The sequence below is a fragment of the Salmo salar genome, chromosome 21, assembly GCF_965601325.2.
Source record: "Salmo salar chromosome 21, fSalSal1, whole genome shotgun sequence".
In the NCBI taxonomy this organism is placed as follows: domain Eukaryota; kingdom Metazoa; phylum Chordata; class Actinopteri; order Salmoniformes; family Salmonidae; genus Salmo; species Salmo salar.
The window spans coordinates 49,048,576-49,105,523 of NC_138311.1; the positions used below are offsets into that span (position 1 = coordinate 49,048,576).

Sequence of the window (56,948 nt, forward strand, 5' to 3'; positions counted from 1 at the left end):
CATTATCAGTTTATGTTATTAGTAACTACCGTTGTTGGTTTAACGTCTGGGTAGCCACTTTTTGTTGTCGAATCTCAGTTTTTCATATGGGTTTTATGCTAGCTAAAGTTCCCTCTTTGAAGTTGGTAACTAACTGAAAAATGCATCTTCTTTAGAAGTGCTAATTATGTCCCGTCGAGTACTGATCATTCATCTATACTGTGTGTGTTCCATCATTGCAGGTAATTTATGAGAAATGTATAAAGTATATGTTTTTTAAACTCATGAGCACAAGCCAGCGCATTAGCCTGGTTTTGTTAGCTTAGGAACATATGTGGTGCGTTGTAGATGTATTATATTTATTTGCCACAAGAGTGTAACATTGAGTAATTTTTCAGGGTTAATTTTATATATACTGCTCAATAAAATAAAGGGAACACTTAAACAACACATCCTAGATCTGAATGAATGAAATAATCTTATTAAATACTTTTTTCTTTACATAGTTGAATGTGCTGACAACAAAATCACACAAAAATAATCAATGGAAATCCAATTTATCAACCCATGGAGGTCTGGATTTGGAGTCACACTCAAAATTAAAGTGGAAAACCACACTACAGGCTGATCCAACTTTGATGTAATGTCCTTAAAACAAGTCAAAATGAGGCTGTCATGTCCTAGCCAGTATAAGGGTTAATTGTTATTGTAGTTTGGTCAGGACGTGGCAGAGGGCATTTGTTTTATGTGGTTCAGGGTGGTGTGTTAGTTAGGAGGGTGTTTGATTTATTATTTCCGGGTTTTGAGTTATGGTCTATGTTTATGTATTTCTATGTGTAGTCTAGTGAGTGTGTTTCTATGTTGAGTTAATTGGGGTGGACTTCAAATTGAAGGCAGCTGTTTGGTGTTGCCATTCGATTAGAAGTCCTATATTAGTTGGGTGTGTTTGTCTTGTATTTGTGGGAGATTGTTTTTGCATTGCGTGTTTTTGTGAGCCTGCAAAACTGTCATTTGTCGTGCTTATTGTTTTCTTGTTTTTCGTGTTCAACGTTCTTTAATAAATTAAGAAAATGAACGTCAACTCTACTGCGTATTGGTCCACACTTTCAGACGACGATTTCGCTATATCATCGGATGATGAAGAAAATCATGACAGAGGCTCAGTAGTGTGTGTGGCCTCCACGTGCCTGTATGACCTCTCTACAACGCCTGGGCATGCTCCTGATGAGGTGGCGGATGGTCTCCTGAGGGATCTCCTCCCAGACCTGGACTAAAGCATCCACCAACTCCTGGACAGTCTGTGGTGCAACGTGGCGTTGGTGGATGGAGCGAGACATGATGTCCCAGATGTGCTCAATTGGATTCAGGTCTGGGGAACGGGCGGGCCAGTCCATAGCATCAATGCCTTCCTCTTGCAGGAACTGCTGACACACTCCAGCCACATGAGGTCTAGCATTGTCTTGCATTAGGAGGAACCCAGGGCCAACCGCACCAGCATATGGTCTCACAAGGGGTCTGAGGATCTCATCTCGGTACCTAATGGCAATCAGGCTACCTCTGGCGAGCACATGGAGGGCTGTGCGGCCCCACTAAGAAATGCCACCCCACACCATGACTGACCCACCGCCAAACCGGTCATGCTGGAGGATGTTGCAGGCAGCAGAACGTTCTCCACGGCGTCTCCAGACTCTGTCACGTCTGTCACGTGCTCAGTGTGAACCTGCTTTCATCTGTGAAGAGCACAGGGCGCCAGTGGCGAATTTGCCAATCTTGGTGTTCTCTGCCAAATGCCAAACGTCCTGCACGGTGTTGGGCTGTAAGCACAACCCCCACCTGTGGACGTCGGGCCCTCATACCACCCTCATGGAGTCTGTTTCTGACCGTTTGAGCACATGCACATTTGTGGCCTGCTTGAGGTCATTTTGCAGGGCTCTGGCAGTGCTCCTCCTGCTCCTCCTTGCACAAGGCGGAGGTAGCGGTCCTGCTGCTGGGTTGTTGCCCTCCTACGGCCTCCTCCACGTCTCCTGATGTACTGGCCTGTCTCCTGGTAGCGCCTCCATGCTCTGGACACTACGCTGACAGACACAGCAAACCTTCTTGCCACAGCTCGCATTGATGTGCCATCCTGGATGAGCTGCACTACCTGAGCCACTTGTGTGGGTTGTAGACTCCGTCTCATGCTACCACTAAAGTGAAAGCACCGCCAGCATTCAAAAGTGACCAAAACATCAGCCAGGAAGCATAGGAACTGAGAAGTGGTCTGTGGTCCCCACCTGCAGAACCACTCCTTTATTGGGGGTGTCTTGCTAACTGCCTATAATTTCCACCTGTTGTCTATTCCATTTGCACAACAGCATGTGAAATGTATTGTCAATCAGTGTTGCTTCCTAAGTGGACAGTTTGATTTCACAGAAGTGTGATTGACTTGGAGTTACATTGTGTTGTTTAAGTGTTCCCTTTAATTTTTTGAGCAGTGTATTTTGAATACTAAAATGGTTGATAGTTTATTCTGATGTTGTAAATATGAGATTACACATGGAAACAATTGTATTTTTATTATAGTAAATTAGTAATTATTAGAAATTGTTATATTGACTATACGATCACAATGACTTGATAGACATTTTTATAGTTATTTTTGTTAGTATATTATTTACATTTACGTCATTTAGCAGACGCTCTTATCCAGAGCGACTTACAGAGGTGGGGTTTCAGGTGTCTATGGAAGGTGGTGATTTATGGAAAATTGCTGTGGGAGTGCTATTTATATCCCGTCGACTACTGATCATTTATCCATACTGTGTGTCCCCCATGATTGCAGCTTTGAAAATAATATATATATATATATGCAAAGAGGTAGGCCTATATTTAGATTTTGTCATGTATCAGCAGGTCTGTATCAATTTCCGTAGCCTATTCAAATCATTTGTCACATGGGCGGAATACAACGGATGTAGACTTTACAGTGAAACGCTGTCATACAATCCAATTAACCAACAACGCTTTAAGAAGTTAAGAAAAATAAGTGTTAAGTAGAAAATAAAACGTTAAAGTAACAAATAATTAAACAGCAGCAGTAAAATAACAATGGTAATATGTACAAGTAGGTAGAGTTAAAGTGACTATGCGTAGATAATAAACAGAGAGTAGCTGCAGCGTTAAAGAGGGGTCTGGGTAGCCCTCCTAATCAAATGTATGCTATATAAACGTGTATGGCCGAAAAAACTATTAAAAATTCATTTCAACACCAGAGTATGCTAAACCGTTCATTTAGAACAGCATGGTTTCATTATTTAAAATTCTAACCTCTGACCCACATACAGCAGAGGACACCAGGCTCAACAGAAACCGCTCTCATTTCCACTCTGATTGGACGAAACGGTCCGCTCGGGAACGCGCAAACCGCGCTCCGCTGTGTTTCCAGCTGATGTTCTGTTCCCCGTTGACCTCTAGTGCGCGTGCCCGCCCAACCCTACCCTGGACCCAAGCAGGGCGATGCGCGTGGCCGAATTTGACGAGATAATTGGGAATAGAGGACGTTAAGCATAGGACTAATACAGCAAATACAATAATTGTCCTAACGTTTGTCACATTATTGTCAGGGTAAAATAGGAAAAAATAGCCTAGGAAAGAATTGGAAAGGTGCAGGCTACCATGGAAGGGGACTGCGGTTTGCAAAGCGCACCGGCACCACACATCTACATCACCATTCCGCTAGACGATGAGATGAATTACTTGGGTTTTATATTGGGTTGAAGCATTGTTTTGCAGACTAATTTAGCATCTCGATGGACTGTAAACAGCATTGCAAATTGTATGCATTTCAACGGAGGAAATTCTGTGTACGCAACAATGCCATTCATTTATATAAATTATATTTCTTAACTCATCTCTGGATCTGATCGATTACATGTGCACAGTTGATGGATAAAATATAAATTAAAAGTGCGACTATTTGTTGTTTTTGTCGTTGTCCTCTCGCTAATGTGTTTACGTGTTTCATCTGATGGATTAGTTTAACGACACTTCTTGTCGGCTGTAGCCTATGTAGCTCGAAGGGAACTGTAGCCCTTCCCAATATTTTTGGGGAGATTCATCGGACTTATACAGCCATATCATGTATGCTGGACGTAAAAGGAGAAAACCAGTCCAGAGAGCGTAAGTACAGTTTATTTATATGAATTGAGAGGCCTTTTCGCAAACAGAAATAGCCAAATGTTCAAAGCCCTGCATCCATACTAGCTCGCCCCTTTTAGCGCTCAATCACTCACCTTATATTTGTGCAAATTTAAATAGCATATTTCACCGGAATTAAATTGATAATGTCGATGACACACGATAAGACACATATTCAGGTGGGCCACCTCGAGTTGTCAGGGGCCTGATTGGTATCACACTTTCCCCAGCCAGGCTAATACACCTGACTTTCAAAAATCATGATATGCAGTTTAGTATGCAATTAATTTAATCAGCAGTGTTTGCTAGGGATGGAGAAAAGGTGTGACACCACTCCAGCCCCGGAGGACTGAAGTTACCCGTCTCTGGAAGAACTACTTCCTTCGCGCCCTGTTTGACAGTGTCAGAAAGGCCTCGACCAGGCACTCGCGTTATAAAACAGTTTATTTGACTATAAGACTATTAATTTGTGAAATGTGTATATATATATAGGCTACTTTAAATCAACAGTGAAACTATTGTGTGATCGTATTTTTAAAAAATGATTTCGCAGTAAGCTAAAAGTTGGGTGCGCTCCAAAGTTGCACTTGTCGTCAAAAATAGTTGCTGCGTTTGTTATTTCGTTATCACGTGAAGCCAGAATTTACTCTTAACCTCGTTGCATTATTTTTTGTTCAATTTAAACCAACATAAACCAACGTAAACATTTGCATTTTGAAATAATGTTTATACATCCAATTTCTTGATGATGCAATTCTACCACATAGCCGCAAATATCCTGCGCCATTTTAGGTTAGTCAACACCCCCTTTTATTGCCTGTGTAACAGAAATGTTTGAATTGAACAAATGTCTGGGACTTTGTCCGATGTTTGTGATGGGTCACGGGTAAATAAGGCCAACACTTTCCGATACTTGAGAGTTATCACCTTGCACCTGCTGAAAGGACACTGGACGGATGTAAAACATTCACATTTTCACAACAAATGGCTTTGAAGTATTATTATGTTATAATTATAGGATTATTATTATAACATTTTCATTTTTAGCCTGTGTATTATTATTTTGAAATAAGTCTATTTTATAATTTACCAATTCACTAGTAAAAATGTACCTAACATGCATAAGTCTAACATGTGTTTACATAAATACATCTTTGTTGAACCAACAGTATGTTGTCAGTGGAAAATGTGTATGTTTATGACATAATGCCAGAAGTGCATTCAGCTCTCTGGGGCATTTATTGGCATGATTTGTTAACTCATGAGTGGATTGTTGAAGGAGCTCTATAAATTATGACTCAAAACATATTTACAATTAAAAAAAAAAAACATGGTGTTATACACATGACACAAATCATGTTTTAAATTTAGCATTGATTTTTGGGCTGTTTTAATCATTTCAATGTTACTCTACTTGTTGAAGTATTTTAATGATTAATTTACCTATATTACTACAAAAGTATAATTTCTAATTATATTGATAGTGCTAATGGTATTAATAATGCTAATAAGACCCTTGAGTTTTCTGTAAAAATATTAAGTTAAAAATAATGATTTCTTCTCTCCTTGCAGCGTAAAACCGCCACAATCAGAAGGGGTCAAGTCGAATCCCTCGAAGCGCCACCGGGACCGTCTGAATGGAGAGCTGGAGAGACTGGCCAGCCTCCTCCCCTTCCCTGAGGAGGTCACCACCAGCCTGGACAAACTCTCCATCCTCCGCCTTAGTGTCAGCTACCTCCGGGCCAAGAACTTCTTCACCGGTAAGAAGTGGTCCACAAAGAACCCTATTATTGCTCTGGAACTATTGCTTGAATAGGGCCCTTAGTTTGAGGTCCTCAATAGAGTGCTTCCTGAAATGTTGTGCTTCCTGTGTAGACATAAGGTCCTTGTTTTGTAAACAGAGGTCCACTGATCCCTCACTGTGTACAGCACAAGGGTGTGTTAGCATAGCACACGGCCACTGCAGTATGTAGCTAAAGCCTATCCTAAAAATATGCTCTACTTAAAGAGTATCAGAGCAGGGAGCTATCAAAGCAGTTAGCTATCAAAGCAGTTAGCTTGAGCCCCTTCTGGCATCCCTGTGCTGACTTGCTGTCTTGTCTGTACAGTTAGTAGATGGAACAGAGCAGCACGGTAGTTGCTATGCATAGTCATTGGAAGCACTGTGAGGAGCCACTGGGACTTTTTAAACCAAGCTTCCATCCCTAGAACTCTTATGAAGATGTCAAAACAGTAGAGAACCTGGGTCTTTCATGGCCTGTGTTTCCTGACACCTTCAAAGTACATTTAATCAGCTGTGAAAGCCAGCCTCACTCAGCCAACCAGCCAGCTAACCAGCCAGCCTCACTCAACCAGCCAGCTTCACTCAGCCAGCCAGCTTCACTCAACCAGCCAGCCAGCCAGCTTCAGCCATCCAGCCTCACTCAGCTAGCTTCAGCCATCCAGCCTCACTCAGCCAGCCAGCCAGCCAGCTTCACTCAGCCAGCCAGCCAGCCAGCTTCACTCAGCCAGCCCATTATTTCATCCTGGAGAAGAAGGGGCCTCAATATTTCATAGAGTCTGTGACTCTGCCTTTATTTGTAGTTAAGGATGGAAGAGAAAGCAAGGGCTCCATTAAAAACAGAGGAGAGTGTGTTTGGGAACAAAATAATTGCATGCAAAGAGGACGGATTTGTATTTTTTCTCTCCTATGTTGTGGGGAAAAGACGTTATTTTAGGCAGTGCTCTTTAAAAGAGAATGCTGCAATGCAGCGTTGGATACTCTCGAAGCATTAATAATTAAGAGAAAACCCAGAGTTTAAAGAATTTATGAAACGGAGGGAGGGTAGTGTTTGTTTAAGACTGTGGCTTCTTGAAATGGCTGTTTGGGGTGCGCCGTACCGGATCCGGGACCCGTGATACCAGTGTGTTGGGGGAGATATTGCAAATGCATGGCTTTTTTGGGTGTGAAGAGAGAGGGCATATGTACAAATACTTTGTGGAGAGGAATGGAGATGCTGGAAAAGGGTGGGGTGAGAATCCAGCCTTTAGTTCTATGGAACTATATAATCTGTAGCTTTAATCATTTGAAAAAGCCATATTATTTTTATTATTATTATTATATATATATCTATATATATCTATATATATATATATATATATGGGTCGTCGAAGTGTTGATTCGTGTCTGAAATTGCGTGACTTTGCTTGATTACGAAATGTGATGATTGGCACTATGAATATAACTGATTGTTGTGTTATGAGTCTAACAAATCTCTTCAGCCTGTCAAAATATATTGTTGATATTGTATTGCAGCATCACAGGTCAAAGTGTGCTGCCAAGCCCTCGTGTCCTTGTTGTGTTACTATCAGCCTAGTTCCTTCCCTGACTGCACAAACAGTGAGTAATTAACAGGCCTCACATTCAGGAAGTACATGATGAGACAGTGAGCCTTAACCTGCAGTCTTATCAACACCCCTATCAGCCCATCATGTATGCCTGCCTGCCTGCCTGTCTGACTACCTGAGGGCTGGCCCATGGCCTCCGTCTCTGTGTCTCCCATCATCATTTGTTGTATGTAAACAGAGCTGCTGCTCAGTGCTCTGGGATTAGGCCCTGGTACAGTGTTGGACGGGTGATTTATGAAGAGGTTGCTCAGCTCTGCCTAACCGTCCAGGTCTCTGTCTCTATGGTGGCTAGTAGGCCATGCAGCCACCACCATCATTACCCAACCACTTGCTGTTAATTAGCTGAGTTTGCCTACCGAATGCTGTGTAGTGTTGGTTTTACCACCAGAGTCAACTAGCATTGTTCTCTGGTAGGGACACTATGTTCTGTATTTTTTAAGAATACCTCAGATGCCCTCTATTGTAATATGTCTCTTTGTTTATCTGGTTGTGTTGTACCATAGGCCAGTGTTGTTGCTCTGTGTGGAATTAAATGTCTTGTACAAGTTGAACAAAGCCTATCAGAGCCTGTTTAATCCGTCTGACAATATTATCCATCCCAGCTGCCTCCTCTCCTCCTCGTCTTCAGGCCTACTGGCATCCTTCCTCTGCCAACCTGAAGGATTGAGAGCAGGAGTACCTAAAACCTAAAGCACAGTAAATACCAGATAATTGTACTGTATGCATAGGCATTTCTCCCAGATAGGCAAAGCCACATTAGGCAGCACTTGGTTTGTTCCATGCTAATGCCTCAGACAAGGACATCACTCTATGTTCTGGTCCAAATGTCCTGGATGCTTAAGGAGGAGATTCTATCCTGCACCATGCCCCCTGTACTTAGCCGGTTACATGTACAACAATTCACTCTCAGGATTATCAGTAACCCGGAATGAACACTATACAACCACCAGGACCTCATCACAGGGAACCATGGGAGGCTATAACATCCTGGTCTCTGATGGGAGGCAGCTACCCATTGGACACAGACATCAATTCAATGTCTATTCCACGTAGGTTCAACGGAATTTAATTGAAATGATGTGGAAACAACGTTGATTCAACTTTGTGTGTGCCCAGTGGGTAGGCTGTTCTGTGTCCAACAAGGCACCCTATTCCATATGTAGTGCACAACTTTTGACCAGAGCCCTATGGGCCTTGTAGTGCACTATGTAGGGAATAGGGTGCCATTTGGATGCAACCTGTGTGAGCTCTGTGACCCTGGGTCCATGTGACACACCATGGTGGCCTCACGGGCAAATGTTGCGTGCGGGAACGTTGCAAAATAAATGTTATTAAATTATTTCAGCCACTCACTCGTCTGCGTCAACGAGCGTCTGCGTAGCCAGGCGCTAAAATATAACTGGGTTCTGTTTGAGCCGTTCTGCAAGTCCTCTATTGGATATCAGGAAGATACAGACCCAGGTGGATACTTGAAAGACCAGCGAGGAGAGAATAATTAAATATAACTAACTCGTGTTTCCCTTTTTATCTGTGGATTAATCGTCGGAGTAGATAAACACAATATTTTGTATGACTCTGGGTCAACATTCTACAAAGAACCAGCTAAAAAAAAGGACCATATGCATGCCAAGTAAAAGAACAACCCAATGTTCATCTCCCAGGACAAACTAGCTAGCAACAGCAAGCTAGCTAAATGTGTGTTCGACCTGCTCCCAAATTAGTATAGTTGTTTCACAGTTGGTTTTGATATTTTAACCTGCGTGTGATGATCGCGTCTGGTGGGGATAGACAAAATCAACATACACACGTGCGTGACCAGTGTAGTCAGTATGTTCGGTAATCAGGATTTCGTTTCAGTGTCAAAGTGTCCACAGTTTCTGTATAATGTGTCATGCACTTCTGTTGTTGGCATTGTCTTGTGCTAGATATTTACTGCAGCGTAAACGCTTTACTGTAATACTGTCATAGTTTTGCTGATGGCTTTGTAACTTATTTTTTTCAGCGAGGTCAAATCTCTATTCGAGCTGGAAACTTCATCTGTGTTTTATTGTCATGGATAATTCACCCTGGAGAATCAATGATATGCTTATTAGTCTGCTATTGTGCAATCTTTTTCCCCTGTGTGTGTGTGCGGTGGTGTAAAGGATTTAAATAAAAATACTTTAAAGTACTACTTAAGAAGTTTTTTGGGGTATCTGTACTTTACTTCAATACATTCCTAAGGAAAGTAATGTACTTTTTACTCTGATACCCCAAAGTACTGTGCATTTTAATGCTTAGCAGGACAGGAAAATGGTCCATTCATGCACTTATCAAGAGAACATCCCTGGTCATCCTTACTGCCTCTGACCTGGAGGATTCACTGAACACACATGTTTCGTTTGTAAATGATGTCTGAGTGTTGGCGTATGCTCTTGGCTATCCATAAATTAATAAAACAAGAAAATGGGGCCGTCTGGTTTGCTTAATTAATATAAGGAATTTTTAATTATTTATACTTTTGATACTTAAGTATATTTAAAACCAAATACTTTTAGACTTTTATTCAAGTATTATTTTACTGGGTGACTTTCACTTGAGTCATTTTCTATTAAAATATCTTTACTTTTACAAAAAAATGACAATTGCATACTTTTTCCACGTGTGTGTGTCCGTGTGTCCGTGTCCACATAAGTCTGCATGCCAACTGCAGTTTCCCTCCCAGGCCTCCTTATACGTGGACTAGGGGAGGGAGGGAATCATTGTGACACACAGTAACAGGCATAAAAAGTGTGTATATAGCTGTTCTGAAAGAAGCCCTCTCAGAGCTCTGGCTCTGGTCTCTAATGTTGCCAGTGTTTCCTCTGTTAATGGGACACTCCCTCTGTGTTGGAGGTCCCCACACTAACAACCACAGACAAGCCGAGCTCTCAGGCAGTCAGATTATAAACATAGATGAGGACACAAATCCAATGCACTCATAATATTTTGTGCAATGTAAATGTGTAAGCCCTTCATTTTGATGGTACAATAAGAAGGCTGAACTATATAGAAGGCTTATTAACTCTGTTGACATTACACAAACCCCCGTGTATCAACTCCCAGCATTAGAATCCGCCCTCCACATTTTGTATGACACTATTTAACAACACAATGCCCTAAATTTGCTTCCACCATAGTTTTTTTCATTCCGTCATTCCGCTTTTTTTTCTTCATTTTTTTTCATTTTTACAAAGAGGTTTAGGAGCCAACTGGGAGCGAGGAATGGCCCTTCCATTGTGAGTTCTTCTGTTGTAAAGACGGAAGGGTGAAAGGTGCCACCTTATCATCACACGTTTCTCCCGTGAGGTGGAAAACGGCAATAACTAAGCCAATAAGAGTGCTCCTGGGATTCCTGGAAGAGCTGTCTTTACCAGCAACCAACCAGGAAGCATGAGCCCTCTTCCTTTTCTTCTCTGTTGCGCAACTTCCTGGTCCATAGCTAGCTAATGACCCAGTCACTTTTTAAATGGAGTCATGTGCTTTTTGCTGTGAAGCTAAGTAAAATCAAATGTTATTGGTCACATACACGTGGTTAGCAGATGTTATTGCAAGTGTAGCGAAATGCTTGTTCTTCTAGCTCAGACAGTGCAGTAATATCTAACAAGTAATATCTAACAAATTACACAACATATACCCAATACACACAAATCTAAGTAGGAATGAATTAAGACTATATACATGTGGACGAGCAATGTCAGAGCGGAATGGAATAAGATACAGTAGAATAGTATAGAATACCGTATATACATATGAGATGAGTAATGCAAGATTTGTAAACATTAAGTGACTAAGATACCGTAGAATAATATTAAATACATGGCCTTGAGATGGAAGCTGTTTTTCAGTCTCTCGGTCCCTGCGTTGATGCACCTGTACTGACCTCGCCTTCTGGATGATAGCGGGGTGAACAGGCAGTGGTGATCTTTTTGGCCTTCCTGTGACATCGGGTGCTGTAGGTATCCTGGAGGGCGGGTAGTTTGCTCCCGGTAATGCGTTGGGCAGACCACACCACCCTCTGGAGAGCCTTATGTGCAGTGTTGACATTTGCCATCATGACCAACACTCATAAATCTAAAATGGCATGTGCAATTTACACATCTCAACAATTAGCTGTTTCTTATCAAAATCTGCTATGCAGGTTCAAGATAACAGATGCAATCCAATTACAATATCATAGGGATATGTATGGTTCTTGTGATTGGGGGTATGGTTTCAGTTTGACCTTTGGCCTATAGTTGCTGTAAATATAGATTGAGATTAGAATGAATAATCCCTGTGAATTCTGAAAGGGTTCTGTTTGCTTTGGAAGGTTGTTCGCCAGCTTGTTCAGACTAATACTGGATTAGCAAGCTACTTCTGCTCCATGCCTCACTTCTCAATCACTAGTTTTAAAATCTTGTTTCATTTTCTCAACTTTCAACACAGAGAATAGGGGGGGAAACGTTTTACTAAGAATATCATGAGGGTCTCTCTTGAACGGCCGCAATTAAGTTTTTTTTCTTATTGAGGTCATTCCTGTGTTCACCACAGCGAAAGGTTATGATTGATGTCAAAGGCCTTACTCTTTAATATCCTCTCATTTCTATAAATAAAACTATTCACCTTTGGTTCAACGTAGTAGTGTGAAGGAAAGAGATGTCAAGTACTATCGAGTAGGATAGGTTTGAATCCTGGTCTGTTGCTTAGTGGATAACACTGGAAAATAATGCTTGAAAAATAAAGTCATGTGTTCAGTTCTCCCTCTTTTTGGAGCCAAAATACAGGAGTTTACATACAGCATGTAGATGGGGAGGCAGGGAGCCTAGTGGTTAGAGCGTTGGGCCAGTAACCGAAAGGTTGCTGGATCGAATCCCGAGCTGACAAGGTAAAAATCTGTCGTTCAGCCCTTGAGCAAGGCAGTTAACCCACTGTTCCCCCGGGCGCCGAAGACGTGGATGCCGATTATGGCAGCCCCCCCCCCCCCCCCCTGATTCAGAGGGGTTGGGATAAATGCAGAAGACACATTTCACTTGAATGCATTCAGTTGTACAACTGACTAGGTATCCTCTTTTCCCCTTCCCTAGATAGGTAAGCCATGAGAAAACCAGAAATGGATGGCTGAGAGGATAGAATATACATGTCCAGGTGGACCATTCTATCCAACGACAAGCTTAGAGTGGCTTTAGTATAGAAATAGACACAGGCAGCAGTACAAATGGACATGTAGAACTAGGAGGACGTGATGCGACTCTCCATGGATCAGGACATAGATCCAGATCATCGCCATATCCTCCAATGGGATAGCCGTGTTGTATGCATACTCATTAAACCGAGTAGTTAGTAGAATTCTGTGCTGCTGTATGTGAACAGTTGAAATGGGTTCAATATCGATTAGTTCAGTGCTTTTGCTTCATGTGTTGCTATAGGCTACATCTGCACTGAAATGTTTGATTTAAAATCAAATCAAATCTTATTTGTCACATGCGCAGAATACAACAGGTGTAGTAGACTTTACAGTGAAATGATTACTTACAAGCCCTTAACCAACAATGCAGTTTTAAGAAAATGGAGTTAAGAAAATATTTACTAAATAAACTAAAGTATTCATTGAAAATAAGTAACACAATAAAATAAAAATGAGGCTAAATACAGGGGGTACCAGTACTGAGTCAATGTGCGGGGGTACAGGTTAGTCGAGGTAATTTGTACATGTAGGTAGGGGTAAAGTGACTATGCATAGATAATAAACAGCAAGTAGCAGCAGTGTAAAAACAGGGGGGAGGGGGGTTAATGCAAGTAGTCTGGGAAGCCATTTGATTCGTTGTTCAGCAGTCTTATGGCTTGGGAGTAGAAGCTGTTAACTTGTTTAGGATAGGGGGCAGTATTTTCACGGCCGGATAAAAAAACGTACCCGATTTAATCTGGTTATTACTCCTGCCCAGAAACTAGAATATGCATATAATTATTTGATTTCGATACAAAACACCCTAAAGTTTCTAAAACTGTTTGAATGGTGTCTGTGAGTATAACAGAACTCATATGGCAGGCCAAAACCTGAGAAGATTCTATATGGGAAGTGCCCTGACTGACCATTTCTTGTCCTTCTATAGCCTCTTTATCGAAAATAGAGGATCTCTGCTGTAACGTGACATTTTCTAAGGCTCCCATAGGCTCTCAGAAGGCGCCAGAACGGGGAATGATGACTCTGCAGTCCCTGGGCGAAAAACAGTAGGGATTTTGGAAAGTGGTCGTTCTGAGAACAATGACACTGGTGCGCGCTTGCATGTGAAGACTCCATTTTCTATTTTCAGTGTTTGAACGAAAACAAGGTCTCCCGGTCGGAATATTATCGCTATTTTACGAGAGAAATCGCATAAAAATGGATTTTAAACAGCGTTTGACATGCTTCGAAGTACGGTAATGGAATATTTTGACATTTTTTGTCACGATACGCGCCGGCGCGTCACCCGTTCGGATAGTGTCTTGAACGCAAGAACAAAACGCAGCTATTTGGATATAACTATGGATTATTTGGAACCAAAACAACATTGGGTGTTGAAGTAGAAGTCCTGGGAGTGCATTCTGACGAAGAACAGCAAATGTAATCACATTTTTCTTATAGTAAATCTGAGTTTGTTGAGTGCCAAACTTGGTGGGTGTCAAAATAGCTAGCCATGATGGCCGGGCTATCTACTCAGAATATTGCAAAATGTGCTTTCACCGAAAAGCTATTTTAAAATCGGACACTGCGATTGCAGAAAGGAGTTCTGTATCTATAATTCTTAAAATAATTGTTATGTTTTTTGTGAACGTTTATCGTGAGTAATTTAGTAAATTCACCGGAAGTTTTCGGTGGGTATGCTAGTTCTGAACGTCACATGCTAATGTAAAAAGCTGCTTTTTGATATAAATATGAACTTGATTGAACAAAACATGCATGTATTGTATAACATAATGTCCTAGGAGTGTCATCTGATGAAGATCATCAAAGGTTAGTGCTGCATTTAGCTGTGGTTTTGGTTTTTGTGACATTATATGCTAGCTTGAAAAATGGGTGTGTGATTATTTCTGGCTGGGTACTCTCCTGACAATCTAATGTTTTGCTTTCGTTGTAAAGCCTTTTTGGAATCGGATAATGTGGTTAGATAAAGGAGAGTCTTGTCTTTAAAATGGTGTAAAATAGTCATATGTTTGAAAAATTGAAGTTTTGGGATTTTTGAGGAGTTTGTAATTCGCGCCACGCTCTATCATTGGATATTGGCGAGGCGTTCCGCTAGCGGAACATCTAGATGTAAGGAACCTTTTGGTCCTAGACTTGGCGCTCCGGTACCACTTGCCGTGTGGTAGCAGAGAGAACAGTCTATGACTTGGGTGAGCCTTTGACAATATTTTGGGCCTTCCTCTGACGCCGCCTAGTATATACAGTACCAGTCAAAAGTTTGGACACACCTACTCATTCAAGGGTTTTTCTTAATTTTTACTATTTTCTACATTGTAGAATAATAGTGAAGATTGGCTCAAACGCATTAAGAATACATTTTCTTTCCCACAAATTAACTTTTAAAAGGCACACCTGTTGATTTCAATGCATTCCAGGTGACTACCTCATGAAGCTGGTTGAGAGAATGCAAAGAGTGTGCAAAGCTGTCATCAAGGCAAAGGGTGTTTTTTTGAAGAATCTAAAATATCAAATATATTTTAATTTGTTTAACACTTTTTTGCTTACTACCTGATTCCATATGTGTTATTTCATAATTTTGATGTCTTCACTATTATTCTACAATTTAGAATATAGTAAAAATAAAGGGGAAAAAAACTACTTTTGACTGGTACTGTATATCATGCATATCCTGTATACACGACTAATACAACTTGAAACTTCCCTATAATCCACTTGTAAATAGCTAATTAAAAATCGTTAAACATTTGCTAAATATTGTTGGTGTTTTGTAATGGGTTCCTATGGTTTTGCTGCAAGCAAGCCTGCCTCTCTGTCGGACAAATCTCAAACAACATAGCTGGATCAGGTCATGAGCTGTTCTCCACAGAAAAGTGTCAGTGAGCAATGTGATGCCTCCATGCGGATGGCTTGGATCGCTCCCAATATAGAGAGGGGGAGGGGGTGTTTGATGCCCATAGTTGGAGCTCGTTTCTCAGTCCCAGGTACCTCAGCAGTATAGAACCATATTTCTACCTCGCTGCTCTCACCACTACTTCAACCTCCCCACCCCCTTCTCCTACCACACAAGTTAGAGTCCATTGCCCTTTCACAAGCTGTCAGATTTTCAGGGTCACTGCTTATTTGTCAGGTTTGCTTAATCAAATTTTCAGCCTGCCTCAACCTCAAACATGAGGAGAGGGTGGCGATCGGAGGCCGGTTCTGTTTAGTATTGCTGTAGCCTATAGGCTTTCAAAAAAAGGAGAACTTCCCCAGAGACAGTTTTTTAAAAGAAGGCTGCAGGTTTGTGCAGTTTGGCTCAGCAACGGTTTGCCGTTCGAAAGGAGCATTTATATTCAGTGGTAGTGTTGTTGTAAGTGCTGCATCATTATCGCAAGTGCCTCCGAAGCACATTGATGGAGCCATAAATCTGACAGCCGATCAATAATTCATATTCTGATTAAATCTTGAAATAACGTATTTGACTTCAGTGAAATGTTCCATTTATTCATAAGGCAAGGAAATATTAGAAAAATATCAACTAGTAGTGGAAGTAATGGGTCCCTCACAAAGAAAGCACAGACATTTGTCTGGAGATCCTACAATGGTTTTGGGTGGAAACAGTGGTAGGACGAAGCAGTGGTAGGTCGAGGCAGTGGTAGGTCGAGGCAGTGGTAGGTCGAGGCAGTGGTAGGACGGGGCAGTGGTAAGACTGGGCAGTGGTAGGACTGGGCAGTGGTAGGACGAGGCAGTGGTAGGACGAGGCAGTGGTAGGACGGGGCAGTGGTAGAACGGGGCAGTGGTAGGACGACGCAGTGGTAGGACGACGCAGTTGTAGGACGGGGCAGTTGTAGGACGGGGCAGTGGTAGGACGACGCAGTTGTAGTACAGGGTAGTGGTAGGACGAGGCAGTGGTAGGACGAGGCAGTTGTAGGACGGGGTAGTGGTAGGACGGGGTAGTGGTAGGACGGGGCAGTGATAGGACGGGGTAGTGGTAGTACGGGGCAGTGGTAGGACGGGGCAGTGGTAGGACGACGCAGTTGTAGGACGGGGTAGTGGTAGGACGGGGTAGTGGTAGGACGAGACAGTGGTAGGACGGGGCAGTGGTAGGACGGGGCAGTGGTAGTGGTAGGACGGGGCAGTGGTAGGACGAGGCAGTGGTAGGACGGGGCAGTGGTAGGACGGGGCAGTGGTAGGACGGGGTAGTGGTAGGACGGGGTAGTGGTAGGACGGGGCAGTGGTAGGACGGGGCAGTTGTAGGACGGGGCAGTTGTAGGACGGGGCAGTGGTAGGACGGGGCAGTTGTAGGACGGGGTAGTGGTAGGATGGGGCAATGGTAGGTCGGGGCATCCTGTGAAATATGAAGCATGTATTTCTATGGTTTTATTGCTTGTTTCCTTGTCTTAACAATAAATGGAACATTTCACTTATGTCTAAATACATTATTTCTCCATTGTGCTCAGTTAAGTGTATTTGGCAAAGCCGAGCTGTTAAATTCAGCTTCAGCTAAATTCATGCCCTCAGGTATTGCTGGAGCGCTATACAAATGTCAATCTATTGTCAATCTATTGAGTTGATCTATCATTTCTGAGTTCATCAGTGACAACAAAGCCCATGCATCACCAGTAGGGCTTCAGTAATCAGTTTGGAGGCGTACCTTTTTCCTCATGGACGCGTTGGGTGGACCACGTGACGGACCAGTACCAGAAAGCGCAGTGACCTACTACAATGGGATCAATAACAACAAAGCTTACCCTAGCAGACTGCCTGGAAAAATATCGCTCATGCCAAAGGACACGAGACTGACCTGGGGTAATACCACTGGCCACATACTGAGCCGCTCCATTACGCAATGGATGTCAACAGACCATGAAAGGCTACTACTGCTCAAGGTCTGAATATCAATGTATGGTTACGTATTATGGAAGGAGATGCTTTCTTCTTTCTGCAAGCAAGTTTGTAGCGTTGATGTGACGGTGGGCTTAGACTATTTGTCTTTAGGGTCAATGGATGCTTGTTTAAGTTGGTACAGTAACGCAACAAAATCTAGGGCGTGGACATTGGCCAGAACTACTGAGACGAGATATACTGTAGCTGACATATTTTAAACTCACAAATACTCACAGTCCCGATGATATGTCTGATATGATATGTCAAACCCCTGATAGAGAGATTGGTATGGGAATTAGGTCAGGGTGTCCATTCAACGCCCTCCACCCAAACCCCTGATAGAGAGATTGGTATGGGAATTAGGTCAGGGTGTCCATTCAACGCCCTCCACCCAAACCCCTGATAGAGAGATTGGTATGGGAATTAGGTCAGTGTGTCCATTCAACGCCCTCCACCCAAACCCCTGATAGAGAGATTGGTATGGGAATTAGGTCAGGGTGTCCACTCAACGCCCTCCACCCAAACCCCTGATAGAGAGATTGGTATGGGAATTAGGTCAGGGTGTCCACTCAACGCCCTCCACCCAAACCCCTGATAGAGAGATTGGTATGGGAATTAGGTCAGGGTGTCCACTCAACGCCCTCCACCCAAGCTCCGTGTGATGGGGACAAGTCCCATCAGGTGTCTGGTCTTAGCATAGCGTCCAATCCTCTCCTACTCTTGTCTCTGCTGACCCCTCAGACAACAAAAGACCTGACCCGACCCCATTTACCCAGTCATGTCAAGACATCGCCTTAGCGGTCAGAGGTTGTTGCGGATCACAGTACGGGTCGTCATAAAGGTCCTATTCCCATGACATCATCTGTATTCCAGACTTTTCTTTCATTCTCCCATTTCTTCTCTGTTCGTTGGGTTCTTTTAAATTCTCCCATTTCTTCTCTGTTCGTTGGGTTCTTTTAAATTCTCCCATTTCTTCTCTGTTCGTTGGGTTCTTTTAAATTCTCACATTTCTTCTCTGTTCGTTGGGTTCTTTTAAATTCTCCCATTTCTTCTCTGTTCGTTGGGTTCTTTTAAATTCTCACATTTCTTCTCTGTTCGTTGGGTTCTTTTAAATTCTCCCATTTCTTCTCTGTTCGTTGGGTTCTTTTAAATTCTCACATTTCTTCTCTGTTCGTTGGGTTCTTTTAAATTCTCCCATTTCTTCTCTGTTCGTTGGGTTCTTTTAAATTCTCACATTTCTTCTCTGTTCGTTGGGTTCTTTTAAATTCTGCCGTTATTTCTTCTCTGTTCGTTGGGTTCGGTCATTGAATCAATGAGACACTGACTCAATGGATTGATTGAGTAGACAGCTCTCTGAAGTTGAAACGTCATGGTTTTTGCTTGGAAATAATACAGTTCTGTGTCTCTTCTGTAGAAATGTGTAGAACATGGCATGGCCCATTGTATATAAGACTAGTGAGTATAGTGTTATAGCTTAACAGTAAAGCTTATGAGGTTATCAGACCAGAAGTCAGGCCAACTTCTAACTCGCCCCGCTTTGACCTGACCTGTTCAACTATAGCTGTCCTGATCTGTTCAACTATAGCTGTCCTGACCTGTTCAACTATAGCTGTCCTGACCTGTTCAACTATAGCTGTCCTGACCTGTTCAACTATAGCTGTCCTGACCTGTTCAACTATAGCTGTCCTGACCTGTTCAACTATAGCTGTCCTGACGTGTTCAACTATAGCTGTCCTGACCTGTTCAACTATAGCTGTCCTGCCTGACCTGTTCAACTATAGCTGTCCTGACCTGTTCAACTATAGCTGTCCTGACCTGTTCAACTATAGCTGTCCTGACCTGTTCAACTATAGCTGTCCTGACCTGTTCAACTATAGCTGTCCTGACCTGTTCAACTATAGCTGTCCCTGACCTGTTCAACTATAGCTGTCCTGACCTGTTCAACTATAGCTGTCCTGACCTGTTCAACTATAGCTGTCCTGACCTGTTCAACTATAGCTGTCCCTGACCTGTTCAACTATAGCTGTCCTGACCTGTTCAACTATAGCTGTCCTGACCTGTTCAACTATAGCTGTCCTGACCTGTTCAACTATAGCTGTCCCTGACCTGTTCAACTATAGCTGTCCTGCCTGACCTGTTCAACTATAGCTGTCCTGACCTGTTCAACTATAGCTGTCCTGCCTGACCTGTTCAACTATAGCTGTCCTGACCTGTTCAACTATAGCTGTCCCTGACCTGTTCAACTATAGCTGTCCTGACGTGTTCAACTATAGCTGTCCTGACCTGTTCAACTATAGCTGTCCTGACCTGTTCAACTATAGCTGTCCCTGACCTGTTCAACTATAGCTGTCCTGACCTGTTCAACTATAGCTGTCCTGACCTGTTCAACTATAGCTGTCCTGACCTGTTCAACTATAGCTGTCCTGACCTGTTCAACTATAGCTGTCCTGACCTGTTCAACTATAGCTGTCCTGACCTGTTCAACTATAGCTGTCCTGACCTGTTCAACTATAGCTGTCCTGTTCGACTATAGCTGTCCTGACCTGTTCGACTATAGCTGTCCTGACCTGTTCAACTATAGCTGTCCTGACCTGTTCAACTATAGCTGTCCTGACCTGTTCAACTATAGCTGTCCCTGACCTGTTCAACTATAGCTGTCCTGACCTGTTCAACTATAGCTGTCCTGACCTGTTCAACTATAGCTGTCCTGACGTGTTCAACTATAGCTGTCCTGACCTGTTCAACTATAGCTGTCCTGACCTGTTCAACTATAGCTGTCCTGACCTGTTCAACTATAGCTGTCCTGACCTGTTCAACTATAGCTGTCCTGACCTGTTCAACTATAGCTGTCCTGTTCGACTATAGCTGTCCTGACCTGTTCGACTATAGCTGTCCTGACCTGTTCAACTATAGCTGTCCTGACCTGTTCAACTATAGCTGTCCTGACCTGTTCAACTATAGCTGTCCCTGACCTGTTCAACTATAGCTGTCCTGACCTGTTCAACTATAGCTGTCCTGACCTGTTCAACTATAGCTGTCCTGACCTGTTCAACTATAGCTGTCCTGACCTGTTCAACTATAGCTGTCCTGACGTGTTCAACTATAGCTGTCCTGACCTGTTCAACTATAGCTGTCCTGACCTGTTCAACTATAGCTGTCCTGACCTGTTCAACTATAGCTGTCCTGCCTGACCTGTTCAACTATAGCTGTCTTGCCTGACCTGTTCAACTATAGCTGTCCCTGACCGGTTCAACTATAGCTGTCCTTGACCTGTTCAACTATAGCTGTCCTGCCTGACCTGTTCAACTATAGCTGTCCTGACCTGTTCAACTATAGCTGTCCTGACCTGTTCAACTATAGCTGTCCTGACCTGTTCAACTATAGCTGTCCTGACCTGTTCAACTATAGCTGTCCTGACCTGTTCAACTATAGCTGTCCTGTTCGACTATAGCTGTCCTGACCTGTTTGACTATAGCTGTCCTGACCTGTTCAACTATAGCTGTCCTGACCTGTTCAACTATAGCTGTCCTGACCTGTTCAACTATAGCTGTCCCTGACCTGTTCAACTATAGCTGTCCTGACCTGTTCAACTATAGCTGTCCTGACCTGTTCAACTATAGCTGTCCTGACCTGTTCAACTATAGCTGTCCTGACGTGTTCAACTATAGCTGTCCTGACCTGTTCAACTATAGCTGTCCTGACCTGTTCAACTATAGCTGTCCTGACCTGTTCAACTATAGCTGTCCTGACCTGTTCAACTATAGCTGTCCTGACCTGTTCAACTATAGCTGTCCTGACCTGTTCAACTATAGCTGTCCTGACCTGTTCAACTATAGCTGTCCTGACCTGTTCAACTATAGCTGTCCTGACGTGTTCAACTATAGCTGTCCTGACCTGTTCAACTATAGCTGTCCTGACCTGTTCAACTATAGCTGTCCTGCCTGACCTGTTCAACTATAGCTGTCCTGCCTGACCTGTTCAACTATAGCTGTCTTGCCTGACCTGTTCAACTATAGCTGTCCCTGACCGGTTCAACTATAGCTGTCCTTGACCTGTTCAACTATAGCTGTCCTGCCTGACCTGTTCAACTATAGCTGTCCTGACCTGTTCAACTATAGCTGTCCTGACCTGTTCAACTATAGCTGTCCTGACCTGTTCAACTATAGCTGTCCTGACCTGTTCAACTATAGCTGTCCTGACCTGTTCAACTATAGCTGTCCTGACCTGTTCAACTATAGCTGTCCTGACCTGTTCAACTATAGCTGTCCTGACCTGTTCAACTATAGCTGTCCCTGACCTGTTCAACTATAGCTGTCCTGACGTGTTCAACTATAGCTGTCCTGACCTGTTCAACTATAGCTGTCCTGACCTGTTCAACTATAGCTGTCCCTGACCTGTTCAACTATAGCTGTCCTGACCTGTTCAACTATAGCTGTCCTGACCTGTTCAACTATAGCTGTCCTGACCTGTTCAACTATAGCTGTCCTGACCTGTTCAACTATAGCTGTCCTGACCTGTTCAACTATAGCTGTCCTGACCTGTTCAACTATAGCTGTCCTGACCTGTTCAACTATAGCTGTCCTGTTCGACTATAGCTGTCCTGACCTGTTCGACTATAGCTGTCCTGACCTGTTCAACTATAGCTGTCCTGACCTGTTCAACTATAGCTGTCCTGACCTGTTCAACTATAGCTGTCCCTGACCTGTTCAACTATAGCTGTCCTGACCTGTTCAACTATAGCTGTCCTGACCTGTTCAACTATAGCTGTCCTGACGTGTTCAACTATAGCTGTCCTGACCTGTTCAACTATAGCTGTCCTTACCTGTTCAACTATAGCTGTCCTGACCTGTTCAACTATAGCTGTCCTGACCTGTTCAACTATAGCTGTCCTGACCTGTTCAACTATAGCTGTCCTGACCTGTTCAACTATAGCTGTCCTGTTCGACTATAGCTGTCCTGACCTGTTCGACTATAGCTGTCCTGACCTGTTCAACTATAGCTGTCCTGACCTGTTCAACTATAGCTGTCCTGACCTGTTCAACTATAGCTGTCCTGACGTGTTCAACTATAGCTGTCCTGACCTGTTCAACTATAGCTGTCCTGACCTGTTCAACTATAGCTGTCCTGACCTGTTCAACTATAGCTGTCCTGCCTGACCTGTTCAACTATAGCTGTCTTGCCTGACCTGTTCAACTATAGCTGTCCCTGACCGGTTCAACTATAGCTGTCCTTGACCTGTTCAACTATAGCTGTCCTGCCTGACCTGTTCAACTATAGCTGTCCTGACCTGTTCAACTATAGCTGTCCTGACCTGTTCAACTATAGCTGTCCTGACCTGTTCAACTATAGCTGTCCTGACCTGTTCAACTATAGCTGTCCTGACCTGTTCGACTATAGCTGTCCTGTTCGACTATAGCTGTCCTGACCTGTTCGACTATAGCTGTCCTGACCTGTTCGACTATAGCTGTCCTGACCTGTTCAACTATAGCTGTCCTGACCTGTTCAACTATAGCTGTCCCTGACCTGTTCAACTATAGCTGTCCTGACCTGTTCAACTATAGCTGTCCTGACCTGTTCAACTATAGCTGTCCTGACCTGTTCAACTATAGCTGTCCTGACGTGTTCAACTATAGCTGTCCTGACCTGTTCAACTATAGCTGTCCTGACCTGTTCAACTATAGCTGTCCTGACCTGTTCAACTATAGCTGTCCTGACCTGTTCAACTATAGCTGTCCTGACCTGTTCAACTATAGCTGTCCTGACCTGTTCAACTATAGCTGTCCTGACGTGTTCAACTATAGCTGTCCTGACCTGTTCAACTATAGCTGTCCTGACCTGTTCAACTATAGCTGTCCTGCCTGACCTGTTCAACTATAGCTGTCCTGCCTGACCTGTTCAACTATAGCTGTCTTGCCTGACCTGTTCAACTATAGCTGTCCCTGACCGGTTCAACTATAGCTGTCCTTGACCTGTTCAACTATAGCTGTCCTGCCTGACCTGTTCAACTATAGCTGTCCTGACCTGTTCAACTATAGCTGTCCTGACCTGTTCAACTATAGCTGTCCTGACCTGTTCAACTATAGCTGTCCTGACCTGTTCAACTATAGCTGTCCTGACCTGTTCAACTATAGCTGTCCTGACCTGTTCAACTATAGCTGTCCCTGACCTGTTCAACTATAGCTGTCCTGACCTGTTCAACTATAGCTGTCCTGACCTGTTCAACTATAGCTGTCCTGACCTGTTCAACTATAGCTGTCCCTGACCTGTTCAACTATAGCTGTCCTGACCTGTTCAACTATAGCTGGCCTGCCTGACCTGTTCAACTATAGCTGTCCCTGACCTGTTCAACTATAGCTGTCCTGACCTGTTCAACTATAGCTGTCCTGCCTGACCTGTTCAACTATAGCTGTCCCTGACCTGTTCAACTATAGCTGTCCTGACCTGTTCAACTATAGCTGTCCTGCCTGACCTGTTCAACTATAGCTGTCCCTGACCTGTTCAACTATAGCTGTCCTGACCTGTTCAACTATAGCTGTCCTGCCTGACCTGTTCAACTATAGCTGTCCTGACCTGTTCAACTATAGCTGTACTTTAAATGAAATGTAACATTCGTCGTATATACTGGACCAAGGCACAGCGGGTTGAGTGCTCATTTTAACTTTTATTTAGAACACTTAATAACAAAACAAGAAAATGTACGAACGAACAGCATTGCAGGCTAATACAGCAGTGCAACAACAACTTCCCACAAGGGACAGGTGAAAACAGGGCTACCTAAGTATGACTCTCAATCAGCAACAACGATGTACCTGATGTTCCTGATTGAGAGCCATACCAGGCCAACACAAAGAAATACACAACATAGATAGAGCATAGAAATACACAACATAGAACATAACCAAAACCCTGGAATACTCTAAACAAACACCCCTCTACATAAACACACATATATCAACAATCCCCGAACCACATAAAGCAAACACCCCCCTGCCACGTCCTAACCAAACTACAATAACAAATAACCCCTTTACTGGTCAGGAAGTGACATGAAAAGGAAACGCCGCACAATAATTGCTCCGATGCAAAGATGTATTTTCCAAGGTTTCGACAGCAAGCTGTCTTCATCAGGGTTTCATGGCACTGCAGGGCACCAGTATAGGTTTTGATGGGTGTTCGTAATCATGGCCGGCTATGGCCTGATATCATTGGTCAATATACAGATAATATAGAGAAAAAAAAGCACAAATAGATATGCAATGATCAGATGGCCTACAATTTCATCATAAATAGCCTAGTATACACATTGATTTAGAATAGATAACAGGAATGGTTTCAGATCAAACTCAACATTCAGACTATAGGGAGCGAGGGTCTTTAAATTAAACATCCATGCGCTCTCTTGTTTTAACAGTAAATTGTCAAGGTCACCCCCTATCCTAGGGAGGGTGACGTGTTCGATGCCGATATAGCGAAGGGGAGAAATAAGGTGGTTCGCTTCTAAAAAAAGTGGCCAGCATCTGGGTATGTTAAGTTTTTACACCTAAAGGTGCTACGGTGCTCAGAGATTCTGACTTTTAGTTTTACCTTACTGTGACCTCAACCACACACCCAGCAGTCTTCAATGTACTCAGTGTCTCAGCTCTCTGCATAGTTCTTTAGTTTAATGTGACCGTGGAGTTGAGACAAGTCCTTGGCGAGCTATTGCAATGGAGAGAGAGAGAGAAGCTTGGCGAGCAGTGAAGTGCAAAGGAGTTGTCACCTCATTTCACTCTGATGTAGCGTTAATGCGAATCTGTCTCTCGCTCTCTGTGTGTTGCTTCTCCTGCAATGCTGTTTTCTGACTGTCTGTCTCTTTCTCTCTCTGTCTTTTGCTCGCTCTCTTGCTCTCTCATTCGCTCCCTCTCTCTCGTGGGCTCTGGCTCTCTTGCGCTCTCTCTCGTGTGTGCAATTTCTCTGAATCCTGCTACAGTATTCACAATAAATGTGGTGTCAGTGTGTTTGTTGAATATCATTGCGTGTCAAAGATGTTTCAATTTGCATTTAATTTCACTCCCCACTGTTGGACGACTTAGAATACATGAGTCTTGAGGTGAAAGACCACATAGGGGCATACCATGAGTCTTGAGGTGAAAGACCACAAACATATGGGTGAAACATCACACTGTGAAGAATAGGCGATAAGCTCCATGCATCCTGTTATAGGAGGTCCCATCTCGCAGAACAGAGTCTGTTTAGAACGCTGAGCACGATGACCTCACATTCTTATTTTAGACCATGAACGTGCTGATGTGTTGGTTCCCAAGCCATTATGATGTAACCAGGTTAGGCAAAGATAAAAGGCCTGGATGTGGATCCTCATTTTTAAGATGCTATTTGATGAAACTTTAATGAGCTGCAATCCTGTCCTGCATACAGTGCACTAAACATAAAGCTTTCTGACATTCACAGCAGTGCTTTGTAAACATTATTACAAGACTAAAGCCTCTGTCTCTCTATCCCTCCCTCCCCTCCTTCCTCTCCACTCTCTATCTCTTCCTCACTCTTGCCTCTCTCCCTCCCTCTTCTTTCCTCTTCTCTTTTTCTCTCTGTCTCTCTCTCTGTGTTTCTCTGTCTGCAGTTGCCCTGAAGAACTGTTCTTGCAATGGTGGTAGCGCTGACAACAGCAAAGCCACAGGATTGGAGGACAGTTGGCTGCCTGAAGGAGAACTTTTGCTGCAGGTCAGTGCTAAAGGCATGTGGAATCTTCTAAAATATAAAGACAAAAACAACTGTCTTTGCTTTTGGTAATTAATTACAACGCTTAATATCCAGTGATGAAGTGTTGGATATACCCCATAACTCACTGGCCTCACTTTGTTTTAAATCCAAAAAAGTAACAGCTTGTTTGTATCTCCGGTTATCAATTCCCATAACACACCGTAATACTCCCATCATTTTGTCATACTGGAATTCATTCTCATTTTATTTAGTTTACGATTCTATCACAGTTTCTAGGGAGCTATTTTCATTTTGTTTCTCTGTATGTGTGATTGAGTGGAGAGTGATCTAGTTGGCTGCCAGCTCTCTTTTGGATAAGCCAGAGTCATTGATTTTCCAGTCCAGTTCCCCTGTATGTGCAGCACAGTGGACTTCCAGAGCAGAACAGAGGAAACAGTCTGCCAGACATCCCTGCCCTATGAGCGAAGTTTCATTATTATGATAAACCTACATCTCTCCAATGTGTTAGTAATGAAGCATGAAAGCTCATTCTGGGGAGGAGGAAATCTTTTATTCAGATTGAGATAACAGCCACGGGACATTTTAAAAGACAGGGAGGCAGGACGAAAAGGCGAGGTTAGGGGAAGAAGCGGAGAAGGGGAGCGATGAAGATTTCTCTCTTCTTTGGTTCAACATCAGACACTTAGTAGTGAATTGTAGAGGAGTTGTGAGGTCATCCATTATTTACATCAGGAGAGGAGGGGAGAGTTTTCACCTGTCACTGTCATTGTTGAAAACAGACTCAGACCACCTCTTATACTCAAAGTAGTCCCACAGTAGCCTAACACCCTCCACCGTGTGGGAAAGTAGCCTGACACCCTCCACCGTGTGGGAAAGTAGCCTGACACCCTCCACCGTGTGGGAAAGTAGCCTGACACCCTCCACCGTGTGGGAAAGTAGCCTGACACCCTCCACCGTGTGGGAAAGTAGCCTGACACCCTCCACCGTGTGGGAAAGTAGCCTGGCACCCTCCACCGTGTGGGAAAGTAGCCTGACACCCTCCACCGTGTGGGAAAGTAGCCTGGCACCCTCCACCGTGTGGGAAAGTAGCCTGACACCCTCCACCGTGTGGGAAAGTAGCCTGACACCCTCCACCGTGTGGGAAAGTAGCCTGGCACCCTCCACCGTGTGGGAAAGTAGCCTGACACCCTCCACCGTGTGGGAAAGTAGCCTGACACCCTCCACCGTGTGGGAAAGTAGCCTGGCACCCTCCACCGTGTGGGAAAGTAGCCTGACACCCTCCACCGTGTGGGAAAGTAGCCTGACACCCTCCACCGTGTGGGAAAGTAGCCTGGCACCCTCCACCGTGTGGGAAAGTAGCCTGACACCCTCCACCGTGTGGGAAAGTAGCCTGACACCCTCCACCGTGTGGGAAAGTAGCCTGGCACCCTCCACCGTGTGGGAAAGTAGCCTGGCACCCTCCACCGTGTGGGAAAGTAGCCTGACACCCTCCACCGTGTGGGAAAGTAGTTCTGCAGAATACAGACAGATCCTGTAAGTTTTGGTACTGTACCAGCATGCAAAAAATGCAAAGCTATTGGGGGTGTGGTCTCTTTTCTGTTCAACCAGGAAGTCTATAATCTAGTTTGCACACATTGTGGTTCTCTGATTGCAAGAGTTGAACTGTGTTCATATGGGGTCTGCCGCTAGGGGCTTGTTACATTTATTTCACTTCACTAATTTGTAGTTGCTGAACGCCTGGTACATTAGACCCTGGAAGTTGGCTGTTTACTTGCAAGATGGTGTACAAACCATCCAAACTGAAATGATAGTGTTTATGTTTCACTGGTCTGCTTACACACAGAGAGGATGTGCTGCAGATAATTGGGGTGAATCATTGATTATTAGTGAAAGAGCAACATAACATCACCATGCCTTAGTCATGGTTCAGCCCCTGGGAAGACTGAGGGTATTTTCTGTGGATGCACCCATTGCACTGTGAGTGGATTAGTGTTGGCGTGTGTGTGTGTGGCCCGGGGTTTTGTGTGTGTGTTAACAAATCAGGTGATGGATGAACATGCTAATGTCTGTTTTGTTTGAGTAAGGTAGATATGGTTGTATGCCTGTTTGTGCATTTGTTTACAAAATGTTCCTGTGTACGAGGGAGTGGGAGTGTGTTTAGTGGGGTGGAAACATGGGACCAGCTGTTCCCGTTTGGGATAAAACAAATGACTGACTAATCCGTCTATCTTTTATTCCTGACATTATTTGTTTATCTCCAGTTCAGAACAAACCCGTCTTGCATGTAGCACACTGACAACCCCTCATCCACTCCGGGGTGCAGAGTCCACCAATCTCACTGTAGGACACCTCACAACCACTACCATCACATGTTGCTTAAGTTATCAAAAAACAATGTCTCATTAAGCAAAATTCAGTAAATATAAAACATATCTACATTGGAACAGAACCCGGAGATATGAAAAGACTAAGGAAGAACCAGACAAGGCACCAGGATAAAGGGACTAAGGGGGCAGTTGAAATCGGTTCTTGCATTGGAATTATATTGAAAACTGCTTATTTCACAATAAACATAAAGTTCAAATGCCCAGACTCTGAGACCATTGGTTAAGTGCTTTTTAAGTGACAGGTTAGAGCGAAATCTGTAGCAGCACAATGGACAGCGCCCTACACACTAAAGCAATGCCGTTTTGGTCATGAATATAGGCTACAGGATAGACAGGGTAATTCACCTATTACAAACCGCCTATGTGAATACAGCCGTACACACAGCTGTCTTAACAAAATAATGCAAACTAAATGCTGAAAGTAATAGCCTAGTTATTCATGCATTGAAACAAACATACTGAGTAGCAGTTTGGCTTAGAATACCGACGCAACTGTGATGCAGACGAATAAATGAGAACAGAACAACCCAGCGGTACAAAGTAGTAGGCCTAGTAAATAAAATATCAGATTAAGGCATGACACAATCTATATTTAGGCTAGTTACATTAACAGTAAACAAACACAGTAAACAAAAGGTGAAAGGAGATCCAGATAACCAGAACATAGCCTACAGTGAGATACAGCCTACAGTGAGATACAGCCTACAGTGAGATACAGCCTACAGTGAGATACAGCCTACAGTGAGATAGAGCCTACAGTGAGATAGAGCCTACAGTGAGATACAGCCTACAGTGAGATACAGCCTACAGTGAGATACAGCCTACAGTGAGATACAGCCTACAGTGAGATGCAGTCTACTACAGTGAGATGCAGTCTACTACAGTGAGATGCAGCCTACTACAGTGAGATGCAGCCTACTACAGTGAGATACAGCCTCCTACAGTGAGATGCAGCCTACTACAGTGAGATGCAGCCTACTACAGTGAGATACAGCCTCCTACAGTGAGATGCAGCCTACAGCCTACTACAGTGAGATGCAGCCTACTACAGTGAGATGCAGCCTACAGCCTACTACAGTGAGATGCAGCCTACTACAGTGAGATGCAGCCTACTACAGTGAGATGCAGCCTACAGCATACTACAGTGAGATGCAGCCTACTACAGTGAGATGTAGCCTACTAGTGAGATACAGCCTACAGCCTACTACAGTGAGATGTAGCCTACTACAGTGAGATACAGCCTACAGCTTACTACAGTGAGATGCAGCCTACTACAGTGAGATGCAGCCTACTACAGTGAGATACAGCCTACAGCCTACTACAGTGAGATACAGCCTACTACAGTGAGATGTAGCCTACTACAGTGAGATACAGCCTACTACAGTGAGATGCAGCCTACTACAGTGAGATGCAGCCTACTACAGTGAGATACAGCCTACTACAGTGAGATACAGCCTACTACAGTGAGATGTAGCCTACTACAGTGAGATACAGCATACTACAGTGAGATGCAGCCTACTACAGTGAGATACAGCCTACAGCATACTACAGTGAGATGCAGCCTACTACAGTGAGATGCAGCCTACTACAGTGAGATGCAGCCTACAGCCTACTACAGTGAGATGCAGTCTACTACAGTGAGATGCAGCCTACTACAGTGAGATGCAGCCTACTACAGTGAGATACAGCCTACTACAGTGAGATACAGCCTACAGCCTACTACAGTGAGATGTAGCCTACTAGTGAGATACAGCCTACAGCCTACTACAGTGAGATGCAGCCTACTACAGTGAGATGTAGCCTACTAGTGAGATACAGCCTACAGCCTACTACAGTGAGATGTAGCCTACTAGTGAGATACAGCCTACAGCTTACTACAGTGAGATGCAGCCTACTACAGTGAGATACAGCCTACAGCCTACTACAGTGAGATACAGCCTACAGCCTACTACAGTGAGATACAGCCTACTACAGTGAGATGTAGCCTACTACAGTGAGATACAGCCTACTACAGTGAGATGCAGCCTACTACAGTGAGATGCAGCCTACTACAGTGAGATACAGCCTACAGCCTACTACAGTGAGATGTAGCCTACTACAGTGAGATACAGCATACTACAGTGAGATGCAGCCTACTACAGTGAGATACAGCCTACAGCCTACTACAGTGAGATGCAGCCTACTACAGTGAGATGCAGCCTACTACAGTGAGATGCAGCCTACAGCCTACTACAGTGAGATGCAGCCTACAGCCTACTACAGTGAGATGCAGCCATGCAAAGCTGTCTTGTCAAACAAAAAGGCCTATAAGCCTGCTAGCAACACGTAGTGATATGGCACAATACATTTCTGTGGATCAAATTTGACTCATGTAATCAATTAAGCAATGCCAGCCTACCGTTACGTCCAGTTCCATTTACAACCACAAAAACCCCTAGGCTACCAAGAAAACCATAGTAGAATGGATCGATTTCTATGATGAGACATACTGATATGTAGCTATACCCAGGGGCTTCATTTGGGTTCTTGCATTGGAATTATATTGAATTCTGCAGTAACTGAGTATTCCAGCTACTCTCTTTCTATGAACCAGTTGCTATTTAATTAATGTTTTTGGACAGAGTACCTACGGCTAGGTTAGGATTCTAGGCTAACTTGGGCTGGCTCCTTTGTTCTAAGATCGTAAGGAACAATCGAAGGTGGAGCGCGCTGTGGAGCCATTATCCTTGCGGATTGGTGGGGAGGCTCTGCCCGCAGAGCTAGCTGGCGCTCGGCAGCATCATTGCTTGGCAGCATCATGGCATCGGCATGGTGGCGGCTTCGGTGGATTAATGCTGCTGCTCATCTCTCTCCTTTTCTTTGGGGTACTTTGGCGAAGCCAATTTCTGATATCCATTGTGGCAGTGGGAAATTAGTAGGTTCGAGCTAGCTAAATAGGCTAAGGCTAATAACACTAAAGCTTTTTACAGCTAGCTAAGAAGCTAACTAAACTCTGTAATGGTGAGGCAGAGTTGAGTGAAGCAGCTTCAATGGTAAACTTGACCCAGCCCTTTATAAATAAATCAAAAAATTACAGGCGGAGGCATATCCCTTTATTCACTGAGCCTACCACAGATGGAAACACAAAGGAGTCATACCTAACCGCCCCGTGGCTTTCCATACCCCCCCTACAAACACAGCAACACGCTCTGTCCATTGTGCTGACACAGTGCAGCGGAGATACAGATTTTGAGCCAACCTGTCACTCAATCATTTGAACTTTTTTGCTGTTTTTATATCGGGACATAAAACTAAAACACAAGTTTCAACTGAGGGGGCTAAGCCCCCTTTGCCCCGTTGTGGAACTGGGCCTGCTAAGAAAGGAAGGACTAAGCCTAATGGAAGGACTAAGCCTAAAGGAAAGACTAAGCCTAATGGAAAGACTAAGCCTAATGGAAAGACTAAGCCTAATGGAAAGACTAAGCCTAACTGAAGTGTATTTTTTTCCCCCTTTATTTTGACAGGGATTCAGGCTGAGACCAAGGTCTTTTTTACCGATGAGCCCTGTATACACATCAGTACACATCAATATACACATCAATATTCACATCAGTACACATCAATATACACATCAGTACACACATCAGTATACACATCACTCTACACATCAATATACACATCAATACACGAAAAGCAAAACACAATCATAGAAAACAAACACATTCTTCAGTAAAAAAGGTCCTCAATCTGCCTTTTGAATTGCCATAAGGTCCCCAATTTTAGACAGCAAACAAACTAAAAGCTGCTTTTTCCTGACTCTGTGTCATCAGTGAGTTGCATTGTGTTGCATAACAATCTTTTGTTATCTTGTGCATGTTTGACATACAGGCTCTGAACGGCTTCGTGCTGGTGATCACTAATGATGGGACCATTTTCTACTCCTCTCACACCATCCAGGATTACCTGGGCTTCCACCAGGTACCGTACAGATTGTCCCTCCTCCCTTTCCGTACCCCAGTGAAGGTTCTATTCCTAAAGCATGAGCAGGATGTTCTGTGCCTCAGCTCATTCATAATGGACATCAGGCATCTGGTGAGGCAGCTGGATCGTCTTTGGGATCTTGGCTGACTAATAGCATTAATTCTACTGCTGGGTCAGCCTGGTGCAGCATTCACATGCATGTTTGCAAACGTTAAAGCATAATCCTCCATCGACACATGGTCATCTCTGCTTGAGGTTTTTATAAATGATTTGCATGCAATACAAACAGAATGATACCCTGTAGAGGTTGTCACTGTAGAGACGGTTGCCTATAGATGCTATGGCATCAAATCATTTTCTCAATGAGACTAACCTGTATAAACCTGGTTAAATGGAAATAATATTCATTGGACTTATGGTTGGGTTTGGGGGTTGCGTGCGGTGTCTGCTGCGAACTGTCAGGGGCCGTTGTCTGGGCCCTACCTGCTTGGTGAAGAGTCTGATTCTGCTCAGCAGGTCCACAGAGAGAGACTGGGTGAGACCAGTCTATTAATAGCTTGGCCTTTAGTGGAAAGAGACCACCAGCCGTGGTAGTGGGCAGTGGGCAGCAGCTCTGACCAGCACCACAGCATCACAGACCCTGCAGAGATAGATGGGAATATGGCGGGGGATGGGGGGATAGTGAAGAGGCACAAAGGATTATGCAGTCTACTGTATGACATTCAGGCTCTGGAGAAGTTTAGCACACACTGAGACACTGGTAATTCAACACACTCTTGGAGAGATATCACAGACTCTTTCAGTATATTGATGTTCCCATAACGTCACTCCTTCAGTATAGTGATGTTCCCATAACGTCACTCCTTCAGTATAGTGATGTTCCCATAACGTCACTCCTTCAGTATAGTGATGTTCCCATAACGTCACTCCTTCAGTATAGCGATGTTCCCATAACGTCACTGCTTCAGTATAGCGATGTTCCCATAACGTCACTCCTTCAGTATAGCGATGTTCCCATAACGTCACTCCTTCAGTATAGCGATGTTCCCATAATGTCACTCCTTCAGTATAGCAATGTTCCCATAACGTCACTCCTTCAGTATAGCGATGTTCAGATAATGTCACTTTTTCCACATTTTGTTACGTTACAGCCTTATTCTAAAACTGATTTAAATCGTTTTTCCCCCTTATCAATCTACACACAGTACCCCATATTTGCCAAACAAAAACAAGTTTTTAGACATTTTTGCAAATGTATAAAAAAAAATAAAAAAAAAGAAATATCACATTTACATAAGTATTCAGACCCTTTACTCAGTCCTTTGTTGAAGCACCTTTGGCAGCGATTACAGCCTTGAGATTTCTTGGATATGATGCTGCAAGCTTGGCACACCTGTATTTGGAGAGTTTCCCCCATTCTTCTCTGCAGATCCTCTCAAGCTCTGTCAGGTTGGATGGGGAGCGTCGCTATTTTCAGGTCTCTCCAGAGGTGTTCGATCGGGTTCAAGTCCGGGCTCTGGCTGGGCCACCCAAGGACGTTCAGAGACTTGTTCTGAACCTTTGCCCCAGTTTGAGGTCCTGAGCGTTTTGGAGCAGGTTTTCATCAAGGATCTCTCTGTATTTTGCTCTGTTCATCTTTCCCTCGAACATCCCCACAGCATGATGCTGCCACCACCACCATGCTTCACCGTAGGGATGGTGCCAGGTTTCCTCCAGATGTGACGCTTGGCATTTAGGCCAAGGATAATCTTGTTTCTCATGGTCAGAGAGTCCTTTAAGTGCCTTTTGGCAAAATCCAAGCGGCTGTCATGTGCCTTTTACTGAGGAGTGGCTTTCGTCTGGCCACTCTACCATAAAGGCCTGATTGGTGGAGTGCTGCAGAGATGGTTGTCCTTCTGGAAGGTTCTCCCATCTCCACAGAGGAACTCTGGAGCTCTGTCAGTGACCATCGGTTTCTTGGTCACCTCCCTGACCAAGGCCCTTCTCCCCCGTTTGCTCAGTTTGGCCGGCCGGCCAGCTCTAGGAAGAGACTTGGGGTTTCCAGACTTCAACCAATGTGTTCTTGGGGACTTTCAATGCTGCAGACATTTTTTGGTACCCTTCCCCAGATCTGTGCCTCAACACAATCCTGTCTCGGAGCTGTACGGACTATTCCTTCAACTTCATAGCTTTGCACTGACATGCACTGTCAACTGTGGGACCTTTATATAGACAGGTGTGTGCCTTTCCAAATCATGTCCAATCAATTGCATTTACCACAGGTGGACTCCATTCAAGCTGTAGAAACATCTCAAGGATGATCAATGGAAACAGGATGCACCTGAGCTCAATTTAGAGTCTCATACAAAGGGTCTGAATACTTATGTAAATAAGGTATTTCTGTTTTATTTCTGTTTTCTAAAAACCTGTTTTCGCTTTGTCATTATGGGGTATTGTGTGTAGATTGATGAGGATTTTTACAATCCATTTCAGAATAAGGCTGTAACATAACAATGTGGAAAAAGTGAAGGGGTCTGAAGACTTTCTGAATGCACTGTAGCGGTATAGTGTCTGAAGTTCCCATAATGTAATTTACATAAGGATCTATCATTTAGACGTTGTTTGTCTGTATTGTGCATGCTTTCATCTTTATTTTAACTGCCTCCATGTGATGGATATTTCCATCTTAATTTTGTTTGTCTCTATAATGCCTCCTTCCCTTCGTACTCCCTCACTCTCCTTCCCTCCTCTCTCTACACCCTCTCTCTCCCCCTCCCTCTTCCTCTCTCTCTCTCTCTCTCTCTCTCCCCTCTCCCTCTCTCTCTCTCTTTCCTTCCTCAGACTGATATTATGCACCAGAGTGTGTATGAGTTGGTCCACACTGAGGACCAGCAGGAGCTGAGGAGGAACCTCCACTGGGCCCTCAGCCCACCTGCCATCGTGGACCCACTGGGAGAGTCCTCCTCAGGTGACTTCCTACCTCCATGTTAGACCCTGAAACACCACCTCCGTGTTAGACCCTGAAACACCACCTCCGTGTTAGACCCTGAAACACCACCTCCGTGTTAGACCTTGAAACACCACCTCTGCGTTAGACCCTGAAACACCACCTCTGCGTTAGACCCTGAAACATCACCTCCGCGTTAGACCCTGAAACACCACCTCCGTGTTAGACCCTGAAACACCACCTCCGTGTTAGACCCTGAAACACCACCTCCGTGTTAGACCTTGAAACACCACCTCTGCGTTAGACCCTGAAACACCACCTCCGTGTTAGACCCTGAAACACCACCTCCGTGTTAGACCCTGAAACACCACCTCTGCGTTAGACCCTGAAACACCACCTCTGCGTTAGACCCTGAAACATCACCTCCGCGTTAGACCCTGAAACACCACCTCCGTGTTAGACCCTGAAACACCACCTCCGTGTTAGACCCTGAAACACCACCTCCGTGTTAGACCCTGAAACACCACCTCCGTGTTAGACCCTGAAACACCACCTCCGTGTTAGACCCTGAAACACCACCTCCGTGTTAGACCCTGAAACACCACCTCCGTGTTAGACCCTGAAACACCACCTCCGTGTTAGACCCTGAAACACCACCTCTGCGTTAGACCCTGAAACACCACCTCCGTGTTAGACCCTGAAACACCACCTCCGTGTTAGACCCTGAAACACCACCTCCGTGTTAGACCCTGAAACACCACCTCCGTGTTAGACCCTGAAACACCACCTCTGTGTTAGACCCTGAAACACCACCTCTGCGTTAGACCCTGAAACACCACCTCCATGTTAGACCCTGAAACACCACCTCCGTCAATGAAAAAACATTAAAAGAGATTCAATCATAGAAATTAATGCAGAACTTTCGATAACATTTCCTATGAATACCCTCTACATAATGCGTTACAAATGCAGTTATAACACCTTATGAAGTATGCGTAATGCATTAAATAAGTATATAATAACTCATTATTATGCATTATATAAACATCTATAATGAATTACTGCTCATAAACATTCAAGAAAGGTTCATGCCTCTGCACTGACGTACCTCTCCACTATGGGGTGGTGTTGCACATTTCTTCTTCCCCTGCTGGAGAGGAAGCCGTCACAAGACTACATTAGCCTCTGGGGCAAATTACATAAGTGTATTTTCAACAGAGATAGGAGACCATGGCCATTGAGGACAGGACACACAGTCGGGTCAAAACAGAACACACACAGAACAGAAAAGAACAGAAGCAGAACAGAAAAGTTAGCATTTAGAATGTGCTGAGGGATATTGAAAAAGGCTTTGTTTCAAGTGTCATGACACATCTCTCAGCAGACACCCAAGCCAGACACCTCACGTCAACACACAGTCAACAATGTTGTTATTCATTTGTTAGCTTTTTGTGTTGATGAATTCCTGTACGATCATAAACATAATAATTATTTCATGAGATTACATAATCAGGTTATCACTGATTACCCGTTTGTATGACCATTTAGAGAAGTTGCACACTTTGTTCTGTTTCTACAGTGTGACTGAACTGAATAGTGTAATCTTGAGGATCGTTTCCTAATATAGTGAAATAGGTGGTTAGATGATTTTGATGGTAAAGCCTGGTCTGAACATGTCATATCTTCTGATCCATAGATGTGGAGCCGGAGAGCAGCACCACTGTGACCTATAACCCTGAGCAGCTCCCACCAGAGAACTCCTCCTTCCTGGAGAGGAACTTCGTGTGTCGCTTCCGCTGCCTCCTGGACAACTCCTCTGGCTTCCTGGTAGGTGTTATTGACACCTCACCCCGACCGAACTCTTACAATCTCCCAATAGTGTTTGTCTATTAGTATTTTAAGCTCACCAAGAGGAAAGCTCACACATTGACATAGGGTGACGTGTTAACACGTTGAAATACAATTTTGATGGATGGAAATCAGATTGTTGTCGGACAGACTTTGGACAGATATTCAAACACATGGACAACCGAAGACGAAAAGATACATGTCTAAAACAAAATGTTTGCGTTCCCCCCCCCCCCCCCCCGGCCCCGCCAGGCCCTGAGTCTGCAGGGCAGGCTGAAGTTCCTGCGTGGTCAGAACCAGCGGCAGGATAACGGGGTCAAGGCCCCGCCCCAGCTGGCCCTGTTTGCCATCGCTACGCCCCTCCAGACCCCCTCCATCCTGGAGATCAGGACCAAGAACATGACCTTCAGAACCAAACACAAGCTGGACTTCACCCCCATGGCCTGCGACGCAAAGTACGCTCACTTTCACTTCCTTATTATGATAATGTTGTGGTGACAGTTGCAATCATCAAAATAAATAGACTACTATTACAATAGTATTGAATAGACTGTCATTTGTCAGTCATACTGCTATTGTTATGTAGTACTGGTTATTATATGATGTGAAATAATTGTTTATTGACATTATCCCTTTTGCAGGGGGAAAATTGTGCTTGGGTATACTGAAGCTGAACTTCGGGTGCGAGGCTCTGGGTATCAGTTTATCCATGCGGCGGATATGTTGTACTGCGCTGAGAACCATGTCCGAAGTAAGCCTTACCTCCATTATGTCTACCTAAAAATACAAACATGGGAGTATTTTATTTGGATTGGGTTGAATTGGTTCTGTCCTCAAACATTGGTGAGGCCAGGTCTGACCAGGTCAAAGATGGTGGTCACAGAGTTCGGACAGCTTTCCCAAGTAATCCCAGTGGATTACGGCGCAGATTGAGCAAAGCCGCAGAGCTGCTAGAGGATAGGATAGGCCACATATACACTACATGAGCAGAGCAGCAGCAATAATCCATATACACTACAACAAAAAGTATGTGGACACCTGCTCGTCGAATATCACATTCCAAAATCATGGGCATTAATATGAAGTTCGTCCCCTTTTTGCTGCTATAACAGCCTTCCACAGGCTTTCCACTAGATGGTGGAACATTGCTGCGGGAACTTGCTTCCATTCAACCACGAGCGTTAGTGAGGTCGGGCACTGATGTTGGGCGTTTAGGCCTGGCTCGCAGTCGGCGTTCCAATTCATCCCAAAGGTGTTCGATGGTGTTATCGTGCTGAAACAGGAAAGGGCCTTCCCCAAACTGTTGCCACAAAGTTGGAAGCACAGAATCGTCTAGAATGTCATTATATGCTACAGAGTTAAGGGGCCTAGCCTGAACCATGAAAACAGCCTCGGACCATTATTCCTCCTCCACCAAACTTGCAGGTAGTGTTCTCCTGACATCCGCCAAACTCAGATTCGTCCATCGGACTGCCAGATGGTGAAGCATGATTCATCACTCCAGAGAACGCGTTTCCACTGCTCCAGAGTCCAATGGCAGTGGGCTTTACACCACTCTTGCTCATGGTGATCTTAGGCTTGTGTGCGGCTGCTCGGCCATGGAAACCCATTTCATGAAGCTCCCGACGAAGAGTTCTTGTGCTGACGTTGCTTCCAGAGGCAGTTTGGAACTTGGTAGTGAGTGTTGCAATCGAGGACAGATTATTTTTTACACGCTTCGTGCTTCGGCACTCAGCTGTACCGTTCTGTTAGCTTGTGTATTTGTATTTATTATGGGTCCCCTTTAGCTGCTGCCAAAGCAGCTACTCTTCCTGGGGTCCAAACACATTAAAGCACTTACATTACATATAAAACAAAAGATAAAACAGTACATCATATAACTTTATTACACCACTACATTTTTTATTTTTTATTTTATTTCAAGTTCTCATTTACAACTGCGACCTGGCCAAGATAAAGCAAAGCAGTTTGACACATACAACAACACAGAGTTACACATGGAGTAAAACAAACAAACAGTCAATAATACAGTAGAAAAATAAGTCTATATACAATGTGAGCAAATGAGGTGAGATAAGGGAGGTAAAGGCAATAAATAGGCCATGGTGGCGAAGTAAATAGAACATAGCAAGTAAAACACTGGAATGGTAGATTTGCAGTAGATGAATGTGCAAAGTAGAAATACTGGGGTGCAAAGGAGCAAAATAAATACAGTAGGGGAAGAGGTAGTTGTTTGGGCTATTTATAGATGGGCTATGTACAGGTGCAGTGATCTGTGAGCTGCTCTGACAGCTGGTGCTTAAAGCTAGTGAGGGAGATAAGTGTTTCCAGTTTCAGAGATTTTTGTAGTTCGTTCCAGTCATTGGCAGCAGAGAACTGGAAGGAGAGGCGGCCAAAGGAGGAATTGGCTTTGGGGGTGACCAGTGAGATATACTGGAGCGTGTGCTACGGGTGGGTGCTGCTATGGTGACCAGCGAGCTGAAATAAGGGGGGAATTTACCTAGCAGGGTCTTGTAGATGACCTGGAGCCAGTGGGTTTGGCGACGAGTATGAAGCGAGGGCCAGCCAACAAGAGCGTACAGGTCGCAGTGGTGGGTAGTATATGGGGCTTTGGTGACAAAACTGATGGCACTGTGATAGACTGCATCCAATTTATTGAGTAGGGTATTGGAGGCTATTTTGTAAATGACATCGCCGAAGTCGAGGATCGGTAGGATGGTCAGTTTTACGAGGGTATGTTTGGCAGCATGAGTGAAGGATGCTTTGTTGCGAAATAGGAAGCCAATTCTAGATTTAACTTTGGATTGGAGATGTTTGATGTGAGTCTGGAAGGAGAGTTTACAGTCTAACCAGACACCTAGGTATTTGTAGTTGTCCACATATTCTAAGTCAGAATCGTCCAGAGTAGTGATGGTAGTCGGGCGGGCAGGTGCAGGCAGCGATCGGTTGAAGAGCATGCATTTCATTTTACTTGCATTTAAGAGCAGTTGGAGGCCACAGAAGGAGAGTTGTGTGGCATTGAAGCTCATCTGGAGGTTAGTTAGCACAGTGTCCAAAGACGGGCCAGAAGTATACAGAATGGTGTCGTCTGCGTAGAGGTGGATCAGAGACTCACCAGTAGCAAGAGCGACATCATTGATGTATACAGAGAAGAGGGTCGGCCCAAGAATTGAACCCTGTGGCACCCCCATAGAGACTGCCAGAGGCCATATATCTACAATACAAAATGTATAATACCATCATACTACAATATTACAATGTGGGCGTATGTGTGTGTCTGTACCTTTGTGTGTTTCTCTTCACAGTCCCCGTTGTTCCATAAGGTGTATTTTTACCTGTTTTTTTATTTATTTTTATCTGATTCTACAGCTTTCATCAGTTACTTGATGTGGAATAGAGTTCCATGTAGTCATGGCTCTTTGTAGTACTGTGCGCCTCCCATAGTCTGTTCTGGACTTGGGGACTGTGAAGAGACCTCTGGTGGCATGTCTTGTGGGGTATGCATGAGAGTCTGAGCTGTGTGCTTGTATTATAAACAGACAGCTCAGTACATTCAGCTTGTCAACACTTCTTACAAAAACAAGTAGTGATGAAGTCGATCTCTCTTCCACTTTGAGCCATGAGAGATTGACATGCATGTCATTAATGTTAGCTCTCCGTGTACTTTTAAGGGCCAGCCGTGCTGCCCTGTTCTGAGCCAACTGCATTTTTCCCTAGTCCCTCTTTGTGGCACCTGACCACACGACTGAACAGTAGTCCAGGTGCAACAAAACTAGGGCCTGTAGGACCTGCCTTGTTGATAGTGTTGTTTAGAAGGCAGAGTAGCGCTTTATTATTATCCCGTGTGGCTCAGTTGGTAGAGCATGGTGTTTGCAACGCCAGGGTTGTAGGTTCGATTCCCACGGGGGGCCAGTACAAAAAAATAAAAAATAATAATAAATAAATAAGGTATGAAATGTATGCATTCACTACTGTAAGTCGCTCTGGAAAAGAGCATCTGCTAAATGACTAAAATGTAAATGTAAAATTATGGACAGACTTCTCCCCATCTTAGCTTCTTCCCACTTTTGGGCTCCCTAATGGTGCAGAGGACTAAGGCACTGCATCTCAGTGCTGGAGGCGTCACTACAGACACCCTGGTTCAAATCCAGGCTGTATCACAACTGGCCGTTATTGGGAGTCCCATAGGGCGGCGCACAATGGGCCCAGCATCGTCCGGGTTTGGCTGGTGTAGGCTGTCATTGTCAATAAGAATTTGTTCTTTAACTGACTTGCCTAGTTAAATAAAGGTTAACATTCCTTTATTTTTTTTATTTTTTTTATTTTTTTTAAATACTGTTGTACATGTTTTGACCATGACAGTTTACAATCCAGGGTTACTCCAAGCAGTTTAGTCACCTCAACTTGCTCAATTTCCACATTTTTCAATACGAGATGTAGTTGAGGTTTCGGGTTTAGTGAATGATTTGTCCCAAATACAATGCTTTTAGTTTTGGAAATATTTAGGACTAATTTATTCGTTGTCACCCATTCTGAAACTAACTGCAGCTTTTTGTTGAGTGTTGCAGTCATTTCAGTCGCTGGAGTAGCTGACGTGTATAGTGTTGAGTGATCCGCATACATAGACACACTGGCTTTACTCAGCATTCACAGTGTAGGTTGGAAAAAGTATGTGAACCCCTAGGCTAATGACTTCTCCAAAAGTTAATTGAAGTCAGGAGTCAGCTAACCTGGAGATTGGAGATGTTGGTTAGAGCTGCCCTGCAATATAAAAAACACAGAAAAAAAAATGTGTTTTCTATTCACATGAAGCATCGTCTGATGTGAACCCTGCATCGAACAAAAGAGATCTCAGAAGACCTAAGATTAAGAATTGTTGACTTGCATAAAGCTGGAAAGGGTTACAAAAGTATCTCTAAAAGCCTTGATGTTCATCAGTCCACAGTAAGACAAATTGTCTATAAACTGAGAAAGTTCAGTACTGTTGCTACTCTCCCTAGGAGTGGGCGTCCTGCAAAGATGACTGCAAGAGCACAGCGCAGAATACTCAATGAGGTTAAGAAGAATCCTAGAGTGTCAGCTAAAGACTTACAGAAATCTCTGGAACATGCTAACATCTCTGTTGACGAGTCTACGATACGTAAAACACTAAACAAGAATGGTGTTCATGGGAGGACACCACGGAAGAAGCCACTTCTGTCCAAAAAAAACATTGCTGCACGTCTGAAGTTCGCAAAAAAGCACCTGGATGTTCCACAGCACTACTGGCAAAATATTCTGTGGACAGATTAAACTAAGGTTGAGTTGTTTGGAAGGAACACACAACACTATGTGGGGAGAAAAAAAGGCACAGCACACCAACATCAAAACCTCATTCCAACTGTAAAGTATGGTGGAGGCAGCATCGTGGTTTGGAGCTGCTTTGCTGCCTCAGGGCCTGGATAGCTTGCTATCATCGATGGAAAAATCAATTCCCACGTTTATCAATATAAGGCTATCTGTCCTCCAATTGAAGCTCAACAGAAGTTGGGTGACGCAACAGGACAACGACCCAAAACACAGAAGTAAATCAACAACAGAATGGCTTCAACAGAAGGAAATGCGCCTTCTGGAGTGGCCCAGTCAGAGTCCTGACCTCAACCCGATTTTAGATGCTGTGGCATGACCTCGAACAGTTCACACAGGACATCCCAAGAATTTTGCTGAAACAGTTTTGTTAAGAGGAATGGTCCAAAATTCCTCCTGACCGTTGTAAAGGTCTGATACGCAACTACAGAAATGTTTAGTTAGGGTTATTGCTGCTAAACGATAGTCAACCAGTTATTAAATCCAAGTGTTCACATTCTTTCCCCCCCCTGCACTGTGAATGTTTACACGGTGTGTTCAATAAAGACATGAAAACGTATAATTGTTTGTGTGTTATTAGTTTAAGCAGACTGTGTTTGTCTATTGTTGTGACTTAGATGAAGATCAGATGTAATTTTATGACCAATTTATGCAGAAATCCAGGTAATTCCTAAGGTTTCAAATACTTTTTCTTGCCACTAACTCTTTATCCACATTGTAGCAGAGGGTGTAAAGCAGTAACACATACGTTTTTCCAGTAGCAGATTATGATCAATAATGTCAAAAGCTGCACTGAAGTCCAACCAAACAGCCCCCCCCCCAATCTTTTTATCATCAATTTCTCTCAGCCAATCATCAGCCATTTATGTAAGTGCTGTGCTTGTTGAATGTCCTTCCCTAAAGCGTGCTGAAATTCTGTTGTCAATTGGTTTACTGTGAAATAGCATTGTATCTGGTCAAACACAATCTTTTCCCAAAATTGACTAAGGGTTGGTAACAGGCTGATTGGTCGGCTATTTGAGTCAGTAAAGGGGGCTTTACTATTCTTGGTTAGCGGAAGGACTTTTGCTTTCCTTCAGGCCTGAGGGCACACACTTTCTAGTAGGCTTAAATTGAAGATATGGCAAATAGGAGTGGCAATATCGTCCACTATTATCCTCAGTAATTTTCCATCCAGATTGTCAGACCCCGGTGGCTTGTCATTGTTGATAGACAACAACAATTTTCACCTCTTCCAACCTCACTTAACTTATATGGGCTATGTTTTGTTCGATAAAGTTCATATGTATATCCAAAAACAGCATTTTACATTGGCGCGTGATGTTCAGAAAATTATATTAGTAATATGCTCTTACCTTTACTGATCTTCGTCAGAATGCACTACCAGGACTGCTACTTCCACAAGAAATGTTGTTTTTGTTCGAAATAATCCATATTTATGTCCAAATATGTTTTGTTCGTGCGTACAGATCACTTATCCAAAGGCATAACGCACGAGCGCGTAACGAGAGACGAAAAGTGAAAATGTTCCATTACCGTACTTAGAAGCATGTCAAACGCTGTTTAAAATCAATCTTTATGGTATTGTTAACGTAAAATTGTGATAATATTCCAACCGGACAATAGCGTATTCATTCAAGAAGAAAAAGAAGGAGGGGCGCGCTTGCGGGACCGAGCATATCCAATCCCTTTGTTGCCAGGCAGACCACTCAGTAACTGAGCTCCTATAATCTGCCCAGTGACAGGAGAATGCTCAAACCACTTTCTGAAGGCTTTAGACAGCCAATGGAAGCCTTAGGAAGTGCAACGTGACCCCACAGACACTGTAGCTTCGATAGAGAATCAAAAGAAGAACTACAATTCTCAGACTTTCCACTTCCTGCTTAGATTTTTCTCAGGTTTCTGCCTGCCATATGAGTTCTGTTATACTCACAGACACCATTCAAACAGTTTTAGAAACTTCAGAGTGTTTTCTATCCAAATCTACCAATAATATGCATATTACTACAGGTTACTACTCTGGGCCAGAGTAGTAACCTGTTTAAATTGGGTACGTTTTTCATCCGGCCGTGAAAATACTGCCCCTTAGCCCAGACAGGTTAACAGAATTCAAAAGTACAATGCTTGTCTTTCATAATTTGGTCAGATATAGTTGGATGTGTAGTGTCAGCGTTTGTTGCTGGAATGTCATGCCTAAGTTATCTTGCCAATGAATAAGTAATTAAAGTGGTTGGCAAAATCAGTGGGTTTTGTGATGAATGAGCCACCTGATTCAATCAATGATGGAGCCGAGTTTGCCTTTTTCCCAAAATGTTATTTAAGGTGCTCCAAAGCTTTTTACTATCATTCTTTATATAATTTTTTTTTGTTTCATAGTGTAGTTTCTTTTTATTTAGTTTAGTCACATAATTTATTAATTTGCAGTACGTTTGCCAATTGTTTGGGCTGCCAGATGTATGGCCTACTGCGTCGTGGCTGAGCCGTTGTTGCTCCTAGACATTTCCACTTCACAATAACATGACTTACAGTTGCCCGGGGCAGCTCTAGCAGGGCAGAAATTTGACCAACTGACTTGTTGGAAAGGTGGCATCCTATGTGCCACATTGAAAGTCACTGAGCTCTTCAGTAAGGCCATTCTACTGCCAATGTTTGTCTATGGAGATTGCATGGCAGTGTGCTCGATTTTTATACATCTGTCAGCAACGGGTGTGGCTGAAATAGCCAAATCCACTAATTTGAAGAAGGGATGACCACATACTTTTGTATATATAGTGTAGCTACCAACATAGCCACACAATTAATATTACAGGGTACATCTAGTTACCCCCTCTGCCTAATGGAATTTGCTCTAGATTCTAGATTTCTAGCTACCATTGCCTTATACTCCTTGACAGAGTCCAGAGTAAATATAACAGTTAGCTAGATATCTTCAGAAAGTTGAACCATGAACCTGATTCCTAATCTACCGTACCCGTTGCCACATCTGCCTACTAGTGCTGAAGCTTGAATTGAATGTGCATGTGTACCCTTCCATCCTAAACGACTGTGTCCTGTGGTTCCAGTGATGAAGACAGGGGAGAGCGGTCTGACCGTGTTCAGGCTCCTCACCAAGGACAACCTCTGGAAGTGGGTCCAGGCCAACGCCAGGCTGGTGTACAAGAACGGCAAACCAGACTACATCATCGCCACACAGAGGCCTCTGATGTACGTGCACTCCCCTGGGCCCTGTTACTGTCTGGGAACAGTCGTTTTCCTAGTCAGGTCACCTGGCCAGAAAATACTCAGTCCTCATAGACGTAGGGCCACAGCTATGACACAGTTATGACATCAGACAACACAGATGGAGGAAGGGATTATGTGGTCCTCTGTAGTTCACTTAGTAGAACATGGTCCTCTGTAGTTCAGTTAGTAGAACATGGTCCTCTGTAGCTCAGTTAGTAGAACATGGTCCTCTGTAGTTCAGTTAGTAGAACATGGTCCTCTGTAGTTCAATTAGTAGAACATGGTCCTCTGTAGTTCAGTTAGTAGAGCATGGCTCCAGGTCCTCTGTAGCTCAGTTAGTAGAACACGGTCCTCTGTAGTTCAGTTAGTAGAGCATGGCTCCAGGTCCTCTGTAGCTCAGTTAGTAGAACATGGTCCTCTGTAGTTCAGTTAGTAGAACATGGTCCTCTGTAGATCAATTAGTAGAACATGGTCGTCTGTAGTTCAGTTAGTAGAACATGGTCCTCTGTAGTTCAGTTAGTAGAACATGGTCCTCTGTAGTTCAGTTAGTAGAACATGGTCCTCTGTAGATCAGTTAGTAGAACATGGTCCTCTGTAGTTCAGTTAGTAGAACATGGTCCTCTGTAGTTCAGTTAGTAGAACAGGGTCCTCTGTAGTTCAGTTAGTAGAACATGGTCCTCTGTTGTTCAGTTAGTAGAACATGGTCCTCTGTAGATCAGTTAGTAGAACATGGTCCTCTGTAGTTCAGTTAGTAGAACATGGTCCTCTGTAGTTCAGTTAGTAGAACATGGTCCTCTGTTGTTCAGTTAGTAGAACATGGTCCTCTGTAGTTCAGTTGGTAGAGCATGGTCCTCTGTAGTTCAGTTAGTAGAACATGGTCCCTGTAGTTCAGTTAGTAGAACATGGTCCTCTGTAGTTCAGTTAGTAGAACATGGTCCTCTGTAGTTCAGTTGGTAGAGCATGGTCCTCTGTAGTTCAGTTAGTAGAACATGATCCTCTGTAGCTCAGTTAGTAGAACATGGTCCTCTGTAGTTCAGTTAGTAGAACATGGTCCTCTGTAGTTCAGTTAGTAGAACATGGTCCTCTGTAGTTCAGTTAGTAGAACATGGTCCTCTGTAGTTCAGTTAGTAGAACATGGTCCTCTGTTGTTCAGTCAGTAGAACATGGTCCCTGTAGTTCAGTTAGTAGAACATGGTCCTCTGTAGTTCTGTTAGTAGAGCATGGTGCTTGTAATGCCAGGGTAGTGGGTTCGAGACCGAGATCTCACAGGTGCTGTTTGTTTTCTATCCTTTTAGGGAGGAGGAAGGAGGCGAACACCTACGTAAACGTTCCATGCACCTTCCCTTTACCTTCGCCACAGGAGAGGCCCTGCTCTACCAGTCCAACCATCCAATTGGACGCTTCAACCACAGCACCCAGGGCTCCGAGAAGAACGGCAACAAGTCCAAGAAGGGCCGGATTGACAGGGTGTCCAGGGATGGCCTGGACCCGGGCTCCCTCTTGGGTGCGCTGATGAGTCAGAATGAGTCTGTATATGTCTGCCAGCCGGCCTTGGAGCCCCAGCTGTCCTTCCACAGCAGCCGGGTCGGCTTCTCTGACTCCGACCCCACCGCCCTGCTCCAGGGCTGGGATGAGTCGTCCAACGGAGTGGTGGGTCCGGGGCTTCCAGAGCCGGCGTCGAGCTTCGACCCTATGCTGGCGACTCTGGACTCACTGTCCCTGGGGGGTCTGGGGGGTGGGGTGGACCGGGATGGGGATGGAGGCAATGGGGAGAACTGTTCCAACGGCGAACTGTTTGGGGCTTTGGAGGGCCTGGGGCTGAGCGCTGAGGACCTGGAGCTGCTGCTGCTGGACGAGAGGATGATCCGGGTGGAGATGGACCCTGAGCGGGTTCCCACCCTGGATGACCTGCTGACCAATGATGAAATCCTGTCCTACATCCACAACTCCCTGGAGGCAAAGACAGACGGGGCAGAGGACGGGGACCAGGTACCCTCCACTATCCCAGGAACAAATGCCCCAAAAACCACCACAAAAACAACAAAGGCTCCTGTTGAAAGTAATCCCACTTCTGCCACCAATATGTACCCTCAGTACGTTCCCCATAAGGCCCCCATAGTTCAGCTCTCCCAGCAGATGCAGAAGCACCTCAGCATGCGGCCAGGGAGGGCGGTCCAAGACTGGGCCCAGAATAGCAACCACTTACCCCATCCAGTGGTGAATGGACTGCAGGGGCAGAGTCAGCCAATACACAACAGACAATGGACATCCCCGCACATTCTAGCCAGTACAAAGGTCCCGGTTGACGACTGTCACACCCTGCAGACTCTGTTAAATGGAAAGGCGTCAGAGCCGGATGGGGACCATCACTGGCGGCAAGCCCACCAACGTCAACACTACCTCCAGCATCAGCAGGCCAGGGTCCAGAGACAGCTCCCTCACAGCCATGCCAAACATCCAGGCGCTAATCTCAACGGAGTGTGTGGCATTCCAAACACACACACAGAGCATCGCCCAGCTGGCAAACAGCAATGGCAGGACTATAGCTACTGCCCCCCTGGAGAAACCACCCTGAACAGCAACCCCCCTGGGGAAACCACCCTGAACAGCAACCCCCCTGGGGAATACACCCTGAACAGCAACCCCACTGGGGAAACCACCCTGAACAGCAACCCCCCTGGGGAATACACCCTGAACAGCAACCCCACTGGGGAAACCACCCTGAACAGCAACCCCCCTGGGGAAACCACCCTGAACAGCAACCCCCCTGGGGAATCCACCCTGAACAGCAACCCCACTGGGGAAACCACCCTGAACAGCAACCCCACTGGGGAAACCACCCTGAACAGCAACCCCCCTGGGGAAACCACCCTGAACAGCAACCCCCCTGGGGAAACCACCCTGAACAGCAACCCCCCTGGGGAAACCACCCTGAACAGCAACCCCACTGGGGAAACCACCCTGAACAGCAACCCCACTGGGGAAACCACCCTGAACAGCAACCCCCCTGGGGAATCCACCCTGAACAGCAACCCCCCTGGGGAATCCACCCTGAACAGCAACCCCACTGGGGAAACAACCCTGAACAGCAACCCCCCTGGGGAATCCACCCTGAACAGCAACCGCACTGGGGAAACAACCCTGAACAGCAACCCCTGCCTTAACAATGGCCAGGTACCTCTCCTGACACACACCACCATAGACTCTTGTATGAATTACACTATGGCTGATGTTCCCGGCATGGATTATACCATCAACGGATGTACATATGGGGGGAACGGGCAGCACCACGGGACCGGGGCTGCCATTTCGTCCTACCAGAGGATGAACTACAAGCAGCAGCAGCTGCAGCAGGAGAAGCTGACCCCTCCCTTGGCTCAGGTGCAGTGCCCTCCTCCCTCTGCTACAGTAGAGCAGATCCTTGTGGTTGGACACTCTTCACTGGAGGCCAATGGCATGGTGACCTCTGACATCCCTCACCACCCCAACCACAGTAAGGTGAGACCACATGGATTATATATTCATGCATTGAGTATACAAAACATTAAGAACACCTGCTCTTTCCATGACAGACTGAACAGGTGAATCCAGGTGAAAGCTATGATCCCTTATTGATGTCACTTGTTAAATCCACTTCAATCAGTGTAGATGAAGGGGAGGAGACAGGTTAAAGAAGGATTGTTAAGCCTTGAGACAATATAGACATGGATTGTGTGTGTGCCATTCAGAGGGTGAATGAACAGCACAAAAGATTTAAGTGCGTTTGAACGGGGGTATGGTAGTAGGCGCCAGGCACACTGATTTGTGTCAAGAACTGCAATGCTGCTGCGTTTTTCACGCTCAACAGTTTCCCATGTGTATCAAGAATGGTCCACCACCCAAAGGACATCCAGCCAATTTAGCACAACTGTGCGAAGCATTAAGGTCAACATGGGCCAGCATCCCTATAGAACGCTTTCGACACCTTGTAGAGTCCATGTCCCGACGAATTGAGGCTATTCTGAGGGAAACGAGGGGGCTGCGACTCAATATTAGGAAGGTGTTCCTAATGTTATGCACACTCAGTCTTCTAATTCTATTCCTTTGGGTGAGAGTTCCTGACAGTGGCATTAGAGTGGACGTTATGGATAGGATTAGGGACAACGGTCCCTAACAGAGGGCCTCAGAGGCCTTGCAAGCTGGACAGTGTAGGTCAAAATTCTGAATAATCCCCCGAGTTGCTTTGCATTGTTGGTTTTGTCTTCAGTGAACATAATGGAGTTTATGTAAAGGGACACTCATACAGTAAGACACAACACACACAGTAGAAGCCCTCTAACTTCAACACTGACATCTTGTGCTAACTGTTCCTTGACAGATTCCTACTTTCACTTCTCTTCCTCCTCCTGTCAACAATAACATAATTATTCCTCCCCTCATGATTATTCAACAATAAAGTTTATATACTGTTATTTTTGCACCCCTTTCTTTTGTGGCACTTGTTCAGGGTCAGTACACTCTTAGAAAAAAGTTGCTATCTATAACCTTTAAAGGGTTCTTCAGCTGTCCCCATATGGATAACCCTTTGAAGAACCATTTTTGGTTCCAGGTAGAACCCTTTTTGGTTCCAGGTAGAACCTTTTTGGGTTCCATGTTGAACCCTTTCCACAGAGGGTTCTACATGGAACCCAAAAGGGTTCTACCTCGAACCAAAAAGGGTTCTACCTGGAACCAAAAAGAGTGGTCCTATGGGGACAGCTGAAGAACCCTTTTGGAACCTTTTTTTTCTAAGACTGTAGCATTTAATTAATGGCCACTATTTAAAGGGAACTGACAAGCACTTAATTGCAGGTTTAAGACAAAGGGTTCTGTAGAGACAGTAAGGTTCCATAGTTCACACCAGGACAGGAGGTGCTACTCAGGGCCGCAATGTGTTTAGATAAATATTTACAATCACCATTCATTCACAAATAACTTCCATAATTAATACTGCAAATCACAAAATGGGTAAGCGCAAGTTTAAATTATTTTTTAGATTGATGATGTTTGATATTGAGAATGTATCTTTCAACAGCTCTTTATTAAATTGCTAATATGGCTGACGAAGCAGTCATTGGTTTTTCACTTGTCAATCTACTGCTGGTAGTCACCCATCAACATCATACCATTCACAAGCTGAAAGGCAGGTTCCCTTCATTGTCACCATGTCTTCTTCTTTTCTCAGATGGAAAATGGCTGCGTTCTTAACGGGACCTACTCAGGAGGCTGTGTTCTGCCCAATAGGAGTGGTGCCCTCTAACGGCCAACTCCCCTGCCCTCCTCAGCCTCCCAGACCCCCAGACCTCAGGCTTTTACCTCCGACTGGGGACCTCCAGGGGACACTGACTGACTGGAGGGTCCCCACCCACCCACCCTACCACTGGACCAGCTTGTTACTCTACTTGACAACATGGAAACAAAAGCAACACTTAGGCCTACATATTTTTGGTACTTTTGTTTGGTTGGGTTTGATGTTTCATAACAACATAATCATCATTTGAGTCCTTTGTTTACAATATGACGTCAGAGCGCTAAAGTTGAGTTTTATTCTGTTTTTAAAATAACTCAGAAGAAAATAAGTCTTAGAAGTGTTGTTACTGTTTTTTTTATGTAAAAACATATATATTTTTAGTCCTGGTAGAAGTACAACATAGTCATTGGTAGTCATGGAGACACCACCTAACCCTGCATGTATAGATGCTTATGGCACCATCATCTTTATGATTTGTTGTGACACATGACATCATGATCGGTGTCATGAGTTGTCATACAACAGGAATGGAACCTTCAAATGCAAAGTCCAGTGCTCATGAGGTTCCTCTATTGGGTAACATTTAATGAATTGTTTCAGAATATTAGATTAACTAATGTAAAGCTTTGAAGAAGGAAAAACAGGTCTAGAATATCCTGCACTTTATTTCAAGCACCCAGTGATGCAGATACGGTAGTCGGTCAGGGAAACTAGGGTTATTTAGGTCCCCAAAAACATTATACAGAGATGGACCTTCTTTTGCATTTTAATATTTGAGGTTGGGAAATCTGTAACAATTGTTGTCTTTTTGTTCTATTTTTGCGGTATTATATTTCAGGTGATCGGTTGATGTCCTCACACTTCTGTACAATTGTCATATTTTTGTTCACTTGAATTATCATTTTGTTGTTGTCGTTGACATCTTGTACCTCCTGTGAGAGTGTTTGACCAATACTAAAGTCAACTGTGACTGAGCTAGCTGAAAGCTGCTTTGAATTCAGTATTTATTCATTTGTGATTCAAGTCCTCTAACATACATTACAAGATACCATCTTGGTGAGATGGGAAGTACTGTATATTGTCAGAATCTAGACGTTGCCAGCAACTATTCCAGTCTTATGATGATCTAATGACAGTTCACTGACATCTGAAAACCAAACCGTCTCTTCTGGAAGGATACCATGTTGAATGTTTTATGTAAACACTAAATGATTGGGCAGTAATGCTAAATATAATTATTTCATCATGGAGATGCTGAAAAGAGATTTCCTTGTAGTTGTTACAATGATTATCATCATTATTATTGTTATTATTACCATTATTGTCCTTTATTGTGTTTTAAGTTGAAATGTGATACACAAGTGGTTTCAGAATCAACTTGGTTTCTTTCCTCTTTCTTTTTTTACTATTAAAATGTTTGATATATTTAATATGATTGATGTGGCCTATTAACAATATGATTAAAAAAAGTGCAAACAATGGATTTGAGAAATACAGGTATGTAAATAAGTTCTGCGTCATTTCACTTGTTTTAAAACACTGCTGCTTATCAAACTCTTGTGTTGACTGCATTTGCATTGTACGTACAATGCATTCAGTAAGTATTCAGACCCCTTGACTTTGAGCTCAGGTACGTCCTGTTTCCATTGATCATCCTTGAGATGTTTCTACAACTTGATTGGAGTCCACCTGTGATAAATTCAATTGATCGGACATGATTTGGAAAGGCACACACCTGTCTATATAAGGTCCCACAGTTGACAGTGCATGTTAGAGCAAAAACCAAGCCATGAGGACGAAGGAATTGTCCGTAGACCTCCGAGAAAGGATTGTGTTGAGGCACAGATCTGGGGAAGGGTACCAAACATTTCTGCAGCATTGGAGGTCCCCAAGAACACAGTGGCCTCCATCATTCTTAAGTGGATGATGAGTGTGAAAATCTGTCATCAAGGCAAAGGGTGGCTACTTTGAAGAATCTCAATTATAAAATATATTTTGATTTGTTTAATACTTTTTTGGTTACTACATGATTCCTTATGTGTTATTTCATAGTTGTGATGTCTTCACTATTATACTACAAGGTAGAAAATAGTAAACAAAGAAAAACCCTGGAATGAGTAGGTGTGTCTAAACTTTTGACTGGTACTGTGTGTAAAGGTGATTTTTCAAACCTGTTTTTACTGTGTCATGGGGTATTGTGAGTAGATTGATGAGGAAAAATAACATTTTAATCCATTTTAGGATAAGGCTGTACAGTATGTGGAAAAAGTCAAGAGGTCTGAATACTTTCTGAATACACTGTACATGTACTCTCTCATGTCACAAAAAAGGTTGGACTCTTCTGATATTCCAAATTGGTGCCATACTACTGAAACTCAATTAATTTAACGTATTGAGAACTTTACTATGAGTCTTTTACTCAGTCACATTGAATTTACTTTTAACATGCTAACAGGAACAGATGTAGTTGTTATGAGATACATTTTGACCCATGGCCTTTGACTGCTTGTTTCAAATGTATTATTTTGGTCCTTTGAAATAAAGGATTTTTGCAATCACATTGATACTTTAATATTATTTGACAAATGTGTTCAAGCGAGTTTTGTCTTTAATAAGGGTTTTTGGCAAAGATATAGGATCTTAATTTTACCATTTTCTCACAGCAGGAAAATAATCCTGCAGCAACAGGAAATGTTAATTATTGTGGATTATAATTAATGCAGATTTTTGTAGGGGTTGATCAAAAAATGTGTTAGGCCAAATCAAGTCTGACATTTTAATGTTTGAATACAAGTTTGCATGATAGGCGTCTTTGGGTCCATGAAAAGCGCTATATATATCCCATGTGTTGTTATTATTATTATAATATTCAGTGAGTCATCTGAAAAATACCTACTGTGTCCAATGGAGACAAATATGAAAAGCATGAATCACATGAAAGAGGCAGACTAAAATATCTCTTTATGATGGTTTGAACTTTGGCCCTTGCTCTACTGCAGCAGTACTTTAGAAGTATTCAGACAGGCTTTTAAAGGCATGGCCTGTTCACTGTCCTCTCCCCTCCATACTGCTATTTGGCCAGACCGCTCTCTCTCTGCTTCTTAAAGGGATTTCAGAGTTGGCCAGGGCTGCTTTTTTTCCCATCATATCCCCGCCTAAAACCAGACATGGTAAGTTTGAGTAGACCCCTTCTTATTTTAGAAGGACGGCTCCAGTCCTCTTTAATTATTTTGGTAAAATAAGAGTTTTTACTAGATGTCACCGACAGAGTGGGGAAAAAAGCTGACTACAGTATTTGAGCATGCTGCTTTCTGTTTGTTGCATCTTTCTGTGCCCAGTAACCTATACAGCCCTTGGCTTGTTCGGGGCTTTCAAAAGACAAGAGATACATTTCGGTTCGCTGACGAGGCTTTTTTTTGCCATTGCCACTGTTTCAGCTTTAATAGTGGAATGACCCAGACTGAGGAGCCTCGTCTCGGCCCACAGTACTCACCATGATGCTTTGTGATCAGCGGGCCGCCAGAGGGGAACAAAGGCCGTGTGGGTGGAGAGGGAAGGAGTTTCAGTTTAGAGTTTATTAGTCACATGCACAGGGTCACAGATGTAATTGCAGGGTACAGTGAAATTCTTAAGCTCCGAGCTCCAACTGTGCAGGTCAAGAGAAGTGAATGGAACAATAATACAAATAATAATATATACATATTTACAACTGTAACAATGATAAATATTCATTGGGGGGTGGGAGCAGGGTAAATGTCCGTTGAGGGGGAGGGGAGTAAAATGTCGATAGGGGGAGCAGCGGGTGGTAGGAATTTCGGGGGACAGGGGGAACAGGTAGCTGACTAGTGGTGGCTATTCAGCAGCCTGATGGTCTGGGGGAAGAAGCTATTGGTCTGACAGTTTTTGACATGATGCTCCTATACTGTCCACCTCTGAGTGATGGAAGCGGGGAGAACAGGCCATGGCTCGGGTTGCTGGGTTCCCTGATTATCTTCTTGGCCTTCCTGCGACAAGAATGGGGAGGAAGAGCAGTCCCAATATTGTGATGGTCCATACAGCATGGTTACGCTTCAGCTGGCTATCTCCATAACACTTCTTCCCCCAAGTTAGTGGCGAAACAACACTCCATAATACTCTTTTCCCCCAGGTTCGTGGCTAAACAACACCCCATAATACTCTTTTCCCCAGGTTAGTGGCTAAACAACACCCCATAATACTCCTTTCCCCAGGTTAGTGGCTAAGCAACACCCCATAATACTCTTTTCCCCAGGTTAGTGACTAAGCAACACTCCATAATACTCTTTTCCCCAGGTTAGTGACTAAACAACACCCCATAATACTCTTTTCCCCAGGTTAGTGACTAAGCAACACTCCATAATACTCCTTTCCCCAGGTTAGTGGCTAAGCAACACCCCATAATACTATTTTCCCCAGGTTAGTGACTAAGCAACACTCCATAATACTCTTTTCCCCCAGGTTAGTGGCTAAACAACACTCCATAATACTCTTTTCCCCAGGTTAGTGACTAAGCAACACTCCATAATACTCTTTTCCCCAGGTTAGTGGCTAAACAACACCCCATAATACTCCTTTCCCCAGGTTAGTGTCTAAACAACACTCCATAATACTCTTTTCCCCAGGTTAGTGACTAAACAACACCCCATAATACTCTTTTCCCCAGGTTAGTGACTAAGCAACACTCCATAATACTCTTTCCCCCAGGTTAGTGGCTAAGCAACACTCCATAATACTCTTTTCCCCAGGTTAGTGGCTAAACAACACTCCATAATACTATTTTCCCCCAGGTTAGTAGCTAAACAACACCCCATAATACTCTTTTCCCCCAGGTTAGTGACTAAGCAACACTCCATAATACTCCTTCCCCCAGGTTAGTGGCTCAGCAACAGACCACATGGGGCTCATGCCCTAGTCTTTCATCATTCTTAAGGAACAGATTTTATATACAAAATATACAATGAGTACAGTACAATATACAGCTATGAGCGGAAGCCTCCTCCTCCCTCTTGTCACTTTCACCACGTAAAATACACACTCATTTTCTCTCTCTCTCTTGCTACCTCTGTGTCTATGTCTATGTCTTTCTCATAGGATTAAACCAATCAACAAACAACACACTTGGGGAACTCTTCCAATATAACTTTAAATAGTATTGGATGGTGTTCTCTGAAGCAAACTGCTGACATCACCACTGGGCTATTGCAACAGCAATGTGCATAGCCTACAGATAATGCAAGGGGAAGTGACTGTCCCACACTAAGAGCAGAGGACTGCCGTGTCAGCTATGCATAACTACTCCAGTATATTCCATGCATCCTGTGGCTATCTGTCTGACATACAGTATGGCCAAGGGAAACGTCCTCTTTTTGTCTCCTGTTTCATTAGAAAGGGGATGTTTCAGGTATTTTTAGGCATACAGTGCATTCGGAAAGTATTCAGACCCCTTGACTTTTCCACATTTTGTTACAGCCTTATTCTAAAATAGATTAAATCATTTTATTCCCATCATCAATCTACACACAATACCCCATAAGGACAAAGCAAAAACAGGTTTTTAGACATTTTAGCAAATGTATATAAAATAAAATTTTAAAAATGAAATATCACATTTACATTACTATTCAGACCCTTTACTTAGCTCTTTCCTTTGGCAGCGATTACAGC

The 56,948-nt window shown here is 43.9% G+C and overlaps 1 protein-coding gene across 1 annotated transcript; it reads left to right on the forward strand.

The window, feature by feature from the left end:
* The first annotated feature begins 3,449 nt into the window (after positions 1–3,449).
* LOC106582435 (aryl hydrocarbon receptor) lies at positions 3,450–53,826 on the forward strand. Its single transcript, XM_014165544.3, has 11 exons — positions 3,450–4,137; positions 5,728–5,915; positions 26,208–26,308; positions 32,563–32,652; positions 35,476–35,602; positions 37,278–37,408; positions 37,682–37,884; positions 38,071–38,180; positions 45,838–45,979; positions 47,293–49,495; positions 51,201–53,826. Exons 1-11 carry the CDS (start codon positions 4,097–4,099, stop codon positions 51,273–51,275), a joined length of 3,411 nt encoding a protein of 1,136 aa, XP_014021019.1. The 5' UTR covers positions 3,450–4,096; the 3' UTR covers positions 51,276–53,826.
* Positions 53,827–56,948: the final 3,122 nt, after the last annotated feature.

Excerpts from the sequence above, each read along its gene's own strand:
- LOC106582435 (XM_014165544.3), top strand. The coding sequence starts at position 4,097 with ATGTATGCTGGACGTAAAAGGAGAAAACCAGTCCAGAGAGC. Across the intron at positions 26,309-32,562 it reads AAGGAGAACTTTTGCTGCAG|GCTCTGAACGGCTTCGTGCT; the intron begins GTCAGTGCTAAA and ends TTTGACATACAG. Across the intron at positions 45,980-47,292 it reads GCCACACAGAGGCCTCTGAT|GGAGGAGGAAGGAGGCGAAC; the intron begins GTACGTGCACTC and ends CTATCCTTTTAG.